Genomic DNA, 71,190 nt, shown 5'->3' on the forward strand with positions numbered 1-71,190 from the left:
TATCAAAAGCATCCACACCATTGGATGGAATGACATATGCAAACCCAAGGCCTTAAGAGGCCTAGGGCTAAGGAAAACTGGTGATATGAATAAGGCTATGCTTGCAAAGCTGGCCTGGAAAGCTATTAATGATAGCACCTCTATATGGACAAAAACTTTCTTAGCCGATTATGGGAAGAACTGGTTTGACATTAAAGCAGCACCTCCTCCTAAGGCCTCTTGGTTATGGAAAAGAATCCATAGAACTGCCAGAGATATTATTCCAGGGATAATTTGGAGCATTGGGAAGGGGGGAAATGTTAATGTCATGAAGCAATCTTGGATCCTCCTTAATGATGCCCCTATTACTCTGGGAGAGATGATACCTGACAAAACAGACCTTGAGGATCTTAGAGTGAGGGACTTGATGCTAGGGGATGGCAATGGGTGGGACTATCACAAGGTAGAAAATCTGTTCCCACCAGATATAGCAAACCTTAAAAAGCAAGTGGTGATCAGACCCTCGAGTCTGGTAAGTGACACAGTCAGATGGGGGGGGGGGACTTGCTCTTTGTTAAGTCTGCCTACCAGCTTTTGAAAAAAGCATAATGGCAAGGGGACACTTCCTTTTTTAACTCTAAGAGTATTAAGACTCTTTGGAGAACCCAACTGACAGCTAGCAACCAACTTTTTCTTTGGAAAATGTATATGACCATTCTCCCTACAGGAGATTTGTTGGTAAGAAACAACCTTAAAGGGGACTATACTTGTCCTTTTTGCTGGTCTGAACCAGAAGATCTCACTCACATCTTTTTCCAATATGAATGGATAAAGTTTGTCTGGTTTGCCTCTGAGCTGGGAGCAAGAGTGGAGGAGAGGGCATACAAGTCAATCAAAGATTGGTTGGATGTTTTCCTTGATTGGAGTAAGACCAAAGATCCTGGTATTGTAGAAAAGGGTTTGCTAGCAGCTATCATCTTACAAGAGATATGGGAGATGAGGAACAAAACAAAGTTTGAGGGCAAAACTCCTAACAGATATATTCTCTTGAGGAGGGCTCATGCTAAGTGGAATTGGAGTATCCAAGCTTTTAGTGAGACTCAGGGAGTGATCTATTCTAACTCAACAGCCTCTGATTTATGTCAAGATGTAAAATATAATTCAATCTTCCCTTTGATAGAAGTAAACACTATTGTAATCAGGTTTGATGCTGCTTTCTGCAGGGATATATACAAGGGCAGCTGCAGCGGGAGCTTTAGCATGGGATGAGGAAGGCAAGCTGGTGGGAGCAACTACTCGAAGGTTCGAAGCTGGAAGTGCTGAGGAGGCAGAGATGGTGGCTCTAGAAGTTGCTGCCAAGTTAGCCAGAAGCATAGGAGAAACATATTTTCTTTTTGAGGGAGATTGTAAACAAGTGATTCAGAATTTATAGAACTCTCGAGAGTTCAATTCTCTGAACTGGAAACTAGAACCTATGAGATGCATGATTCTAGGCTTATGTAAGCCTTTCTCTTTTTGTAAGTTTAACTGGATTAGTCGAATGTCCAATGTAGAAGCTCACGACCTCGCAAAGTGGGCTTTCCATAATCAGGACATGAGCCTTCTGCCTAGACATCTTTTGAAGTGTAGTACTGTACTTTTGATGTTATCTCTACACTATATGATAGCCGGGTTTGTAGGAGCCATACTTCTCAACCGAACAGTGTATTTCTAATCTCCCTATTTTAAGATTTTAGAACCACCTCCCTACGTTTATTTAAATTATATCTCTCCTATTTATTAATTACAATTGGCTCCCTGATCTCTATTAAAATTGAACCACCTCTTTCTTCAATAATTTTAGGATAGTCTTCTTAATTTAAAAGCTAAAATTTATGTATAAGAATTGTATATCTTTTCCATTTTTAGAAAATTGTTTCTCTTTTCTTAGTGAGAGAAACAACTTGGCGAACTGATACGTAGCACAGGACACATGCTAGTAATGAAATATAAGGCATCTTTCTATCGGAAAAAAAAAAAGAATATGATATCACCGGAACAAGAAAGAGCCCAATTTGCACGAGTGTGAACTACAAACGCTTTAATAAAACGCATGGCACGGAATCAAAACACGACTACTCCAAAAACCCTCGCGGCAGTAGTCTTTACTCTTTAAAAGGCGAGGCAACCCTAAATCTCATTTCTCACTCTGTCTCAAAAGCCTCTTCTCTAAAACCCTCCCAAAACCCTAAATATTTTTTTGTCTTCGTCTCACATATTCCAAACATGCAATTCTGGGGTAATACTCCTCTCTCAATCTCTTTACCTTTTACTAGATCTTATTATTGTTTCATTTTATGTTTTTTTTTACTGTTTGTTGAATAACGTTAAATAAAAATTAGGTTTTACTTTGATATATACTCTTTTGTTTTGGTTGTTAATGTGCTTTATCCAATAAACTAGGGTTTGGCTTTATGACTCATATTTGTTTTTAAGATGTATGAAAATATGTCAATGCTTGTTGACTGGTAGTTGTTTTGAGTAGATGTGGGCTAGTCTTTTACAATATAGACTTGTGTGTGTTGGAAAGTTTGAAAATGGTTATTAATCTCACACTTTGTTGATATATGTTTGTTGTTCTGTCAAAATGTTTCAACTTATTTCTAGGCAAAGCAAAATTTAACTGAAATATTTTATTTATTTCAAGATTTTTAAGGTTACTTTATTTATTTCTAGAGTACATTGCTCTTTTCCTTATTTTTAAGGTTACTGTATATGAGTTGCATATTTCTGTTTGTTATTTTGATATAAATACCTGCAAATATCTTAGATTACTTTTTTTTTTTTTTTTCAATTGTTCTAGCGGCTGAAGTAAAGGCTGGAGAGCCCTTGAAGGTTCCGGCTGTGGAGGACTCGATGTTGCATATTTCACAGGTTAAGAACCTTTACTTTATATCGGATATATTTTTGATTTAGATTGTTCTAACATCTTTAATCAATTAATTAATTTTTAGGCAGCACTTGGTGAGGTGAAGAAAGAAAGAGGAAATGAATCAATCCTCCTTTATGCAACTGTTGATGGTAAAAAGATTGTTCTGGGGACACTATCTACTGAGAAGTGCACTCAGATAACTTATGATTTGGTATTTGACAAAGACTTTGAGCTTTCACACAGCTGGAAGAATGGGAGTGTTTACTTTGTTGGCTACCAAGTTGAAATGCCAGCTGAAGAGTCCGACGATGATCAATTTGGATCTGGTGATGATTCTTCTGAAGATGATGAAGCTCCTCCTCTTGTCGCTGCTGCTGCAAATGGTACTATATAGTTGTCTCTTGTTGTATAAATGATACTCATCTGTCTTTTGTTAGCTATTTATGTTTCGTTGTCATTTCTTAGGGAAACCTGAGCTCAAGGTTGAAAAATTAAAGGCTTCTGCTGATAAGGCCAAAGTTGTGAAGCCGGAAACTTCAGTAGCTAAACCTAATGCAAAAATTGCTAAACCAGTTAAGGATGATAAGCCTAAGGTTAGTGATGATGAGGATGATGATAGTGATGATTCTGATGAGGAAGATCTTGAGGAAGATGATTCTGATGATGAGGTATTCACCAAAAACTGAATCATCTGTTGGTGTGTGTAGTAAATTTAATATAATTAGTCAAATTCTGCGTATTTGATAACTTGCCATCTTGTTGCAATTAATATATTTTGTGTTGTTGTACAAGTGTTGGTATGTCAATAGACATGGTTGTATCATGATATTCATATGATCTGTTATGATTCTTTTTTCTGTGAACTTTAATGGCATGTGCTCTGCATTGTGCTTTGGCTTGTTGTGCAACGGCTGCGGGGTTATTTTATAATAATAATGAGAGATGATGCAGTTTGCAATTTGATTAATTTTCATGTTTGCATTCTCTCATTTGTTGTTTCTTTTAATGTTGACAGGACATGCTTGCAGCTGAGGGTGATAGTGATGAGGAAGATGATGATTCCTCTGAGGAAGATGAACCCACTCCCGAGGTAATAACTGACTCTTTCTTTGTTGAAAATTATGGTTAATGGTTGCATTATTCAGATGAATGTGCACACTGTAGATGTTTGTGGTTCCCTCAGTTACTAAGTTTCATATTTTTTCTTTTTCCCCCGTTTTTTCTTCTTCTTTCCTTCTTTTAGGTTAAAGCTTCAAAGAAGAGGCCTGCCGTTGAATCTGCTACGAAGACCCCTGTTCCTGAGAAGAAAGCAAAGTTAGTTACTCCTAAAAAATCAGGTAATTGCTGCCTTCTTAATTCTATGATGTCATTATAACTCCTTTGAGTGTGTCATTAGTTTCAGGAATGTGAGAAGGTTTCATTGATACTTTTTGGCAAAACCATGTGGAATCTAGTTTGGTGTTCTGGACTTCTAGTGTGCCATATCTTTGCAAACTATTTGTATGTGAGGTGTTTTATCTTGTCTTGGTGTAATGATCAATATTTTACAGGTGGTGAAGGAAAGAAGGTTAATACCCACACTGCAACTCCCCACCCTTCTAAGCAGGCTGGAAAATCTAATGCTGACAAGTCAAAGCAACAATCTCCAAAATCGGGTGGTTCACACACTTGCAAGTCCTGTACCAAGTAAGATCCCATCTCTTTTCTAGTATCCTTGTTTTAGGGATGGTATTTGGCTGTTTGCTGGGTTGTGATTTATTATTGTCAACTTGGGCATTGGCAATCTCTGGTTTCATCAAGCCATCCTTGGTTTTCTTAATATCTTAATCCCAAGTCTTTTATATGGCTTTGCACTTTTGGACTTCATGCTCTTTTTGTGAAACCTACTATAAGCCCGATGTTGGGCTGCTTTCAGCTTTGAATGCTGATTTAGGTACACTAATTGCATAGATACTAGTATGTGCCCTCGGGCCTAAGACCCGAATTGTAGCAAAGCCATCAAATCTGTCAATATACTCCCCATCATAGTGTGTGTGATTTTGAATTTCGTTTGCCATAAATTTTTGGCCCTACTTATGCGTTAATCCTTGGAACCCCATCATCATCTATATTGTGAATTTGGCGGCCCTTGTAGAATCCGCACTTGTAATGTAAAATTCTTTTTGGTATTCCATAGTTTTTCGACCTCATTGTCTGTTTAATATTAAGCTTAAATTGGGGTTTGATGGTAACCGTCTCTGGCTTTGACCCAATATTTGTACCCTGTTTAATATTATCTTTTTTAAATAGCTGGTTACTAACATCCCGTTGATCTATGTAGGACATTCAACTCTGATGGTGCTTTACAGTCCCATACAAAGGCAAAGCATCAGTAATGGGAAGTGATCCAGGAACTAGGAATGGACTTTGGGTTTTAATTTTGAAAGTCTTACTTTTGAGATGAACTATTGTGGATGCCATTTAGATTAGGTTTTTCTGACCATCTGGAATGATGGATCTGTTTTGGTTCTTGCTTCTGCTATGTTTTTTAGGTATTTTGGCATTTAATGTGATGGTCTGGATTTTATATTGGTATGGACATACATGGATTTAGCCATATATATATGATAACTCTAGTATGGTTCTTTATAGTTTATAACTTGTGGTTCTTGTTACATTTTCTTGTGTGGTCTGGGTCCCATTACGTATGATATGGACCATGGTGTGAGTTTCAATTATTGAGGTTAGACTAATTTTAGATCTAGGGGCTTGTGGCTCCTGCGTAAGTTTTCTTTGGAGTTTGAAATCTGTTGTACCTAAAGGTGGTGTTGCTCTGTTAGATGATGGCAGTATGAACAAACTACTATATGTTTCATATATGTTTCTTTTTGTTATAGTCAGGTCAACTGGACTTGTTTAGCATAGCTTTTTTCTGTTTTGATAAACACCGTATGTTCATATTAAGTTTCAAAATACATGAAACCTGCGTTCCTCACAAGCTCTGGAGGAGGTTCTGTGTTGGAATAGTACATGGCACATTAAGCCAGATCGTGGGCATCACCATTGTCTGCTCAGTTAACCCATTTACAACTAAAATTAAGTAGAAAGAAAAATTGGGGATCAACTCCATGGAGAATCACCGTTGTTAATTGCTTGAACTACTGTTCTGTTATCTCCAAGAATCTGTAACTCACCAATACTCAGTTATTTTGCTAACTTCATCCAGTTTAGCTGCCAGTTTAACTTCATCCCTAAACTGTGAATGTGCTGCACAGCCTTGACTTCTCCATTCTGCTAACCTTTGTTTCCTGTCCTGCTGTCTGCTGAAAAGCGGCATCATATGTAAGTATATAACCATATGGAAAAAGATGATGCTAACTTTGGCGGGTCCTTCTTTTAGAAACACGTGAATATACCCAGTTTTCCAGCGTAATAACCAAACAATGAAGAGGAAGAGGAAGAAGAATAAGAGAAGAAGAAGCGGAAAAGAAGAGATTTGTTCAGGACGACAGAAGCAGTGGCTTGATCTGCCTTCAGAAGTTACGCTTGTTATATTCTCCAAACTGGACGTGTTACAAATTTTGTGTTATGCTCAATTTGTATGTTCTTCTTGGATACTTCTTCACACGGTAGGAAGGGCATCCAAGGATCCATTACGCTCTTATATTGGGATGGGGCTTGGTCTTCGGGTGCTCAAGGATGCTATCAAGAGAAGCTCTGGAGACTTGAAGGAAATCTCCCTTGCAAAGTCTTGGTGCAATGACTTGCGTTTAAAACGTATTTCGAAGAATATGACCGGAACGTATCTTAAATCTCTTAAACTAGCAAGTTTGGGTGAAATTACGGATCACCTAGTAATTGCATCAGCGTTCGAAAGACTCCCTTTTTTGGAAGAGCTTGAGTTGAAGGTCGATGATGCTTTTAGTTTTCATTCCGAATATATTATACAAATAGCAGGTCATTCTTGCCCACAGTTGAAGTAATTTAGCTATATTACCCACACAGGTGACATGAGTTCATATATCACGGAGTGAAACTCCAGGACAGATAGGGGGGAAAACGTAACTCTTAAAACCAACTGTTTTTGTTTAATCACGCACAATAACCATCGGATAGATGAAATGTTAAGTATACTCTTGATGCGAAATTAAAAACGATTCGGATAGATGAAATGTCAAGTATACTTTGACGCAAAATAATAAACGGCCCGGCTCAACCGAAACAATCCAGTATATATAGTATAAATAATTACGTACTGTTCATACTTCAATATGAACTATGAACAATCACTGTTCATACCTCAACATAATGCATGCGTAATACATATGTAGTCAATAAGAAGTATGAAATAAGCATCCGGCCAATATGTGAACAAAAAAAAAAGTAAAATTTTTTTTGGAGGCTTTACTCAAGCAAGAAAGGAGACAGTCATGCAAGAACTGAATATGAAAAAGGGATTCTTACCAGAAAAATACCTTGGTATACCTCTACACCAAGGTAAAATCACAAGAGCATCAGTTTTGACTGTTCTAGATAAAATAAAGAAAAAACTCTCGAGTTGGAAGGGAAACTTGTTGTCGTTCCAAGGGCGGGTTATTCTTATCAAGTCTGTTCTATGCAACATACCCATTCATAACATGGCAATCCTCAAGTGGCCTACATCGATGATAAATGAAGCAGAAAGGTTGATAAGAAACTTTTTGTGGTCAGGTGACCCTACCATTAGAAAAGGTGTAACCGTAAGTTGGGAGAATACGTGTAAACCTTTGTTGGAAGGTGGGCTAGGGATTAGAAGGCTTGTGGATATAAACTCTGCTATGCTTATGAAGTTGGCCTGGGCAATATTACACGAGAAAACTGATTTTGCAAGATTTATGAATGCAAAATATTTCAATGAGGATGGTGAAATTCTAAACTATCATAAGCTTACATCCATTTGGGCTGGGATAAGGAATGCCTTGGTGGAAGCGGTGAAGAGATCACAGTGGGTTGTGGCAGATGGGGAACAAGTGGATTTGTTGCGCAGCAACTGGTTGGGCACTCAGTCTTTGAAGCAAGCTCTCGGCGTCAAGTCTGCACAGATTAAGGGGTGTAGAACAAGAGTGTGTGATTTTTCAGTTGATGATAAGTGGGTTATTCCTGATGTTATGAAGCAATTGATGGACAGTGTCAACCTTAACATTGAGGTTGTTCACAAGTGTGATCCCCACTTTGAGGATTTCATTGTTTGGTGTCCAGACTCAAGAGGTAAGTTCTCGGTGACATCAGCATATGACCAAATCGAAAAAAAGAAGCCAATCACTGAATGGAGCAAGTTTCTATGGAATCAGTATATCCACCCTCGCTATGCAGCTTTGGCGTGGAAAATACTAAGACGAGGTTGTCACGCCCCGAGACCCAACACACATCCCGAGGATGTGGAATGAATCTCGAGGCGGTCGCTATCCCGATTCTACCGAAATTTCGGCAGAGTTTCCTTTGTTTAATCGACATTCGTAAACCCTAAAACCTGTCATAACCCCTGGACATCTCATAATTCATTCTTCCAACCATATATATATCCAACAACCATATATACTACTCTTAACTTTAAATACTACAGGGATATGACAATATCTACAAAACAAGGAGAACTGTTGCCAAATACGATTATTACATCAAAATGACCTAGCTCTCTATATATACAACAAAATAAACTAGTCTCTCTCTATACAACCAAAATATGAACTTGACTACTTCGTCCTCGTCAAGCATAAGGAAATCCTCCCAAATTACCATAACCGCCATCACTAGGGTTAGGAAAACCCTCTCTCACTCCTCGAAACCTCATCTAACATGTAACCCCACACAAGAAACCATGTTAAGGTTAGGATGAGCAAACAACTATGCTCGAGAAAAACACATAGCCAATACTAGACTACTTATAACAAAATATTTAAAACATGGGTTTTATAATAATATCCAAATATCGGATCCCCTGACTATACAATAAATCACTAGCTAACATAAATCATATCGGCATGCTTCTTTAATATTCAAAATATAGTTTTTGGAGGTTTTTTTGGGAGAGCTAATCATGCTTTGTCATCATACAACTATTGTGGCACACCATTGCGTTTTTGTCATCCTATTAGAATGGTGAGAATTACGGTACTTTCGGTGCCGATCCTGACGCAATCTCGGTTCAAACAAGATTTTCCAATGTGAATCATGCAATGCCAGTTGTTTTCCTAATTTTCTGAAATGAATTTCGTTGAGAGAGATGAAATGCCGTTGTTGTGTTTCATTACACACAAAATCCCCAAAGCTTTTAGAGCTCGGGGTGGGCCCCTGTGACCACGACCCCCATAACTGTCACCTAACTTACGGTGGTCAATTTGGGCTTTTGGGTTTTTGGACGATTAGGCAGATGACTTGATCGATCCCGACACATCCTATTAGATGTGGACTAACTCTCACTCCTGCGTCTAAACCTCATCGAGGTAACATGTAACCCCACACAAGCTAATCACCATACAAGTTTTAGAATTGAGTATTACGACCGGGATGAAGTCATATGTAGGTGACATTTATTGGACACAAAATGCATGGTTATCTAGAAAAGTAGAAAAAATTCGGGACTACATCCTTGAATGTGATGTATCCCCCTTTAAAGGTGGCCCACTCACCACCAAAGAAGGTGTACACCACCGTTGGAATCCTAAAAATTTAGAACTATATAAGAAAAGTAATTGATTAATTTATAAGAGAAATTGATTTTATTATGTGAGCATGTTGGAGCTTACTTTTGAATACATAGGATATCTCGAAATAACGACAACTTAATAATATTTTGAATGCAGTTCCTTTCTTTATAGAATTCACAATTTCTTTTCTAAATCCCTATTAGATAAATGCATAGTAATATATATATATATATATATATATATATATATATATATATATATATATATATATATATATATTGTATTATTATATTACCTCGATGCCGCTTGAGATAGGGTTATTTCCAAATACTATAGATACATATTTATTTTTTTTGATTTTTTTGTGTGTTGGTCCTGCTATTAGGGTTTGTATGTGTAGTTCTCCGATCCCCCTAGTGATGTTTGATCATATTTCAAATATTCAAAATCTATGACTCCCAATCTATGACTCCCAAACGGGGCCAGTAAATGACAACCGATGATTCCCAAACGCTAATCATCGTAAATAACAACAAAACTCTATCCCGGGACAATCCGGAACCTCACACATATTTACAAACAACCGGGTAATCCTTACCGCATTACAAAATCACTCTCTGTCTCATTACGAGACAAGAGACGAGAACCCTTCCCAAAACCAGTTTTTCTCTTTTAACAAAGAAAACAAATCTCCGCTACCCCGATTTTACCAAAAAACCATTTCACACGAAAGCTATCTATATATATAGTTTATAGCGAGGAAATACAGTGCAAAACATGAATATCATATATACATGCATGGTTGATACGCAACTATCTATTTCCTATTTAAACAATTCAAATCATGCATGAAAATAAGCAGACCATATATTGGTATGTAGGTTCCTACCTTAGCAAGCTCCGTTCTCCTCAAGCCCACTTAACTAAATCCAGCCCGCTTAACCGAATCAACTCGAATTCACTCCTATAACATCATATACATATACGTCGGTTGTTAAAATTGATCGAACAACGAGAAATTCTTAACTAGTGTAAGCCGAGAAGAAATCTTGACGTTAAAAATTTGGTTTCGGATAAATTTTCATCTAACTACCGTTAACAGAGCTATAGGCCATTTCTAGCACTGTTACTCTGACGGTCTCTACGGCTATTTCGGGCCATGGCAGACCCTCATATCGACGCCAATCCTATCACATCCCAATTCCAAGTCCAAATTTCAACTACAACCAATCCCACACCCTTCTATTCATATTAAATCTAACAATAATATCGGGGGTGTTCCTTATCCCTCACTCATTACTCATTCAAGTCTTAAACATTTATAAATCGACATGAATTGCTCGAAATTGGAGTGAATAACAAAAATTCTTACCAAGTCAGCAAACAAAATCGCTCCTCTAGCTTTCTTCTCTATCAGTTTCACTCCATTCTAGCTTCTCCAACTGCTACTGCCGAAATACCACACACCCCGTTCAATATTTTCATCAATACATCACAAGTTATCGACATCGAGTTTAAACTATTTAATTGAGGCGAAAATAACTCACCTTTCACTTCGATTTCGCTTGGTACGCTCGAATTTCAAGGAGATTTCGAATTCTCCCACTTCAGTTTAGTGTTTCTAGGTTTGAGTGTGAAGAATTGAGGGTTGAATCGATGGAACTGGGAAGAATTTGGGTTTCTCTCTCTTAGGTTTTTAAAAGGTAGCGAAATTGGAAAAAATTAGGTGCAATTTGATTTGGGGATTTTGTTTGGTGCGATTTTGGTCTAATTTTTTTTGCCAAAAGACCATCCTGCCCTTACCTTCTAATTTAGCATCCAACTAGGTTTTGAATCCCCCGCCCTCGCGTGCAACGCCCAAGTTTGTGCAGGCGATACCGTAATTGCGACGTTGTCGTCGAGCGACTTGTCCAGTTTTACAGTTTTCGGGTTTGCAGGCGACGGACTCTTATTGACTATTACTTTATTTAGTTAGGTACCCACGAGTTTACTACGTATCGAATTATTTTATCACTTCTTATTTATTTTCTTTTCGATTTTTAGTATATTCTAAGTAACCAATTATATGAAATCTAAGAACTTTTCAAGTGGTTTTCCGGATCTAATTGGATTTTCTCGGTCGGTGTCAAATTAATTTACGTTACGTCAGGCTAACCGTCTATCCGACTGGCCAAGTAAGTAATCGCCCCTAAGGTTCAAGTGTCCTTTACTAATTTACCCTTAATAATAATTCAGGACTTTACAGAGGTGTGCCCGTAGATGTGCGTGTTCAGAAAGTTGGTGTGCAGTTAGCATCACGCTGTTGTCTCTGTAAAGATCATATTGAGTCCTTTACCCATTTGTTCTGGACGTGCATCTTCTTTCAAAAGCTTTGGAAGTGGATTGCGTTAGCTTTTAACTGCTCCATCCCTATCCTAGACTTCAGTTCAGCGATGAATTTAGCTAAACTATGGAGCAGTAGAATACAACACTTATGGAGCTCAGCCATCATTGCAGAAATGGTAAGCATTTGGAAACAGAGAAACAAAGTGTATTTTGACAATAAAGTGGGTAACTTGTGGGAATGTAAGTTACATGTCAAAATACAAGTAAAGATGTCGGCCAGAATCTCCAAAACACATAGCTGGAACATCGAGGGTGATAGTGTTATTCTAAGGTTCTAGGATGTCAATCCAAGACCAAGGAGAGCACCAAGCATTAAGCAATGTTGCTGGATACCTCCTGACAACAATATCATTAAGTTTAATACCGATGGTTCAACTATGGGTAACCCAGGTCCATCAGGCATTGATATAGCTTTTAGAAACTGCTTGGGTGAATTCCTTCTCATTGTGTGGCAAAATATTGGAGTGGGCACAAACTTTAGAGCTTAGTATCTAGCAATTATTGTGGGGGCGAAATTGCTTTACACAAAGGTTGGAAACAATTATGGGTAGAGTTCAATTCTGAAGCGACTATCAAGGCTTTTGAGAATGACCAGATCCTTTGGGAGCTTGTATCGAGATGGTTGAGCTGCAAACTTGAAGTTCAATCCATCAAATTCACTGCAATTTGGCGAGAGGCCAATATCACTGCAGATGCACTTGTACGAGTTGGTGGTGGTCTGCAAAACCAAGAGAAGTGCATTTACCTAGGACGACCAAGTTGGATTCACAAGTGGGAAACTCCTTTCCAAGTCTTCTACATGTTTAAATGAATTATAACTAGATTTAAGTCTGATTTGGCTAGAATATTGTGTATCATTTTTGTACTCTTTCCCTTTCTTTTAATACAATTTAAACTTACCTAGCAAAAAAAAAAGTAAGAAGTATGAACAATCACTGTTCGTACTTTTAATGATTGTTTATACCTCAACATGAGTATCACACAATCACTGTTCATACTTTAACATGAGTTATGAAAAATCACTATTTATAAGTTGATATCTCAACAAAATGTATGATTAGTGAGAAGACATATTGGAGTATGAACCTCAACAAGAAGACAAAAAAATGTTAAAAGTGGAAAATATTTATTTATTTGAACTCCGGGATATTTGTCCTAACCCGAAAATTGGGACCAATTTGTTGTTCATACATATCTTTTCTCGAAAAATCTCGCTCCCAAATCACTCTCAAAATCCTCAATTTCTCTTCATCGAATCTACAATCTCAATCACATCAAATCATCTCTTCAGGTAATTTCAATTATTTGATTTCAGTTGTTATGGTTAAGCGATTAGGTTAGATTTTGACAATTTTTAATCCGTCAATGATTAATTCATATAATCAGATTGTTAAGGTTGCTTGAGAAGCCAAAACATCTGTATACCTCATGAATCCTTATATTTTTTTTTTATTGTCTTCATGAGTTCATCACTCTTTATTTCATTAAGTAATATATCACAAGTTATCTTTTCTTCTTGGCACTTCAGCATAAATCATAAGTTGGTTGGTTGTCTCCTCTCTTAAGGCTTATGGAGAGTTGCTGGCGTTTTGAGATATGGCCCATTAACAAAAATTAAAAATTCCTTTTGTGATGAAAAATATCTTGTTCCACAATGTTTATGGCCAAATTTCTACATGTCAGCCTTCTTTTTGCTTCACATGGCGATGGTATTAAATAGAACCCAAAATATGAGAATGTAGGATTTCATTTATCGTTTATGTTGTTTCTGTATTGTAATTGAGTGATGTTTTTATTGGATCGTGTTTCTAAAGCTTGACTAGTCTTTCCCAGTGCTTCTGTAGTTCTCATGTTCTTTGATTGAAAGTTCTTTTTGGTTATTCTTTGATTGAAAGTTGGTCAAGTGTTTTTTGTTTCCACAGCATATTTCTAGAAGTTTATTGTCATTAAATACGTTTACAACCATGTTTTGCCTTACTTGGGAAGTACAATTAGATATTGGTTTGTTTGGACTCCCTTAAAGTTGAAGTGTTGTAGCATTTGTTATTGAAATTTTTGGGTTGTTACTGAAGCTGGTGTCTTACTTATTGAAAGTGTCTGGGAAACAGTTGGTTTTTACGTGATATTTACAGAGTTCTTGTGGTTTCACATGATCTTCTTTTTCCTTCTTGAGCCCTACTCTGATTGCATGCGCATTCCGTACCATGAAGTCCTGCCTTCTCCTGACCAGCTTGCAAATGTTCTTGTAGATCGTGCCGGTATTACATACTTTGGTCTGTGTTGCTAGACATTAAGCACATATTTCTCCTTGTCTAATTCAGGTGTAAAAATTTTCCTTGCATAAGAGTTTGGTGGTACTAGTTGGTTGTTATGTGTTCTTGGACCTAATATAGACCATTGTGTGCTTGCTGTTGTTTTTGTGCATGCAGTCATTTTCATTCATTTTTAGTACTTGAATGTCGTCAGCCTTCATGGTTACTGCTGTTAAGGTTGAAGTTTAATTACCGTTTAGTGCTTTCAGAATCATGCTTGTTAGCTACTTTCCTTGTGGAAAATTTCAATCACTGTTTTGTAGGCTAGAGTGTTCACCTACATTGAGCTTCATAGTGCCTGGTGACATTTACAGTTGAGCTGTGTTAAATTGTTAATAGATCTTATTTTTCACTTTCTTCACTATGTACCTGACTCCTTTTATTAGCTATATTATGCAGTACACGGGGAATGTCTTATTTTGAGTTTGAGTTCATGAACTACTTCCATCAGTTGTTTAAACTATCAGGTGCGACATATAATATGCCGTGTTATTGAATCTTTTCTATTGAAGGTATGCTTATTATGTACGTCTCGAGCTGTACTGTGTGGAAACACCCAATCTTAACAATCTCTTTGATGTCTATTTGATTAGTATTTAGCCTTTCATTGATTTCCGTAATCTTGTTCGTTTAAATATATGGTTAAATACAAGTGCTAGGTTTTTACATATTATTGTTTTTGTCTCCAACTTGCAGGCCTCATTATAATTTGAATCTGCAGAGCATTGCTGTTAATAGGCAAATAGTTCCCGTCAATCCAGCAGTATATCAAATTAAACATCAAGGAATAGAGGAACAATAGTTGATTCTAGGACAACTTTAGCATACCTTGCAGAAGAGGCTTATGATCCTTTCATCAGTGTTGTAAGTTGTTGTGGTACATTTGTCAGCTCTTTCAGTGTTTCATTCTACAACTTCATATTTTTGAGGCAGGTGAAATAGTAGTGTAGTTACAGGTTGAACTAACTTTATTTTCCTTCATTTTTTTTTAATTATTTTTTTGGGCAGCTAACTTCTGTTGTTTCTCAATCAGTGAATTCATTCAGTTCAAAAAGAAACGAGTGCTTTCTGATCACCATCAGGTTGTATATCTAGGAATATAATTGTGGTTATCATTTTAATTTTGTATCCTCCTTTAGGATAGTCCGTCTGTCCTCAGTTTGTTGACCTTAGTCTCTGAAAGTTTATTATATCTATTCAGCATTAGAATACTATTCCTCTTTGTATTCTGGCGGTGATCTCACCAGGCCCGTTCTTGATGGAATGAACTTTGAAAGGTTGTCAGTTGATCAAAAAGTCAGGGTGCAAAGCAGTAGTGATGAAGATGAAATTCTTGCCACTCTCGAAGATCTTGGTGAGGAAAAGGCCCCAGGGTCTGACGGTTTCCAAGATTATGGCTTTGTAAATTAGTGCGTGCAAACAACTTTTATCCCGCTCATCCCAAAGAAGGAAGGAGTTCTGTCTATTGGAGACTGTAGACCAAACAGCCTGATTGGTGGAGTTTATAAGTTGGTTTCTAAAGTGTTGGCGACAAGAATCAGGGTGGTTCTACGTGTGCTTATTTCCAGATACCAAGGAACCTTTGTATCAGAGCGTCAAATACTGGATGGGGTCTTGATTACAAATGAGTACACGGAGACAAGAAAGATTGAGAATTCCAGGAGTTCTCTGTAAAGTTGACATAGCTGCGATTACGACAATGTCAGCTACAATTTCATGGAATATATGTTAAGAAGGATGGTTTGGCGGCTTATGGCGCAAATGAATCCAAACCAACATTTCGACGGCTAGTTTTTCCATTATGATAGATGGTTCTCGTACTGATTTTTTTAGAAGCAAGAAAGGTCTGAGGCAAGGAAACCCATTATATCCTTTTTTGTTTATTATCGTGATGGATGGGCTAACTAGAATGGTTGAGAGAGCAAAACTCTTAGATCTGTTGTGTGGTTTTAGGCATCAGATAATGGCCTGGAGGTGGTTGTGTTACAGTTTGTAGATGACACTTTGTTCCTTATAGACACATCAATAAGGTGCTAATGGTGAGAACTATACTCTTCCTTTTTGAAGCTGTCTCTGGTCTTAATGCCAATCTAGCTAAGATATCAATCATGGGCATTGGAAAGGTGGAGAATCTTGAGAGATAGGCGATTTTAATGAAATACTCGGTGGAGCTCCTACCTTGTAAACACTTGGGTTTACCAATCGAGGCGAAGTACAAACGTAAAGAAGCATGGGACTCTGTTATATGTTTTAAAGAAAGCTAAGCAGCTGGAAACGTACCTTGACAAATTTGCCAATTTACTTCATGTCCCTTTTCACAATTCCAAAGTGTTGCAGACAGGTTTGTAGAGATCGTTAGAGATTTTTTGTGGGGATCAAGCAAAGAAAGAATAAAGTTTCATTTGGTGACGTAGGACCAAGTGTGCTCCCCTATCAGAGAAGAGGGATTGGGATTTCAACATTTCAGGCACATGAATGAAGCTTTGCTCGGAAAGTGCATTTGGAGGTCCGGTAAGGAGACTAATGCATTGTGGAGAGATTATTTTTGCTAAATCTGGCGTAGAAAATGATGGGTGGTGGCTGAAGGAAATAAGACGGCTTCATGGGTGCAGTTTGAGGAAAGGTGTCATGGTGAATCTTCACTTGGTAAAAAGAGGAATTCAGTGAAAAGGAGAAATGGTATGAGGACTGTTCTGGCCGGTAGCATTGTATGCTGAAACTTCTCTTGCAAACGGGTTTCGGCATTTGTATGCAATGTCAAGGAGAAAGTTTGGTCTGGTTAGGGACTTTATGAACGGTGAAGGCAACATGGTATTATGGAATCTTCACATTCGAGCATTGATTAATGATTAGGAGGTCGATAGCGCCAGTGCAGATGTTGGAGCTTCCACAAATTTGTCATTGGGAAGACAGTGATGACCAATGGATGTGGGCATGGGGAAAGGACAATGTGTTTTTTCAGGTAACTCGGTGTATGAGAAAATTAGAAAGGAGCATGGGATTGCAATAGAAGCAACAGGACCAATCAACTTTTCTTACAAGGTTGTGTGGAAGAAAGCAATCCCCTAAAAAATTTGTTATTTCATGTTGTGCGCTTTTTTAATTGAATTTTGACAGTCGACAGTGTACAAAGGTGAGGGATGAGTATTCCAATCAGATGTGATGTGTGGTTGAAATAGACAGTTATGCATCTTTTCATGCATTAAAATGTGGATAGGTTTGGAATGACTTAACAGCAGGGATGGCTCCTTTTAACTCTCCAGAAACCACTCTCCTCAATTTAGGATGTGTTCTTGCTATGGCTGTAACCTACTGTCACCAACTTCGGGAAATTGGTGTGAGAAGTGACCCTGTATGCGACTATATGGTGTTTATGGAGGACTAGAAATGACCTGTTATTTCAAAATAAGACCACGATGGTAGGGAAGATCATAATACCCAAAATGGTATGTGTGTGGTATGACTGGTATCAACCTTGCCGGAGAGAAGGGGTAGAAGATTTGAGGAGCTTATGTCTAACTGATCCGCTGTCATTCAAGATAGTGTAGGATACCTTCTTGTGGGATTATGTAAGTGTGTCTTGTTGCTGTAGTTTAGGAGGATCTCCATTGTATATTTATGCCCTCTCCTATACTGAGGTGCAGCAGCAACGTCTTGCAGTAATATTGATTTTAATAAGATCAATCGAAAAATGTATGGTATCAGTGTATATCAATGGGTGAATATACATTTTGATCTTACACTGGAAGGTGAGGTGGGCATTGGCGCAACAGTAAGTTTTCCCCATTACCTGGAGTGACGGTTTCAATTAATGGAAACAGCCTCTGCGTATGCGGGGGTAACACTGTACTTCTGATCCTCCCCACACCCCGCACTGGTTGGAGATCGTGCACTGAGCTACCCCTCTTTTGACACTGGAAGGTTCTCTTGGTGATGATCTCTGAGAGTGTTATTTATGCAAACAGGTTTGTACTAAGCTTGGGTCTTGACGGCTGGCACATGACTCTGTGTTCCTAACATTGAATATGTATTTAATAATTGGAATGGCTCTTTACCATCAGTTGGTTGAGATATCCTAGCATATAATTGGAGCTTTACGTAATTGAATTTCTTTTCGTCGAAAGATGGGAATGCTTATGAGGTTTTAATTTCTTTTGGGTGATGGAGATTAGCTCTGATTGAAGAAGGCAGATAGAGAACAAAGGGTAGGAAGAGCAAGCTTCAACCGTTTAACATGTCATAGTTGGAAACAATGGTTGTTAACATGGCTATCAAATTTTTCATTTTCTCCTTTTCTTTTCCAACAGTGTTGTTGTAGTATTGTTGTCAGTAGTTGAAGTGTAGAACCATGTTTTGCTGTCGCCAGGGAGTAATGTTGGTTCTACAAGAAAAATTACAGAGGAAAGAGCTGCCCTCGATTAACAGAGTGCAGAGCACTCTTGGGGCCGTTGTAGATTCACTTGGCTGAATCCACTTGGACTTTGGAGTAGTCTCTTTGACAAATGCAGTCTATCATACAAGTGTCACTCCAGTTTTACAGCTAAATGAACAACAAAAACAGTAACGTACCTGAGGAATCGGGAAGATTAAAAATCCAATTCTATTGCACAATTTATAAATCAGCCTGATTGAGTCCTAACTCCTATGGCCTTGGAAAACAGATTTTTAATTTTGGTTGCGAAGTTGGGACTATTCTATTTTTGTGATTCAAGTTGCTACTGATCCAAGAAATTTTCTGCTCATACTGCCTACGAATAGGTAGTGCTTCGCTGCATGAAAATCAAATTAACTGATAAGCATCTATTTTTAATTCACAATAATATTTCTTCAAAAGGATTCGCTGTTCACACACGAGTTAAGAGTGAACTTGATATCTTTGCAGGACAACAGAGTTTACGTTGCATTAATATCAAACCACAAGATACACCTAACCAATCTATAGATCAATACATCCTAAAGTCAATCATGCATCGGTCCACTGAAAACAAATTGCTCAATCATTCATCAGTCCACTGAAAACAAATTGCTCGGGCTTAGCACTTCAAAGTTGCTATTACAATGGTATAGTATTCGTTGTATTTAAATGACCAGCATCTGAACAAAGATCAGCACATATGAAAGGCAAAGTACATTCTTATGGTTAAATTAACAGAACCCGACAGAAGGTGTCTTGCAAAGAGGATATCTTTTTGTACCTTAACTTCGTGTCACATCCAAATTCTGGATCCTAAAATCAAACATCAGCCCTGTAACTAGTGTAAATGTTTTGCAAAGGCCTGAGAAAGGAAAGACAAACTAGTTTGGTTCGATCTTTATTCACCACTGGTTTTCACTAGCATTGACGCACCAAGTTACTCGAGACAGTAGTCAGTCCATCTTCCCGTGGTTATTTTCCTTTGTTGCCTGGATTAATCATCTTTGGGGCAGGAATCTAGGGTTCTCTCAGCGGTAGAACTCTATATAGATTTGCTCATTTTTTATGGAGCTTTGTGGCGCATTTACATACTAATTTTTACATCAGAAGCATAGTAAATCTCCTGCCATGTTTTGTTCTCTCTCCAACAAGTCACAACTCAAACTGTTGAATAAGTAACATCAAAAGCATAGTATATATATGTTTTGACCCCTTAATGTTGCCTGGTACTTTGGTTTGGGGGTAAAACACCAAATAAACATTTTATTTTTCTTCCTAAAACAAACATGTAATTATTTGTCGGTGAAGCATGCATAACAGACAAGGTTCCGAGTCCATTAGTTGTTATAAAAATAGAAGATAAAAATGACATGGTTTAACAGATTAAGAAAAAGGAAACCGAGACACAGATAGCAAATTTAAAGGTCTTAATCAAACAGCATGATAGTAGGTATTACATCTGATACTGTCTCAAACATTTTGTCAGAGTCACAAAACAGCCAACAAAGGCATTACAAACGAAACAGATAAAAGTTTTATGAGATCTCTTTTTCTTTGTTCCACCTTGATCGACGGGGAGAAGCCTGAACTTAAACAGAAAAAGTTGAACGCCACATGAATGTCTCACCTGTCTCAATCATACTAACACGCTTAACTATTTAATAAATAGAGAGAGCACTCCACAGTTCTTCCGCAACACAATCTGTTAAATCCTGCAAACACCCGTTGAGAAGACAGCCTTCAACCTGTACATAAATTCCATGGTAAGCTGCCATAAAATTAGGATCGGCCGCAGAAGCAGGGATACCTGAACCTGCAAAACTAGTAAAGTATGTAAGATCACAACTTCTCTTGAAAAGAAAAAAAAAACAACTAACTAACTCATTCCTCGGCATTTCCCACAATCATTACCCAGTTGCATTTATCAATCCAGTTCAATGATAATCTTGGGATGAGCCCACGAAAACTGTTTAGAAGCTTTAGCTCACAGAGAAAAATTGTTAAGCTCATACTTTAGTTTTATTATAAATCTGGAATACCTCAAAATCAATTCTAACTTATGACGTTTCTAAAATGACTAGAAAGAGAATACGCTTTCATTCCCACAGTATCACAAAGGTAACAATTCTATTTTCCTTTTACATAAATGTGTTACACTTTATAACCATTGTATTTCATTTCCATTTTTATCAAATTTTACAATCTGATCAATCAAAAAATGGGCATTTCATCATAACTTTTTAACCTTTGATAGGCGATATAAATGTCAATTGGGTGACTATGAGGGAACACGGAAGACGAGGAGATGACAACTTGGTCTCAGGGTATTTCACAGGCGAGATCTCAGGTAATTATACAGGCACGCCATGCAAACAAGCATAAGTATGGCACAAGTTTGGTTGTTATTCAGAAGAAACAGAACAGGTCAGAAGGGGAAAAAAATCTTTTTTTTTTACATTCCATATCACAGAACTGTGAACCTGCACACCACCTGCACAGTGGAAAATGGGCTGTAAGCTATATTTGCTAATGGGCGTGTTTTGTAAATATGCATCCTTTCCTCTACAGAACAAGCAGAAAAACTATTAGCAAAGAGCAAGGGACAAACCGAAAAGGAACATCGGATCAGTAATCGTAACCCCCTTCTTGTGGAGGAGGCTGCTGTTGCCGCTGCTGGTGATGGTTTTGATCATAAAACTGCTCTCCATTAGGTGAATAGCCATTTTTTTCATAATCATCACTGCTGGGGTGTTTGTCATTATTCTTATTACCAGATTCTGCTTGCTCCTTTTCTCTGTTCCATTGCTCAATTCTAGCCCTTCTCTCAGCACTACCATCCCTAGCAGGAGGGCTCTTATTCCTCTTCCCTCCAGGACTCCTGCTTCGACCCCTCCTGTGTCCAGGGCTTCGACTCCTAGGTTTCCTTACGCGATTATCATGGTGGTGGTCCCTGTCATCGGACCTTCTACCTTGACCCCGACCTCCATGTGAGCGCTCCTCATAGTTGCGATTCTTATGTGGACTCCGGCTTCGGCTTCGACTGTGCCTTCGCCGATACCTTCCAAAAAGTTGTCTCCTCAACTCCCTGTAAATGACATTGAAGATGAATTGAAAACCAGGTAAATAAGCAGGCAATATTACTGTAACTGAAAACCACAAAATTAAGAATGACAAGGAAACAAAAATTTACCTGCTAATCTTTTTCAGATGCATAAAGTTACAGTAACCACCACGATTGCATGTATTCTCCTCATATTGCCTACACGTGGCTTCACGAAAATCCGTCACAGGAGAAAAGTCGACGATAATGGGACGCCCTGTGATTTAACCACGTCTCCAAGTCAACTAACTAAGTAAACAATTATAAGCTTCATAGCCAAGTAAGTATACTGCTGTATACATCCTTAATTGATAATAATAATAATAAAAAAAAAAAAAAAAAAAAAAAATAAACTAACCTGCATAAAACCTTCCAGTGAGACTCTGAACTGCAGCTGCAGCATGTTCTTCTTCTCTAAACTGGACATACACATTGCCCACCTGCCATCACAGGGAACAAATTTTCATTACAAGAAAACAAAATGGGGGATAGGTACACTATACTATTGAAGAGAAAAAGTTACCATGTGGTCAGCCAAGTTATCACAGATGTTCAAACTCTCAATCTCCCCATACTTACTCAGCTCCTCAAACAAATCCTCGTAAAAATCCTACAATGAAAGAAGTAAAAGACTTAAATTTTATCTAATTACAACAAAAACAGCCATGTATATAATAGATCTATTTTTACCTCGAAGTGTTCTTGGATGCGACGTGGGTCCATGGCTTGACCTTGAGGATCCATACCGGGGGTGACCATGTCAGGTCTCTGGTACATGTTGGATAGCAACAGGGTCGGACTTATACTTGGTTTGGTATGAAGTCTCGAACATCGATCTCCGTGTCTACATGCTCCGATTTTGAAATAAAATGGACAATTCACTCTGTCTTTTTCCGTTCCAAATATTGATGCCAAGTGCTCCGCCATTTTCAGAATGAGGGGAAGACTTATTTTGTGATTCGTGACTTAGGGTTATAGAGAAGGCGGCTGTTTTTTGGATTTGGGCCTGTTTATGGTAGCCCATATATTACAGTGGTAGTATATCATTTATCTGCCTATCTATTTTTATATATATATTATGTTTATTTATTTATTTTCACCACTTGATTAATTTTTTGATAATTAGACTGATAAATTAAGGAAAATAGACTATATCATTGTCTAGTTTATTCAAGTGTAACGATATTGATTGAATCTTTTTGCTACGATTATTTTATTAGTCGTGTATTAACATGTGTAACGCTTTAGCATGTACACATAATTATCTATCAATAGTTACGTGTGCGGTAAATGTGAAGAAATAGACCATTATCCCAACAATGAAAGAAGCTAGTATTTGCGGAATTTTCCCTTGTTAAGTAGTCATGCATTACAATGGGCACCCCAATGGAGCCCTTTTATGTTTGGAGCTAAGTCACATAATATCCTATCAACATATATGTTTCAGCAGTAAACTGCTCCAACACAATAAGAGCAATGGTAAATAACACACTAAGAAACAGAGAAATTTGATGTTGGGGGAGATGAAACTGAACCAAGATAATGACTGCCTACGTACCCAAGATCTATTATCTAGGGATCAAGTTTCAACATAGTTCCTTATGAAAAATAGTTTGGTATTTATATAAGTAGAGTAGAGAGTCTTTGTAGCTTGAGTAATTGTGATAGACTATAACTCTCAACTGATAATTATCTCTTTGATAAAAAACGAATCTGGACATAAATTAACGTACGGCTAAGGTTCAGCTTTAGACACATGAGTTGATGGGCCTGTACATTGATCCATGGTATTACAAATTGGGCTTTAGCCTTGTTGATTAAACGAATAAAGTGGAGACTCCTACCAATGGACGTTTGCCACGTAGGTGGGGGTCGAAACAATATATTTTTAATTTTAAAGCAATATTACATTCTCCAAATGGATGAGAACAAAATTTTTGGCAAAATCTTCTCTATATTTTCAACATTAAATCACAAAACCTATCATTCCAAATAAACATATTTTTGTCTTTTGTTATTTGAAGAACAAAAAATACATATATACAACACCATCAGAAAACTAAAGTAACATCCCGAAGGTTTTAAAACACTATATATATAACAAGTTACACAATTATTTACTTTAGAAGCAAATATTACATTCTCAACGTAGAAAAATCATAACACATATTTTACGAATGAAAATTTCGACAGAATCTCCTTTGTATTTTCAATATTAAATCATAAAAAACCTGTCATATCTAGAAATAATTAAACCTGTCATATGACCAGAAGAACCAAAGTAACAACATCGAACCAAAGTAACAATTGTAGGAACTGTTATTTCAGAATGACTATTTCTACAAACCGTGAACACCACGCGCAGCGAAATTAATGGGTGTCCACGATTTGTGATTGAAAAATATACTTTTGAGAATCGGTTTAGATAACTCTAAGAAACCAAGCTTTATGAAATCCGAAATATACCTCTTGATCTTCTGTTGTATTCCTTTAGAATAGATTGGACGTTGTGTGGACAACGATCTACCAACCCCCTTCTTTCTCTCAAGATCAGAAATGAATTCAGATCTACTTTTCTTGCCTCTTTTTCAGAATAATGAATAGTAAATTTCGGCCAGAGAGAGAGTATTCTATTTATAGGCTATAACAGGGACCATGAGGAGAAATTAGAGTTGGGCCTCCTGACGGGCTTGGGCTTCTCATGTTCGCCCTGAACACACGGCCCAAGTCCGTCAACAAATGACATATTCCACTAAAGGTCATTGTTGCACTACCGCCTTAATCCCAAATTACGTGTCAGTGTTTATGGGCTCTATATTATATGCTCGTGGATCTCCTTGTGTTTAAAATATCGAATGTCCGTTGATTAAGTCAAGTTACTGACAACTACATTAATCAACTTCTTATGTCCTTGAGTAGTACCACTTAACCTCATTGTCATGTCGGAATAAATCCACCTGCAAGGTTTACATGACAATCTTTTTAAGCTCCTCAATGGGACATCATCAACCCGACTTCTTGTGGGACACGGATTCCTTCTATAATCAACATCACACCTTACATACAATGTCACTACCCAATCCATCGAGTTTGTTGATTCACAAATGAATCTCACTCATTGATGATTTAAAGCAATGTACAATGCATGTAAGTGCCCGTTATTATATCCGGATTAAGAGGACAAGCATCCATAATAACAGAGGCGTTTGTTCTCTTATATAGTTAGTATAATGAGAAACAACATCACTTGGTCATGTTCAATACACACAAAGTGTACTAGTGTAATCCTATAGTCAAGATATACTAATACCAGATTATACTACAACCGTACTAATGGTTTGTCCAAATCCATCTAGGTTGTGAACGATTACTTATACTTTATAAGGTACTGATGATATGATCTTATGTGTGTTCACACCATATCATCTACAACATAAAGTATTAGACACATGCATATGACTAATATGCATAACATTTGCCCATATGATTCTCATTCAAAAAAATGAAGAATTAGAGTTAATACAAAAGTAATAATTTTAGTATATAACCCTATCAACAACATCCCAAAGGTTCTAAAATACTATACATGTAACAAGTTGCACAATTATTTACTTTACAAACTGCTCAACTCAACTCAAAAGACACAGATAGGGGAGTTAGCAAAAGTCCAAACAACTATAATATAAAAGGCAGTAGCTGAAGTGACAAAATCCATCTGCAGCAACCATCACAAAATGTCCTCCTATACATTACTTATGGAAGAACCTACATAAATCCAAACAACAAAATTAAGCATGATAACGGCATTAGATATTCATTTATGAGAAATATAAAACATCTTGATGAAGTGAATTTGCAAACAATATAAATAGAAATAAAGTTAGAAAGATGAATACTACATACCGAGATAAAAACAATAAATTAACATTTTAACGATCAGATTTTCCAAGAACATCAAATGGTTGATGCAAACAAGTGCAACAAACGATTCTCCTCTTGCAATCGGCCTCTAAGACCAACACATTTTCCAATCTTTTGAAGTCTCTCCAAAGAGAACATAGGGCTAAATACTAGATCACACAAATTTCTTGTGTGAGACAAAGCAACAAAAGTCAAACCGAGGCTTTCCCTTTCACCAATATCTACCACATCCCGATCAAGAGTGAGGCCTTGACTCTTGTGAATTGTTATCGCCCAATATAGTATAAGGGGAACCTAATTAAATGTGCTGGCATGAAGCATTACCTGACTTCCAATTTGATGTATGTGGAGTAATAGGTATTGTATTAGAATCTGGACGGAACCTAGCACCACGATAGTGGTCGAAGTCAACCATAACATCAAGAGGTATATCTTCTGGTGATTTGCAGCCATTTCCATAAACAATATCTACTACAGTGCCCATTGCACCATTAACCAGTCCATTTGTGGTGGCAATGTTTGAACGAAGCATAACACGTGCACCAAGTGATAGACACAGAACTTTCTCCAAACCTTTTGCATCATCTGACGAAGCCTTAGTAGCGGTATCACAATTATTTTGTGATACAATTCGAGCAACTGGTTTACCAAGCTCAATCAGTCGGGTGTGAATGTAATCATGTGCAGGCTGTTTGGTAGGAAAAAGACGCAAAGCATCTTTGAAGGTGTTAACCTCATCTATATTGAGCGAGGAAATATCTCGAGTTAGAAATAATTGCCAATCACTGACGGTTGAAGTTCCATTACTGAGTCTGAACAGTGTTTCTCGGAATGATGCTTGATCATCCCTTGCTTGTCGAAATATATGTGATAACCGAACACATTTATCGAAACTAGAATACACAATTCCACCATGTTATTTTTTAATAGACCCACCTTGGACATATAATGCACTGTCACATACAGGAGGTAATTGACGCATATCACCAATGAGGATAATAGATATATCACCAAATGGCTCGTTCTTTGCGAAAATATCTCGACAACACCGGTCAATATTTGCAAGCATACTTCTTCCGACCATGCTGTACTCATCAATAATGATAAGTTTGGTGTCTTTAAAGTCTTATTGCATACGTCGACATTGATCACCTTCAATTTTTTTGGAAGTTTCTTTCACACCTTTCTGGTCCACAGTGATAGAGAGTTCATGATGGATGATGGTTACACCTCCAATATTAAAAGCGGCAACTCCAATAGGAGCCATGACATGTACTGCTTTGTTTGTTCTGAAAATTGCAGTAACTGATACACAATTGCATTTATGAGTGTGGACTTGCTTGTACCTGCTCCCCCACAAACAATTAACCGAATATATGCTCCAGCTTGTAGTGCTCTAACAACCATATCATGAGCCAGTCGTTGTTCATGAGATAAATCATGATCTAGTACAACGGTTTGAGGTTCATGATTTAGTTCATTGGCACCACACAGAGCATGAACAAATTTTCTATCAATTTCTATATTTGGATATCGATGTAGACCTTCAGCCCAATCGTGTGAAATGTCGAAGTCTCTCCTTCCTAATTCCACAGTTTCCCCAGGGATAAACATGGGCCCCATTGCTGTTGCCGTCATCCACTCATCTTAAAGTAAGTATTCAGTACCAAGCTCTACCTCAATACCATCTTCAAGCTCTTCATCTATCAGTTCTGGAAGAATAATCCCATGAGTGATTTCGAAACCTAAGTCATAGTATCTTTCAGACCACAAGGCAAATTCTCCCTGAGCTTCTTCGAGAGCTCGATAATGGTGATGAATTAAGACTTGTTGACGACAAAATGATTCCCATTTTTCAATGTTTGGTAGGATGTCACCGTCTAGCTCCGGAACCAAACGCACGATTGGGTCTACTCGAGAAGTGTGCCAAACCTGCTACTTGAAGTAATGTCTCTTTGCTATATTCAGGAGGGAAGTATTTTCATAGCAAGAATGTCGTTGTAGATATCTTCTTACAAAGGTTGGATCTGTTCCAACAATTTTATCATCGTCAGCCACTCTTCGACGGTGTACAATTGATGCTAGCATGCTATTTTCACTAACATTTAAGAGTACAAACTTTCTGGATGATCGGGTCAATGGGTACCCCATTAGCAAGTGACATACTTCCTGGGTAGAAATATCTCTTTCAGAGACACTTTTCATAAGTAGCCGCGTATAATGGGTACACTTTTCATACATGTCATTCAAAGTAGCAAGAGATGATGGTATACCTCCGATCGTATTCATTTTGCAGAAAATTAAATAAAACAAAATATGAAGTATAACCTTGTGGCTCCACCTCAAAATATTTATTCTAAATGCTAAAAGTGAACACATGTAGCTTGCACCAACTTTAAGGACATATATAACTCACATTTGTTTTAAGGCATTGTGCTCACTTCTCTCACTAACACCTCCGCACTTGGACCTTTTCCACCACAAATATGGTATGCTACCATGAACCTTAGCTATATCGTTGAGCATTGCCTTAACAGTACAAAGATACTCAGTTAGACCCAACTCCATAGACTCTAAGTAATCAAAATAGCTCCAAGTACTTCTAAAACTTGGCAAAAGTCATTATCTCATACCATTGCAGACGGAGCAATCTCTTTCTCGGGCTTCAAAAACCCAAAACCAAGAGTTTTGTTGGACACTTCCTGCATCAAACTAAACCAAATAAATTACAAAACCTCTCATACATTCAAGAAAGAAAAATTCCTTAAAGTAAGTTATTTATTGAAATATAAAAGTTACCCATTGCTTGATTTTCTCGTCTAAACATATTTTTATCACCTGTGTGCATTCCAGAAGCATATACGTTAACATGCTTTTCATACATCTTGCTGACGCACAAAGCATATTGATTTGTCAAATTGTAAGGAGATACTAAGATAAAGACATATTAAACACCCTTAACCAATTCAAGATATATCTCCTCAATCATCTATTAATTAAATAATATACAATTCATTTGCGACAATCATAGATATCCTCACAAAACTAATTCATGTTGGTATTTAATAAGCTATAATGAACTGATAAAAATTTCTAAGAAGAGGAGTAAGAATTGAATTTGTTGGCCCTTTAATCTTAACCCCTCCTCGTTGATTTCATCTTCCAAAGAAGATGTAAAGGATTGGTTGGTTTCCGAAATTGAAAACAACTTATATAGTTTAAGCATAATATTCAACACATGACCTTTTGTCTAACATAAAAATTAGTATACAAACAATAGAAGGATGTAAGTGATCATCCAAATAGCTTGATACATTGAGCAAACTTAAGATCATCAGGAACCAAATTAACGTGCTTCATTGCACATACCACCGAGTTTTCTTGTAGGTTAAAGAACCAATTAGTTCCAACAGTGAATTGAAGACGATAAATAGACAAATAACCCATTGAAACAATCAAATATCATTGACAAAAGAACCCAAAAATAAATCCTAGAGAATTCAATGATACTTTACATTCTTTTTTGTTCAAACAATTGATAAACTTAATGCCCGCGTAAACTAAAAAGAGGAGAAAATCTACCAACAAAAATGAAAAAGATGAGACATATATACCTGATTTGCAGAGATGAGGAGATCGAAGATACCAAAAAAGGAACTGAGAGGAAGAAGGCTAATGTAAATCAGCTATAAAACAGATAAAACTATAAAATAGTTTGCTCCAACTTTGAGTCCACCACTTCGGAAGTCTCTTTAGTTCTGCAACTGATTGTTGTTCGATTTAACAAACTGTAAAAGTCAAGGTGTAAATCCTAAGTTATTTGTTCCTATTGTCGAGAGCTTCTGTTTTGTTTTCCTTTTGATTTTTTGAGCATGAGTTTTTATAAGGTTAGAAGGTTAGAATGCCGAACAATTGAAAAGAGGGAAAAAGGGCGTGGATTTCCTTTTTTTTTGGGCTAACCATTGTTTTTGGCCAAAAAAGATGAGGTGTCCACTTTTGAGAAAAAAAAAAGGGTGATGACATGGCTTCTTGGGAGCATTTTCCACTACTCAATATTAATGGTTTTTTATTACACGTGTGCCAATTCTACTTTAGCACCCCTTTATGAGTAACAACTATACAACTCATCTTAAAATAGTAGTATTCATGCATGTATTATATGGCTTTAGTTTGTTCAGTATACAAAAAATTTCCATTTGTACCTAAAAGTGTTCGTCCTACCTGGTATCAATATTAGCAGTTTTATTTACTATAACATATCCATGCTATTGGTATTCAATGAAGTATTCATTTGGTCTAGATAGCATAATTCATGTTCTTCACCAACACGTATATGCACATAGCTTAATTGATTTGATAGCCTTATTTTTTTATTTTTTTTTCAGTATAATTATTATTTTTTCCGTGTCTTTGAAAAGATTAATCTTTCAATATATGTCATGTGTACCAGATAGGTTTATTCTACTCTATTTTGGTTAAGTATCACATGTCATAGGATTGACTACTTAAATTCATTTATGCAATTTCTTGAGAAAGTACCAATAAAATTACCTTCATTGCACGTTCATTTCTGCGACGAACAATTGTTTATTTGATTGCTCTTACTTGATGAGTTGATGTTACGTCGGACTTCCTTGGCAGGTTTAATTTAAAACCTATATCAACAAAACCACAGTTTCTGAGAGTTAGTAAAACATCTCATCTCTGATTTGTGATTTAATCATGATAAAAGAGCTATCATCTCAACTGTTAGTAGCTTTAGAAAACCCACAAACAATGCACAATAACCTGATTTCCAATCTCCACCCATTTATTTGCATAAAATTCCAGCTAGAAGAATCTTTGAGTTAAAGGCTAGCTTTCTTAGTTCATCCATCGGTGAATTGAAAGGAGCGAAGTTGTTAGGGTCTCAAAAAATGGTGAGGATGTCGCTAGCCAGAAAACCCATCATATAATCTATCTACTGAAAGTTAAACCTTACCTTCTCCTTCGATTGAGTTAAGTTCAGCTCCAACACACCATACATGAGTGAGATCTGCATTTAAAAAGAATAGTAATGAGTCATGTGTTCTTACAACTACAACTCACTTAACACCAAGTGGGCTAATCTATCATTCATACCAATTAGTTGTATGAGAATATGAATTCATACTAAACTCATGACAATGCATTGTACCAAAATTGTATACTAAACGCATGTTTTTATTGTAAACCAATGTGAAATTGTGCACTATAATACAACTGATAACCACTCTTAAAATCAATTCTATATTACTACGTGTGCAGAGAGAAAGAAATAACAAAGTGTATGAAAATCAACCCATAGATTTTGTGATTGATAGCATCAACCTTGTGGACCTACTACTTAAGTGTTAATATTAAATCGATATTAAACTGAAGTTCATGATAAATGTGTATGAAAAAGAGATTATTAAAAAATCTTCCTTCTTCTTCTTTGTATTTTCTAAAGAGCGACTGAGTTTGTCATATTCCACAACTCTAAATCTTTCTCACATAACTTTCACAAAATCTTCCTTCTTCTTCTTTGTATTTTCTAGGTCAGTGTTGATGAATTTGGAGTGGGTTAGAGAGATGAGAGTGAGAGATTAGTCTGTGATGAGAATGAGAGAGAGGAGTTGAGGGAGAAGTTGAGAAACGGAAGAGGTATCGACAGGACAGACAGGAGAGATTGGGAGAGGTTGGAGGCGAAGAGAGAAAAAAATGATAAAAGAGGGGGGGGTACAGACAGATAAAGGGGAGGGTGACACGAAGCAAGTGGTTTTTTGGGAGACTTTTGAAAAGCGACCTCAAGAATTCGCTACGCTCACAGATTAAAAATGTCTATATCATCTTGTGAGATATGATGGGATTATTATTATTCTTTTGTTTTTATTAAATCTAGTATAGTTTGTTTCCAATTTTTATGTCATGTCATTGGTTGATTCTGATGATGACTTTGATCACATGAATATTAAAGAATATAAATAAAATTGGAGTTAGAAAATGAGGTTACTTTAATCTCTTTTAAATAGAATAACATACTTTTATTCTAATTTTTCCCTCTTGCTCTCTTGTTCCCATTCTAAATTTGTCCTATTTTTTTTTTCTCATAACCACACATTTAACGCATTTTTTTTTCTCTATATCTCAATGATTTTCAGAATTTTCACATTCACTTTTTCTCCTTTAAAAATTCATTTCAATTTATCGAAAGGACCATTCATTTATTTATTTTTTATAATTTTTGTATGTTATTTTTCATTTCTCTCTTGATTTTCCATGAATTGCTATGAAATTTTGTTTATGATATTGAATTTTATGCTAGTGATTTAACATGTTTGTGAGCAATTTATGTTTTCTAATTCATTCCATGTTACACGAGGAATAACATGAAAGACTAGGTATAAATGCCGAATTTGGTTGTTATGTGCAAATCGTCATACAGGCGCCCTTTTTGCAATCTCGGTGTTGGTTGATGCCATAATAAGTGTAAGTACCCTCCGTTTTACATTCATATCACTACAGCACACGTGTCCACAACCCAGGTCGTATCTCCATCAGCTCGTACCACATGACCAGTACGTCATAACGACCTAAACTCAGGTGGTCCCAAATCTCAATTACAGCCATATATGGAAGCAAATCATCTAGCGCAATCCTGGAGCTTAGTCAACGCATCAATCAAGGAAACATTTACTTTGTAACATCAGGAGTAATGGCGAATCATCAAGATAGCACACAATGTGGATCTACACTTGATAACGACCTGGAGCAAATAAGGAAAGTCAGCTCAAACATCTATAAATAGAGAGAGATGAACTACATAAGGTTTGATTCAAGTTTACCCCAAGAAACTTGATACGTAGGCAACTCTTGTCCCAAGTAAGAGTGCAGCCATTCCCTATATATCAAACAGATCATCAGGTCATTGACCCCAAAATACAAAACTTCTACATTGGTGCCCTCTGCCGGTTCGTTTCCTTGAGAAATCATACAAACCATTTTCTTAAGCCCACGAAGCTAGTCATAAAACCACCATGGAAGCACAACTTCAAGCCTTAGCAGATCAGATGAAGACTCTCCAAGATTCGTTCATAGCCATTCAACAAGAAAACCAAACGATACACGAACAAACCACTTCTAACACCAACAACGGCACTCCAGACGCAGTGGAGAACAACATCGTCACAGCCCTCACCACCACCACCAATCAACGACTAGGAGACTACACCCAGAGGTTGGAGAAGTCAAACGACAAAGCAAGCGCAATCCAGATCGCTCAAAAGATGCTCCAGTCATACAAGGCGTCACCATTCACCATTGAAATCAGGGACAAGTAGCCTCCCTCAGAATTCATATCTCCAAAGTTCCCATGCGGCGGCGCGGCTCATGTCCAAAGCCGAGACGTAGCTCGTTTAAGCCAGATCATCACACTCTACAGCTCTCCAAACTATGATTACCTGAAGTCCAAACTCTTTCCAGCCAACTTGAAGGATGGAGCACTAGACTGGTTCTACACGCTCACCCCATATTCAATCAATAACTTCGACAAGCTAGCTGAGTCGTTTGCAGCGGAGTTCGTCCACAACAGGAAGAAGCAAGCCAACCTGGACTCTTTGTTTCAACTTAAGCAAGCACACGGCGAGATGATCTGCGCTTTCCTAGGACGTTTCAAAAAGGAACTCATATCAATGGAGTCAGGCCTCAAGGACAGCTTTGCAACTTCTACATTCACCAATGCCCTCCTGGAAGACTCCGATCTAGCAGGGTTTCTAACGAAGAATGGATGGCCCAACACAAGGGTAAATAAGTCCTCGCAATAAGCGACAAGCGAGGACCCAAAGAAAACAATAATTACTCAGGAAACAACAACAACAACAACAACAACAACAACAACAACAACAACAACAAGGGCTCCAGCTCCCACAAGCCTTCATACACCAAAAGAGAATTCTCCAACTTCTCCAGGACGCCAACCCATATCCTGAAGAAGATATATACAGCACCATACTTCAAGCCCAACATCAACAAAGTCATAGCAATCCAAGGATGTCCATACTGCCACTTCCACAAACTCTACCACCATGACATCGATGAATATTGGAGTCTCAAGCACTACCTCCAAGACCTAGTTGAAAAGGGAAAACTAAAAGAGTTCCTGCCTGAAAGCGACCTAAGGCATAAGTTGAATGCCAATCGCAACAAAAGAAAAAGCAGGAGCCATGAACGACCTGCTTGCAGAAGGAGCAAAAGCAGAACAACCTAACGATCTAAATTTCCAGGTCGGTCGAGGCACAACAGGAGACAGCACTCCTCCGATCATGACGAGGAAAAGGTAATCAACATGATTGCAGACACATCCAACAACGAGACCTCAGGTCATGAAAAGCGCAGATGTGAAGGAGCGCTACAAGAAATCTACCACCTCTCCCACAAAGCTGAGGTGATCACTCCTACCAGCTCTCAAACAACAACCGCAATTTCATTCACCGAGGAAGATCTAGACAAGGTGTGCCTACCCCACAATGATGCCCTGGTAGTGCATGTCAAAATCAATGAATGGACAGTCAAAAGAGTCTTCATCGATCCAGGCAGCTCCTGCGACATCCTTTTCTATCAAACATATAAGGACATGCATCTACCAGACTCAGTGATGATAGAGTCAAATGCACCACTCTATGGGTTTAACGGAGACCGCACAGATGCCATTAGAGATGTCATTCTACCAGTCTCTATTGGAGAAAAAGAGAACATGGTTAAGACCTCAACACACTTCACTATGATTGATGTCAAGTCGTCCTACACTGCCATCTTAGGATGCAGGTGGATCCATAAGATTCAAGCAATTTCATCCACTTTACACCAAGTCCTGCAGTTCCCCAGACCCCGAGGCATCATGGAGCTCAGGAGCAACCAGCTAGAAACTCATCGATGCAATCAAGTCAGCGCAACAACCATAGCCAAAACTCAGGACATCCAAGAAAAAAATGTCCCAAAGTTGCAAGATCCTCAAGCGTCCAGCTCACAAGCACCAACAACAGACAAGCTCAAGGAGAAACAAGCACAAATTGAACTCGGAGAAAAAGTCAATTTGGACACAAATGATGACCCAAAATTTGTTTATGTAGGGGCTGATTTAGACCCCAAGCTCAAGGAGCAACTTGTCAAATTTCTATCTCTCAATAAAGATGTTTTTGCTTGGTCGTGTATCGATATGCCAGGAATCGACCCTCAGGTCGCTTGCCACAAATTAAATATTGATCCAACTGTAAAGCCTATCAAACAATGACCTAGAAAGCTTACACTCAAATTTTAAAAAGCCATCAATGAGGAAATAAAAAAGCTCAAAAATGTTGGATTCAACAGAGAAGTCGAATACCTGACCTGGCTAGCTAACATCGTAGCCGTTCCTAAGAAAAATGGCCAGGTACGACTCTGCATAGACTTCACCAACATCAACAAGCATTGCCCAAAGGACATCTTCCCTCTACCAAGGATTGACATACTGGTAGATCAAACTTGCGGACATGAACTTCTATCATTTATGGACGCATACAGATCAGATACCACTTGCAGAAGAAGATCAAGAAAATACGTCTTCATAACCGAACAAGGAACGTTCTGCTACAACGTCCTACCCTTCGGCTTGAAAAATGTTGGTGCGACCTACCAAAGACTTGTCACAAAGATGTTCAATGACTTGCTGGGAGACACTATGGAAGTCTACATAGACGATATGGTAGTAAAAAGTGAAAAGGCTGGCGATCACATCTCTCACCTACAAGAAGCCTTTGAAAGGTTGCGACAAAACAAGATGAAGCTCAACCCAGCAAAGTGCGTATTTGGGGTAGCCTTAGGAAAATTCTTAGGATACCTAGTTTCACAAAGACGCATTGAAGACAACCCAGAACAAATACGAGCTCTCTTAGAGATGCCAGAGCCAACTTTCAAGCAACAAATCCACAAGCTATCTGGCATGGTTTCAGCCCTCAACAGGTTCATCTCACTCGCATCAGACAAATGCAGACCATTCCTGCAAATATTCAAGAAAGGCGCAACATTCACATGGATAGACGAATGCCACAAAGCATTCAACGACCTGAAGGCTTACCTGTCAACACCGCCCGTCCTGTCCAAACCAAATGAAGGAGAGACACTAGGGCTCTACCTGGAAAATACCGACTTTGCCATCAGCTCGGTCCTCTTTTGCGAAAGCGAGGGAATCGAAAAGCCAGTCTACTTCACCAGCAAGACATTGGCAGATGCGGAAAAACATTACTCTGCAATAGAGAAAACAATGTTGTCTTTGTTATACTTTGCTCGGAAGTTCCGACCTTACTTTCAGGCTCACAGCATCAAGGTCATAACAAATGTACCCATCAAGCAGGTCTTGAGTTCTAACAATAAAACAGCCTGCATGGCTAAATGGGTTGAAGAACTCGGAGAGCTTCACATCGAATTCGTTCCCAGAATGTCTCGCAAAGGCCAGGTCGTTGCTGACTTCCTTGTTGACTTCCCCGTCGAAGATGTCAACTGGGAACCTGAGCCCATCACTACATTTTATCAACCAACCACCCCAGACACATGGCATCTCTACGTAGATGGAGCATGCAACAACAACAATAGTAGACTGGGGGTTGTGTTAACTTCACCAGAAGGAACACAGCTACAGAAGTCAATCAAGACCGACTTCGTAACATCAAACAACGAAGCGGAATATGAAGCATTGATCAACTACAAGTCCAAAAGCTCAAAGCTTACAGTGACTCACAACTAATCGTCAAACAGATCACCAAAGAGTATGTGACAAACGGAGAAAATCTAGCCAAGTACGCTCAAGTCATCAATAACATCATCAGCTCGTTCAAAACATTCTCCTTGGAACACATTCCCCAGGAGGATAACAGACATGCAGACAACCTGACTTTCTTAGCCTCGAAAACCCAAGAGCCAGCACAGTCTACATTTACATCTTGGAAAGGCCCACCTACCAGCAAGAAAGTGTCAACAGCCTCACGGACTTTCAGCCCTCATTCAATGAAGAAATCACTCAATCTTAGATAGGCCCATTCCTGAAGTATATTTTACATAGTGAGCTCCCAGCAGAGGCAAAGAATGCTCGTGCAATACAATTTCAAGCTCCCAAATACACAGTGATCAACGGACGATTGTTCTGTAAATCTGCTGGAGGGCCTCACCTAAAGTGCATAACTCCACGCGAAGGGCACCTCATCTTTGACGAGATTCACAAAGGCGAATGTGGCAACCATGCAGAAGCAAGATCTCTGGCTCACAAAGTAATCGTGTGCCCAAGGGTCTTATTGGCCAGGCATGCACATCGAGGCAAAGACATATGTTCTCAAATGCCACCAATGGCCTTTCCATATGTGGGGCCTAGACATCTCAGTCCAGCACGAGAGTTGATCAACATAGCCAGCCCATGGCCTTTCTATATGTGGGGGCTAGACATCTTAGTCCAGCACGAGAGTTGATCAACATATCCAGCCCATGGTCTTTCCATATGTGGGGAATAGACATCATGGGACCATTCATCCCGCAAAAGAAAATAGGACTCAAATACGTCCTAGCAACCACAGATTACTTCACCAAATGGGTGGAAGCCATCCCACTGGTTCAAGTCAAGAAAGTCCACATCATCAACTTCATATGGACCAATATCATCACAAGATTTGGTCTACCCCACACCCTTGTCATGGAGAACGGAACCCAATTTGCTGGCACACAAGTCAAGGCATTTATACAAAAATGGCACATCACTCAAGCATTTTCTACACCTAGATATGCACAAAACAATGGCCAAGCAGAGGCGTCAAACAAATCCATCAAAGAAAATCTCCAAAAGAAGTTGGAGAGCAAGAAAAGCCAATGGCCAGAGCAACTCAAAAACATTTTATGGGCATACAGAACAATAGCCAGAGCCAGTACCAACGAGTCTCTTTTCACACTCTGCTTCGAAACAGAAGCAGTCATACTATCAGAGCTCACAATCATAACCACACGATCCGACATCGTCGAATCAGGAGAAAATGACAACATCTTAGCCAAAGAAGTCGATCTCCTAGAAGAGCGAAGGGAAACAACTGCAATATCCTTAGCTCGGTACCACCAAATAATCCAATGATCTTACAACAAGAAGGTCATCCCAAGATCTTTCCAAGCTGGCGACCTAGTCCTCAAAAAGACATTAGCACTAGCCAAGCTTAACCCAACATGGGAAGGCCCATACATAGTTCACAAAGTCGTTAGAAATAGAGCATACTGGATCAAAACTCAGCTCGGTGAATTGCTTTCACGACCTTAGAACACAGCTCTACTCAAGCATTTTTTCCAATAATTTGTCTCCAGATGTATCAATCAATTGAATAAAATTTCATCAGCATTGTGTGTATACATGTCATCCTTGCATTACATGAATACCACGCATCTTGCACGCGCTGCCCGATCTGGGGTATCAAGCTAGCCGACCTAGCACCAATGCTACGGTTGAGCACAACTCAACTATAATTACCACGCAGTGTTTAATTATCAATCAAATTCAATCTATAGTCCCCCAAAAGGACCGCAATCAACTTAACACCAACGCCAGGGTTAAACATGATTCAAACTGGAATTGCCACTCAAAGGCTAATTATCAGTCAAATATAACCCAGGGTCCCCCAAAAGGACCCTAAGCCAACTTAAGGTCTCTGAAAGGGTTACGTTTAACTCATCTATAATTACCACTCAAAGACTAATTATCAGTCAAAACTCAATAAGAAGTTCCCCCAAAAGGAACTATTCACCTAAGTACACGAGAAAACCTAGGTACCAACTACGCACATATATCAGGTCGTGCACAAACGCTTACGACCTACAACCTTCAGACGACCTAACAAAGTTCAGCAACTTGTCGACTCTACTACTATCATACACAGGTCGTCAAACAACAAGTCAACAATCAATGGAAGCAGTCAAATTCATACAAACTTCAAACACAATCTCAGTTCAAAACAAGTAAGTAATTTAAATATTTCTACTTAAATACAAATTTGGTTAGACACTAGAGGCCCCCAGGTTATCCCGGGAAAATGACATCAGCATCCCCATCAAAATGTGAGTTCTTAGTATCAAAAATAAAACATAGTTCAAAAATTCATTTGCAATTACAAAAAATCACAAAGAAAAGTATATCAAAGAACACAGGGAAGATTTTCCACATTTAAGGGATCCAGTGGGCAGCCCTCTTCACCAACAGGACCACTTGCTGGATCACCACCTGCATTTAGCACTTCTGTGGCAACATCCTCAGTTGACTGAGCAGCTGGAGCAGTATCTAGGTCGGAGGGTAGATCAGGTCATCTACTAGCATCTGCAACAACACTATCCACAACTACTGTTGCAGCCCTACTTTCGACCGACTTCTTGAAGGTCTTGTACTTACGTTCTAGTTCCATGTAGTCATCCATGAGAACGTAGACATCCCCACCTTCCACCAGATCAACCAGGTCGTTGTACTCCTTCTGAGCTCATTCAGCAACAACCTGTGCATTCTTGCACTCACCGATCCAGTGCTGAACCTCCACCCTTGAAGCATCAAGAGATGGTTGCAACAGGGCCACATTCCCAGCCAACTCGTGCACCTTAGCCCTCAGCCCCACCACCTCAGCCCGTTCCACCGCTTGCACATGCAGTAGCTTATCATAGGCCTCCTTGGCAGCATCCAGCTCCTTCTGGTATAGGTCGGAGATAGCTGCCATCTCCCTCGACTTCCTATACATGGCTAGGACCTGACAACCAACAAAACAAGTCAAAAAAAAAAAAAAAACATATCAAGGCACAAAACAAAAGCTTAGGTCGGAAGGCCACTTACAAAGCAGATGGAGCGATCCATATCTTTCAGGTTCGCATCCAGATCTTTCCTACTCTCCAGCTGGTGCCTATCTCCATCCAAGACAATATTTTCCAGCAGCCCTCCAGCAACTAATGAGGACTTTACAATCCTTATTCTCCACAAACCTCCTCAACCCACTCACTAGGTCCTCATAGGTGACAAGCCTATCCAGGACGTCAGAGTCACCACCCTTGTCACCTAGGGCCACACTCCCAGGCCCCTTGCACTTTTGGGCTACTGGTCCAACCTCAGCAACCTTCTTCTTACCACGGGCATCAGCCACCCCCACATCAACAGCCAACTCTTTCTGATTCATCTTCTTCAACGGAGCCCGACTTGAATAAGTACGACCTTCCCCCATACCAGGTCGTTCCTCAGACTAGATTCGGGACCTCTTCGCCCCCTCAGACTCAACCACCTCAGAGCGCCTCTTCAACTGAAGCCTCCGGAGGGGTGCAGGAGCATCACCACCTCCCCTACCATTTCCACCAACACGACTAGCTCGGTGACCATCACCCCCCTCAGAACGTTTAGAAGCAGAACGACTATCAGCAGCTCCTCCAGCCGTTCTCACTACAGAAAGAGGTTGCCTCTTTTGGATCTCCCTCTCCATTTCAGCGTCCGAGCTAGAATCAGAAATGTCAAAAACAAGCTTACGAGCCCTCTTCTTTTGCTCAACCTTCTTCCGGTTGATTTTCTCTCCTCCACACTTCTTGAAATAATGCGCAACTTCCCCCAGGACAGCTCGTTTCTCCTCCCAACTCAAACAAGCAAACTTTTCAATAGCGTCAATACTTGTACGCCCATGAATAGCAACCTCTGCAAAAACAAGACATAAAAAAGATCTGAACGTTCAAAATATCAACTATCCTACACATACAACGACCTATGAAATAATGACCTACCATCCCATTTTATAGTTCGATTCGCCAACTCCCAGCTAGGAGGACTACAATTACCCACAACTAATAACGGCATACGCCCCCAATCCTCCTTACTCACCAAATCACAACAGATTTTCCCTTTACGACCTGCAAACTAAAGTTCATTGCAGACGACCTCTTCACAGAGAAATGCTCTAGCACATCTGATAAGCAGATGTTGAACCTTATCATTCAACAAATCAAACACATGGAACTATTCCCTACAAACTGACAAATGGCTTTTCCACAAAAATTCAAAACCTCCATAGTAAGACGGGAGAACGACAACTTCATCCCAGCCTTCAACTGCCCATAACAAATCACCACTCCCCCATCCCGAGGAACGTAATCACTGTTAAATACATTTCTCTCTCCACCCAGGTCAGACTCTACCCAACCAAACTCCTCCCTCAGAGCAGCATAACAACCTACAGACCTAGACTCCACCTCCTCAGCCATCGTCTCCAATGGAGAAGACGATGAGACATCAACTCCACTACGAACCCTAACTTCAACATCTTCTTCACTAATAGTTCTCTCTCTCCACTGGTCAATCTCCACTTCTCCACTCAAACTATCACTAGTAATCGACATTACAAAAGCAAAAGAAGCAAAAGATCAAATTTTTAAGTTCAAAAGACGCACCAGAAGACCAAAACTCGAAAAGTTTTTGTTTTCTCTTTTTTCTATGCTTTTTCTTGACTCGTGTTGTTAAAATGAGAAATGAGAAGCCACCGCCAGACCCTAAACCCTTCAGCTGCAGAAACCTCGAAAAAAAAAAAAAAAAACGTTTGGGTTTCCTACGCAACACAATCATAACTCGCCCACAAACCACCGTGATTTTGGGCCCATGGGTCAGATCCAACTATTCCCGCACTTTTTTCCAAAAAACCGTTCAAAAATTAAAAACCAGTTGTCGGACACGTGTTAAAAAAAGCTTTGTTTCATTTTTCTTTTCACACCACAGTTGTCCAAACAATAAATAAAACAAATTGGGTTGTGTAAGTACCCTCCGTTCTACATTTATATCACTACAGCACACATGTCCACAACCCAGGTCGTATCTCCATCAGCTCGTACCACATGACCAGTACGTCATAACGACCTAAACTCAGGTCGTCCCAAATATCAGTTACAACCATATAAGAAAGTAAATCATCTAGTGCAATCCTAGAGCTCAGTTAATGCACCAATCAAGGAAACATTTACTTTGTAACATCAGGAGTAATGGCGAATCATCAAGATAGCACACAATGTGGATATTCACTTGATAACAGCCTGAAGGAAATAAGGAAAGTCAGCTCAAACATCTATAAGTAGAGAGAGATGAATTACGTAAGGCTTGATTCAAGTTTATCCTAAGAAACTTGATACGTAGACAACTCTTGTCCCAAGTAAGAGTGCAGTCATTCTCTATCAAATACCAAACCTCTACAATAAGCAAAGATAGAGATAATTCAGCATTTTTTGCAGCAAACTCACTAGATACTATTTTCCTGTGTAAGTTTAAGTTCAAGAGTGTAGGCCAGATGTTTAAGTTCAAAAATTTTAAACGAGTTAAGTTCGAAAAATTTAAACGAGTAACACATTCTTTATGATTTTGACACAAATAACTCCTTATACTCGCTGGTTGTGACTATCTAAAAAACATTTCAAAATTTTCCCGTTTTGTAATTGCAAAGTAGAAAATCTAGATTGGCTAGCGGCAACAACAATTTGCAAGCACTAATCTAAATTGTAAGTTTTGATTACAGAATACAAAATTAAGCAGGATGGTCTATAGTGGTTTTGATTGGCTATAGCTTGCGCTTCCATCTGTATTTTTGTACCATAAAATTGGGTATAGGTACACAGCCACAAATTTCTTAAGTTAAGAGGAAATAGCAAAAAAAAAAATCGTTTTTCCTCCATAAAAATTGAAATTTGACATTTATCTCAAATTTCAGACTGAATTTTACAAATTTGACCTCTTCTATTAGTCCCAACTAAAGAAGCAACTATCAACAAAAAAAAAGGCTATGAACTAAATCAGTTACCAAAAGAGTAGTGAGTTCATCAAAATAACTAAAATTCAACCGAAATCTACAAAATTCTAATTAAAAGTGAGATGAATTTCTGGGGAGACCAAAATAATGTGGAAAACATCAATTTCAAAAACAGACAAAAAAAAAAAAAAAAAATATGTTGATTACAACTAATTTCAATACACCTTTAGCAATTTAAAATGCATATCTGATAATTTTGAATAACATGTTTAAGTTTTGTTTGATGTAATTCAAATTGTGAAAGGACAAATGTTTTTTTTTCTCGATTGACACACCTACAGCCTACGCACAGTAGATTTTCGTATATATGCGTCTGCCGGGGAGTCGAACCCGGGTCTATTGCTTGGAAGGCAATTATCCTAACCGTTGGACTACAAACGCTGACATATTTACTGAACAATTTTGGGTATACATTCTTGGGTACGACCCACGTGTACATCTTGCTGTCGGCCCCAAATCAACTAGAAACAAAAATTTAGCCAAAACACACAACTCCTCACACACTCATAATCAGCAATGGCACTAACAATAACAACTTCTCTCACCAGGCTCATTTCCTCACAAACCAAAACCCTCTCGTTTTCCTCAAAGTCTCTTTTACGCATTTCATCAACTTCTAGACCTCTCCACTTCTCTACATCTTCTTCCTCCACCATTACTGTATAGGTGAAAAGTTACCAGAATCCACATTGTCATACTTTGACACTGCAGGAGAACTTCAAACTACAACCATTTCCAACCTTACCCAGGGCAAGAAAACTATATTCTTTGCTGTCCCTGGTGCATTTACACCAACTTGTTCTCAAAAGCATTTACCTAGTTTTGTTGAGAAAGCTAGTGAGTTGAAAGCAAAGGGTATTGATGTAATTGCTTGTATTTCAGTTAATGATGCTTTTGTTATGAAAGCTTGGAAGGAGAATTTGAAAATTGAAGGTGATGATGTTTTGTTGTTGTCTGATGGGAATGGGAATTTTACCAAGGCGATTGGGGTTGAGCTTGATTTGAGTGATAATCCTGTTGGGTTGGGTGTGAGGTCGAGGAGATATGCGCTTCTTGCCGATGATGGAGTTGTTAAGGTTTTGAATTTGGAGGAAGGGGGGTCGTTTACTTTTAGTGGTGCTGAGGATATGCTTAAAGCTCTTTGAGTTTTGTTATCTTGTAAGGATCTTGTTTTTGTTTTCCTTTGTATGCTTTTATGTTTTCTGTAATGTGGTTAGAATTGGAGAAGTTTAAGTACATTGCTATGTTTTAATTAAAGTATTATGATCTAATGATGATTCTGTTTGGTATGTTTTGGAATGGAGAATTTCGTATGTGAGTTTAGAATAATACCAAATAGTAATGCCATATTTTGTAGGTCTCTCTGTAGTAACTAGTGATGCAACTACTATAGAAAGAAAAAAGGAAAAATGATGTTGCACAGCATTCCCTTCACGTGAATACCATTACGTCTTCAGTCATCTTGCACTTTTTGCACGCATACTTAAAAGACTTAAAAATGTATGTATTGCAAAACTTGATAACCTTGTCTTATGATCTGATAAATAAGGATTTCATGTTTTGTCAATCTAAGTTGTGGAACGTTATACCCAAATTTGGTGCCAGGTTTTGTTTTATTCTAGTAGGTTGAGCTATTAATCTCTGAAGAGAGGTTATTATCTTTCAACACTCAACATCATTCTTGCTCCCTTTTTATTAAGCAAGGACATTTGCTTGTTGTAGTTTGCTTTTGTGGTAGTTCCCAAACAAGTTTCCTCTCTGTAATGCAGAGTGCACATTAGCACATTCGCCAACCACATAGGTTTTAGGCTCATATTTTTATGGGATATAGCTAGATGGCTGCTCATAAGATTGAGCATATTGCTCAGAATAAGAAAAGGTCAGACAGGTCTCACAAGCTCACATGATGTGTCAATATTCTACTATTCCATTATACACAAGCTCTAGAGTTGCAATCATCTTACTGTTCTCTTTGAGAATATATAGTTCGTGCAGTAATCACTAGTTTTTCTTCATGCCAAAAGCACATGAGTGGAACTCTAGAAGTGTCACTCAAATTACTAGTTTACTACTTTCTAGTTTATGGTATGCCATTATTTAGCAATAACATCCAAAGCAGAAATTAGAGTGATACTCTAATACACTGTTGGGTAAGAGTGAAGTTTCAGGTGTCAAGAGTTGAATCAGTTGTAATTTCTTTACCACTGTAAATAGGTTTATTCTGGGGGGAGTAGTTTTGGACAGCTGTTGAGATTTGTAACAGCTTTTGAGATCTGAAGTGTTGGTAAAATTCATCTATGGAATTGGTAGTATAATTTGCAAATTGTTTTGTATATCACGCCTTTAGATTTCTTGTGAAAGAAGAGTACTGATTAGTCACGCTTGTTTTGTTATCTAGTCCATGGAAACAAGTCACATTTATCTTTTGTAGGATAGGGCCAAAATAATCATCATAGGTTGGAGGAGTTGGCAGTGGAGAAGTTTGTGTAAGGTGGAACCCGCTTAGAGATGGTATGAAAGGATTCTTCCTTCAATCCTAAAGGAAATTGTTTTTGTGCAGGGGTTTATGGATGTGCCTCCATTTTTGTTAAGAGTTAGGCTTGATCATGTTATAAAGGATGCTGACCAAGTTATATTTGCATTGAGATGTCCTTGTGTTGGAACTATTTGGGGTTTGAATGAACATATTAGTATACGGCAAGTCTTGAATGCATTAGTAATGAGTGGTCTGTACCCTCTATTGTTTTTCTCTAGTAAACAACTAGTCGAATCCCACATTTGCAGTGCTTGCTCATATTCTGCACCCAGTAGTTTCCAGTGAACCATAAAACCCCAACCGGATGCAAGTGAATAGAACTATTTAGTTCTTAGAAGGAGAAACAGTATATATTAATCGAAGTCTTTTATCACCCCTGCAGCCCGTCAGTTCTGGACCAGGACCCAGCGGCCAATGAGCTCTTAATGCCTGAAGAGACTTTAGTTTAGTATTCGCTGGCAGTTCAACATCCTACTTGCTCCAAGGAATTTTCACTGAGCAGGGGAAATTTACATGTGGACTAGTAGCTTTAATTTTGTGGTAGTTCGGTAGTTCCAATACAAATAGTTTCTCCATAGTGCACATTTGTCAATTATTCCTCTAGTATTATGTAAGTATTTTTGTGGGATATTGCTCATAAGATTCATCATATTGTGCACGGTAAAAAAAGGTCAGATACATAATATAACAACTCTCATATTGTACACAGTAATGCTTGGATGTCTGAGTCTTCTATACTATGCATAATGCTGAAGCTCCAAGCTAAGTTGCAGTTATTTTCCTATTTTCTTCCGCTAATAGATAGTCATCTCAAACAATAGACCAAAACAGACGGCAACTCCACAAGCGTGGCTTAAATAACCATTTTGTCACCTTTTTGTTCCTGATGGCACTATTAAGGCATTGATACCAAAAGAAGTAACTTTAGTTTTCATACAAAGTTGGATATGAATATGATTGTTTGCAACGAAACATCATAACAATTGGTAATTGGTTGCTCTACTTACTACACCACAGCGTTGGACAGTAGGAATGGTCAAGTAAAAGAAGTCAGCATGAAGTGATGAAGGAAATTAGCACCTGTTTTTGAACTAGAATTGTAAAGGAGCGTTTTGGTTTTCTCCTAATTACTACTAGGATGAACGGGAAGGGTTAGGATTTTTGATGTGACCGAGGTCGCTATGAAATTAACCGCCTGTGATCTTCTCTCGTTTTCCTTTTTCCAGGGAGAGAAGAATCAGTCCGACGTAGTTCCAAAGAGGTGGTATTTATAGAGTTTTGAGAGAGGAGATCCTTCCGACACGCGTGTATTCTTTTGTACAAATGTAGGGTGGAGATCGCGGATGAGTGTTGGGTTGGATCTGTTATGATTGGGGGTAGATGCGGTAGTCCCTATTTCCCGGTGTTGAGATTACCACTAAGATATTGGCAATCATTACCCCAAAGGGATGTGTTTCTATCCGGCGTTCTATATTCTCATGAAGTGTTCAGATCTTGAGATGTCTTCGTTAAGCACCACCTACTCGAGCTACTCGCAGGTCGGTCTTGGAGGTCGCCTTTGGATTAATCTATGAGTGCTCGCTAGAGGCGCTGTTCTCGTCCGCCTTGAGTTAAGCTATCTTCGGTTAAACTTATGCTCCACGCGAGTCGCGATGCCCTATGAGGGTATCGCTCCCCCACCCCCTCCGGTAAGGTGTTGGTGTAAGGGAAACGCTAGAGAAAGAGTCGGACGAAGCGGTGGAGCGTGGAGCTTAACAAGAAGTGGATGAAGCGCTTACTTCGGTTCAGTAGCTTCCACTTTCGGCTCCCCATAGCGACTAAGCGTTGATCAGGATTAGATGGAGATAAAGCGTAAGTTGAGGGCGAGGACATGGGGACACACGGGGCGATGGATATGGCGCTTGTTTGGTGAGTTCTTGATAGCTTAAAAGGCATTGTCTGGACTTCTTCGGGAGTCCGGTGTTCTAACTATGTTCATGCAGTTTCAGGGGTATGATAAGCCGAAAGATGCTTTGTCACGGCTTCGAGACTAGTGGTAACCCGCGACGCGGAGTCAGGTTGATCTCGCGAGCCGCGTGGGGGGTGGACAAGAAGAAACGGATGATATGTCCACCAAGTACCGTAACGTGAATCTGGCCGAGAACGCCGATCGGGTGTCGGATGTGGATACAATGGAAAGGGAACCGGCGGTTGTGACGGCTTATCGCGAAGAAATGTCGGCGTGGCGCGAAAGGCTTAAGAAGGCGATAATCGGGGCCCTCATGGCCTTGTCGAAAAGTATGACCGAGGTCGACATACCGCCGACTAAGCGCACCGGAAGACAAGCATGTCATTACAAAATTGATAAGGTGATCATCGTCTGCATCTCAGAAGTCATAAGTTGTGAATATAGTCTACATTCCTCTCTCTTATCACGGAGCAAACAATAGAGTCGTGTTTTCGGGCTTGCCCGAAAGCAGCCGCTTTTTGTTCGGAGGACCGGTTTCCACGAAAGTGGCGGTTCAAGACTTGTTGAATTTTTGTAATGATCATCGATCCGGATTTCCGGTAATCCCAAAGCAGATCGGTGGACGAAGTTGTGATGACGTATTGTCATGTAACGTTGTTTTGGATGTGTATGCATGCTTTAGCGTTTTGTGTGTAACTAATATCTTGATCTTAGAAATATCGTCCCCCGTTAAGTAGTCAACCCTAGAAATATAGTCGCCATGACAGAACCTGGATGGGTTCTACGGTTCACGGTGGCCGGAGAGCGTTCTTGCGATGATAGCGTTCTCGTCGCGGTCGATCCTAAAAATATAGGCCCTCGGCGTAACAAGAATTGTAGAGGCTATGTAGCCGAGAGCTTCGTAGAATTCACTCGTGTAGTCGATCCTAGAAATATAGGTCCTCGACGTAACAAGAATTGGAGAGGCTATGTAGCCCGTGAGCTCCGAGTTCGCCACCGGTCGGCGTTCGCGTGTAGTCGATCCTAGAAATATAGGTCCTCGACGTAACAAGAATTGGAGAGGCTATGTAGCCCGTGAGCTCCCCGAGATGCGCTCGCCGGTGAGGCGTTCTTCGCTTTAGTCGATCCTAGAAATATAGGTCCTCGACGTAACAAGAATTGGAGAGGCTATGTAGCCCGTGAGCTCCCCGAGAGTCCGCTTTCCGGTGAGGCGTTCGCGTGTAGTCGATCCTAGAAATATAGGTCCTCGACGTAACAAGAATTGGAGAGGCTATGTAGCCCGTGAGCTCCCCGGTAGTCGCTCACGAAGCGTTCTCGCTTTAGTCGATCCTAGAAATATAGGTCCTCGACGTAACAAGAATTGGAGAGGCTATGTAGCCTGTGAGCTCCTGAGAGCTGTCTGCTCGCTGAGAGCGTTCTCGCTTTAGTCGATCCTAGAAATATAGGTCCTCGACGTTACAAGAATTGGAGAGGCTATGTAGCCCGTGAAATGTAAATACAAACTAAGCAACTAACCGATAGTATCGGTCGGCCTGAAAAACTTGTCTTACATTAATGAAAACAAAAGATTTACAACATGAATGGTGCTACTGATAAAATTTTTTCAGTAGATAAGTATTCCAAGGTCGAGGCAACATCTTCCCCTCTTGGGTTCTTATCCAGTATGCTCCATTGCCAACGACGCGTTCTACTATGTAGGGGCCTTCCCATGTGGGTGCTAACTTGGAGTCGATCCTGCGTCTTTTTTGAGCACTAGGTCACCGGGTTGAAAAAGACCTAGGATGAACTTCGCTTGTTGTAGGAGTTCTTCGAGTTTGTGATAAGAGGCGACTCGACGGCAGCTAAGTCCCGCTTTTCTTCAAAGAGTCGGCGTCTCGTGATAACACGGAGTCGTTATGCCCTGACTCGACAAGTTCTGATCGAGTTGTAGTGACGGTCAGTTCGGTGGGAATTACGGCTTCTGTGCCATAACATAAGGAGAATGGCGACTTCGCCATCGAGAGCGAAGCCGTCGCGGTGAGCCCATAGAATGTTTTCCAACTGATTTGGCCATTGGCTCTTATTTTTCTCAATCTTTTTCTTCAAATTTTCCAAGATAGCTTTGTTCGCGGCTTTTGACACCATTACTCGGCGTCTTGCGGAGTAGAAACGCATGAATGATCTTCCACTTGGCTAGGAACTTTTGGATTCGCCTTTGAATTGGGGCCCATTGTCCATTACCGATTATGTGGTAACCCAAATCGGTGATAATATGAGTCCGGATGAAGTTGCGGACATGGGACTCTTTGACGTGTCGCGAGGGAATGGCCTCGACCCACTTGGTGAAGTAGTCGGTGGCGACTAGGACAAAGCGGAAGCCGATTACTCTTACGTGGGATGAATGGTCCCATAATGTCCATGCCCCACATGTGAAATGGCCACCGCTCGCTATCTTGACGGTTAAGCGGGTTGGATGATATTGTGGCGAGCGTTTGGCATTTGAGACATTTGAGGGCGTATGCTTTAGCATCGATCTGCATCCGGGGCGAAAATATCCTTGAGAGATGGCCTTGTGAGCTAATGAAGCGGCATTAGGCGTGATTTCCACATTCTCCTTCGTGGATTTCGCAAAAATTAATTGACCCCTTTTCTGAATAACTTGTTTTGGACTAAACAATAACGCCGAGCTTGATAAAGAGACTGCCGGGCCTTGTACGCCCTCGAGGGCGTTCGGCCGGATATAATCGATGATGGGCTGCATCCATGATTGGCTCAACCGACCGGGCGGAGAGAGGAAATAGGTCGCTTATCATCAAGGTGTGGTCGACTTGGTATGCGGTCGATCGACTACCTCAATGAAACTTGCCGGGAACGCATTTCGGTCCGGGTAGCCAAATAAGCTAAACTATCTGGTGGTTCTCTCCACGCAAAGAAATGATGTATATGTACCGCTTAAAAGAAGGCAATAAGCGATGAACGACTGAAGATACTTGGAAAGGTTACCCGTGGGTAGTGTACTCTTTTACAACTTTGCTAACGACCGATTCGCGAGTCACTAAAGACTTGAGCTCTTCGACACCGGCTGCGGTATCATCCTTAGTCCCCTAATTAGTGCTTCTCCGATCTTCATTGTTGGAAGTGGCAAAGTCAATCTTGAACCGACTTTTCAATCATATTTCCGTCGGGGGAAACTAAGACGACTCCGATGCCGCTTCCACCGAGGTTACTCGAACCATCCACAAAGAGAGACCAGGGTGATTTGACTCGCGTTTGCGTGTTTGGGAGCTCAGTTTCTTGCTCCCAATTAAAGTCTTCGACCGAAATCTGAGAGGAATCGAAGAACGACGACCTTTCGAGAGAAGTCGCGGGGGACGAACTCGATGTGGTGTTCTCCGAGTTCTTCGGCCCAAACTGCCATTCGAGTAGTCTTGTTTTCTTTATGAAGGACTTTCTTCAATGGAAGGTCGGTGAGAACTTTGATTGGATGTGCTTGGAAGTACGGTCTGAATTTCCGTCGCGAATATAACAAAGCGAAAGTATTTCGTTCGAGAAGGAGTAGTTCTTTTCGGGGCGTGAGTGTCTTACTCGTGAAGTAGATCGGCTTCTCTGAATTGTTCTCCTCTTTAAAAGAGAACCGATGGCGATCGGATCTGACGGATAAAGCCCCATGTCTCTCCATGTAATTGGTTTGGCTAGGGCCGAGGCGGGTGAGATACTCTTTGAGAGTAGCGAATGCATGATGACATTGATCGCTCCATGAGAACGGCTCGCCTTTTTGAGGAGCTGTAGGAACGGTCTGCACTTATCTGAGGCCCTTGATATGAACCGGTTAAGCGCCGCGACCATTCCTGACAACTTCTGTATCTGTTTCTTTGTGGGGTGGAGATCGACTGCGCACACGACGAGCCAGCAACTTGTGACGCAGGTCGCCATCAGGAATGCTAATGTAGTGTTTGATATAACCAGCTTCCACCAGGTCTTGGAGATAATGCTTGAGCCCCCAGCATGCATCAGTTTCATGCCACTTTGCTTTATGAAATGCACAAAAAGGCTTGCCAGGTCGATCTGCGGGCTGCCTGATGGTTGGCCGGAAAAATGAGGCGCTGGCTTTTAATCTTATCGGTATGTGACCGGGAGAACGCGTGTCGGGGCGATGAACTCTCTCGTTATTATCCGATCGCGGCACGAAGCCGGGGGGCATCGCGACGGCCTTCTTGCCCCCGTGGGGAACGATCCGAGACTTCGGCGACCTCGTGCCTCTCTGCTAAACCATGAAGTTTTAAGGTTTCCTGCAGCTTGATGTACTTGTCGACACGAGCGTAGAGCTCGGATAGTGTCTCTGGGCGTTCCTTCATCAGCGACCTAGCGAGGTCACTGTTTCGCACTCGGCAAGCGTTAGAAAAAGCCAGTGTGGCGAAAGATTCTTTCAAGCCACTTTCCATGCACAGCAGTTCGGCCTTGAACCGTCCTAGGAATTCACGAATAGTTTCGCCCTCCTTGAAAGATAATTGAAACAGAGAATCGAGATCTGCCTTCTTCCGCCTGTTGTGGACGTACTGGCTGGCGAACAAGTCAGTAAGCTGCTCGAAGGTGTTGATAGAATCAGACTCCAGTGAAAAGAACCAATCGAGAGCGCCATCCTTGAGGTTGGGCCGGAAATAATCTGCGATGGAGATAATCAAACTCGGTGAGCGAAAAGTGCCGGACTTTGAATATAGCGAGCCACATCTTTGACGGAGGCGAGTCTTTGCCGTCGTTACATAGGAAAGCGTGGGTCGGATGAAGTCGTGTGGAAGGGATTTCTTTGAGGACCTCTGCGGTGAACGGAGATCTTGTGATCGCCTTAAGCATCTTGTGTACAATCTGTGGTCGAAATCCTTCTTCGCAGAGGTCCGCCAATCCTTTGGGACAACTCGTTAAAATTTCTTTGATTAACGCCATTGATCTTTGTGTTCGCCCGTTTCCGACTTGTTGTTGCCGATAACTATCCACCGAAACCAGTAACATTTTTCCTCCCCGAGCAAGGAAATGCTCTCATTAGTTACTAAACCGGTGAGCAAGGTTTTGAACTTGAGCTTCTATGCTAACCATGCTTCGTGGGGTCGGAGAATTAGAGATGATCTCAAGTGGCTCTCCGATGTCGAACCCACGCACGCGCCAATGTAAAAGGAGCGTTTTGGTTTTCTCCTAATTACTACTAGGATGAGCGGGAAGGGTTAGGATTTTTGATGTGACCGAGGTCGCTATGAAGCGAACCCTCCTACGATCTTCTCTCGTTTTTCTTTTTACGGGGAGAGAAGAATCGTCCGGCGTAGTTCCAAAGAGGTGGTATTTATAGAGTTTTGAGAGAGGAGATCCTTCCGACACGTGTATTCTTTTGTACAAATGTAGGGTGGAGATCGCGGATGAGTGTTGGGTTGGATCTGTTATGATTGGGGGTAGATCACGGTAGTCCCTATTTCCGGTGTTGAGATTACCACTAAGATATTGGCAATCATTACCCCAGGTGGGATGTGTTTCTATCCGGCGTTCTATATTCGATGAAGTGTTAAATGCTTGAGATGTCTTCGTTAGCACCACCTACTCGAGCTACTCGCAGTCGGTCTTGGAGGTCGCCTTGGATTAATCTATGAGTGCTGCTAGAGGCTTGTTCTCGTGTCCGCCTTGGAGTTAAGCTATCTTCGGTTAAACTTATGCTCCACGCGAGTCGCGATGCCCTATGAGGGTATCGCTCCCCTACAAGAATGAATGTCCACAAAGATCTGTGTATCTACTCCAAGAATTCAATAACCAGAGATTGTCTATAACCCTTATTAGATTTCAGTAGCATTTTGTTAATGGTTATCCGTATTTTGTACAAATCCTACTCAAGACTTTCTTGAGACTTGATGCAAATCAATTCTTGTGAGGTCGAAATCACAAAGGGAAAACCAAACTACCGATACTAACTCACAGGTTGTCGTAAAATGCAGTCGTGCATGCTCCTGCATATGCCCTATTTTTTTTGCTCCAAAGTCATAATTTTCTTTTTCAACTTACATTCATCTCGTGAGATTTTCAGATTTCCATTCATAAAACATTGATTGACTGTTTGCAGTGGCGTTACTTCACACACAAGTGACTCCGGTCCACTATCTATATTCATCAGTGAGGCCTGCAAAGCATTAAAGTTCCACTAAAGATTCCTATATGAACGAAGTTGCAATTTACTGAAGGACACCAAAAGGAGGCCTAGTAATACAAGGGAAAAGAACCATCTCCTTTGATTCGAGCGTGAAATTCTTAGAAGTACCCTTAAAGCGTTATCATTCCCTACTGTCATGTAGGAGCTGAGGCTGGGTGGAAACACTGAAGGTTAGATACGTAGTAGACTAGCAGGCCATGTTCGTGTACCAGAAATCCAGGATCACAGAGAAGAGAAAATGATGATAGTCAAACCAAACATAGAAATAAAAATCTTAGACATTTACAATGATTCAAATGATCCAGTTCACTCCATACGTACAGAAACAACTACAAGTATTTGTTTGGTGATTCAAATCGTCCTAACAAGACAAGAAGTTCTGTGAATGCAGAGGCCTTTTAGACAATGCATAAGCAAAAACAAATTATTAACTACAAATGATTGGGAGATGATGTTCCTGTGAAAAGACACTTAGGAATGTAAATATGGGGAAGACTGTTCTTTTGCTTGGGAAGCTGGTCACATTTTGGGAGATGGTGTTTCTGTGAAAAACTGTCTTATTTTTTAAAGTAATTATTATACACTGTTACAGCCATTTTATAACATAGAACCTCATAAAAGCTTGATTTTCAAATGCATGAATCAGATTCGAACAAACAGTACCTATTTCCCTTATTGATGATAATCGACTAAGGGAGTTTATGCAGGAGGCGAAAGGATTCATCCACAAAAGAATGCGTCCGCTGCTACATTTTTGCAACAGAGACAGATCATGTCATTTGACAGTATGCTCAGCCACTCCCTTTTACTACAAATCATTTCTGAGAAGCTCCACCTGCTGCAACTTACCCTCATCTCGGAGGCCGGTTATAAGTTCATTGCAAATGTTAAACCGGGGAATAAAACCCTTCTCAACCATTTCTCTGCACCAAACAGAGGTTCCAGAAAAATCTTTAGACTTGAGGGGTCCCTCAACCAGTGTGCTGTATGTAAGAACTAGGGAGAAATGGAGAACGCCTTTGGCCTCCATATCCTTCAAGAGGACTGCTTCCTGTGCATTTCCTTCCCTGCAGTGGCACATAATCAGGCTGTTATAGGCCAAAACTAAAGTTTTCTTGCAGTTAATGGAATGAGCATGTGAGTTTAAAGTCTCCATATCGTAACTAATTTGTACTTTAGGTAAGAGTCTACTGTCTACAATATGACCTTATAAACCAATATTCAAGTCCTGTAGTCTTAATATACTGTCATCTCCTTGAAACCTTTGAAATGTAAGTGCAAATGTGTTTTGTAGAGACTTCTCAGGGATCTGCGGTCCATGAACCAGTAAATCTAGTTGTTCAAAGCTCTCGATATTCTGAGAATCACTACTAGTGTATTAAGCTACATGTGAAGCTGGTAGGATTGCCTGTTTTCGTTTAAAATGTAAATTCAATCAACTACTTATAAACATTTGGGATCTTCTTTCATGCAATTGTCAAGAATCATAGAACAAGGCATTCCCAGGAAGTTTATAGAGTTACCAAATATAGAGGTGAATGGATCACCATCAGAATCGACAACACTGGCCACTGAGAGCTCTATCATGTAGAATTGGCATGCTAAACTATATGAAACATATGGTACCAGTACCTCTATTTAAAATAAGAACAAAGATCTAATATTAGCTCCGATTACCAGTATCTTGTAATAACAACAACGATAAAAGATAAGAGAGGTACCCAAGGTACTGGGTTCGATTCCCACACTCATCTGGGTGATTACGATAAACTTGCAATTTACTAAAGAATTATATAATAGAAGAGAAGAGTGAAAAACGAGCTCTGGTGCAGTGGTACTCACACCACCTATAGGAAAATCGATGAAGTGTATATGGTTTTGAATCAATACTCACGATCTGACTCACAGAATTACTGTTTACTGGTTATACTCATGATCTGACAAGAAGTTACTTCAAAAATAATTCGGATCAGAGTTTTAATTCTTTTCTTCTTTTACTTTGCAATATACCTAAAAAATGTTTCCAAACAAAACTTTTCCTATTTTATATTTAAAATGCTTCTCCTCAAAACATCGTGAAATGGAAACTTATAGGTTATATTTCAGTAGTAAAACTCTGGGACTATGCTCTACTTCTCGCATTTGCAACACTCTCCATGAAAATATTTTTGCAATTAATTGTTAAACATGCCCTTCATAAGTAGCAACAAAATAAAGCTTCAAAGGTACTTATCAAGACACCATAGCAGATACACAAGTATCTTATAGGTAATGAAGAAAACTGAACATATAGTAAACAATACTGTTGATTCACCCTTAATCACTGTAAGATACTACTTAGGCTGAGTCCAATGGTCCAAACTCTGTATCTGCAAAACTGGAAAAAAAAACCGTGTTTTAAGGATAAGGAGTATGAAATTGGATCCAATGGTTTGGAACAGACACTTTATACACTTGGACCAAGTCAAACACTTTAAAGTTTAAACAATTTGGTTTTGTTCATTTGGCGCCAATTCAACTCGCAAGAGAACACTTTCTTCATTCGGCGCCAATTCAACTGGCGCAGAACGCACTCTCTTCATTTGGCGCCAATTCAACTCGCGCAAAACGCACTCTCTATTCCTCAATATTACTCTCTATATATAGAGAGTCAAATATAGATAGAGAGTCAAATTCGCCTGTTTGGACTCCACTTTTGCAGGAATAGGGAGCCATTGGACTCAGCCTTAGGAAGTTAAGAACATAGTAGTTAATTCATTATAGCAGCCAGGCAAGTACTGTAATATCATAGATTATTCTACCCATTTCACAACAGAGAGCTTCATAAGAGTTTGATTTAGATATGTATGAAACAAGTTTCGAAAAAACAATACCTGGTTACCTCATTGATCATTACCAATTGGAGAAGAGCTTAAGCATGAGCACAAAGTATTCATCCAAAAATATGAAAGCATCCTTTGCTACATCATGGCAGCAGCAGATAGATCATCACTGACAGTATGCTTAGCCACTCCTTTTTCCCACAATTCATTGAGAACCTCCGCCTGCTGCAACATACCCCCATTTTGCAGGCCAGTCATAAACTCATTGTAAATGTTAAAGCTGGGAATAAATCCCTTCTCCCACATTTTTCTACACCAAACATACGCTCCAGAAAAATCTTTAGCCTTGCAGTGCCCCTCAATCAGTGTACTGTATGTAACAGAACTAGGGAGAACTTCTTTGACCTCCATATCATTAAACAGATGGACTGCTTCCTGCACATTTCCTTCCCTACAGCAGCATATAATCCGGCTGTTATACGCCATCCTGTCTGGACCTATTCCCTTCTCCACCATCTCTTGGTGAAGAGCAAAGGCCTTACGCACATCCCCGTACTTTGCATGGCAACGGATCAATGCATTATAAACGACTCGATCAGGAGCCAGATTCTGCTCTAACATGTCTTGATGCAACTCATCTACTTTTTGCATATCTCCTTCATTGCCAAAACCACGAATTAGTGAATGATATGTATACAAGGAAGGTTCGATAAACAAACTCTTCATGGTTTGATATAGTTCCAAGGCTTTCTGGGAGTTTCCAAGATTGAAGTAACCCAAAATGATGGTACTGTAAGTGACCGCATCTGGGCTAACACCTTTATCTGGTAATGACTGAGCCAACTCTTCAGCTTGTGCTACACTTCCTTCCTTGCAGAGCCCATTTATCAGTGAATTATATGTTACAATAGTGGAAGAAACACCAGCCTCTGTCATTTCAGTGAAAAGTCTAAAAGCGTCTGCCGAATTGCCTCCTTTACAAAAAGCACTAATAAGCATATTGTAAATCTGTGCATTTGGAGGGATTCCTCGGCTGCCGATATCCCTAAGGAGGATTTCAGCCTCCAGAAGCATATCATTCTTGCACAAACGATTAATGAGAGAACCATAAGTTGTTTCATTGGGTTTGACCTTCTTTTCCCCCATTTCTTCAAGCAATTGAAAACACCTATCAAACTGCCCAACCGATCCATATCCATCGACTAGGATGTTATAAGTATGTACATTTGGGGGCAGACCCCTTTCTGTCATCTCCTTCACCAACTCTTCAGCCTTGCTCATATTCTTCATCTTACAACACCTACTAATCACACAGTTATAAGTAATAAAGCTGGGCTTTAATCCATCATTTTCCATCATCTCAATCATACTTAAGGCTTTACTTTCATCACCAACCCTGCAATAACCATCCACAATAGTATTATATATTACTTCAGTTGGAACAAACCCCGTCGCCTTTAAATTTTTCAAAATCTCCTCAGCTTCAACCATTTTACCAGCTTTACAGACCCCATTCAACAATACACTACACGTATAACAATCAATCTTAACTCCCTTCTTTCTAATCTCTTCATAAAGTTCTAACGAAGCATCAACACTTCCACGCTTCGAATGCCAATCATACATAGTACTATAAGTAAACCCATCCCGATCAAGACCATAACTCTCCATCTCCTTTAACAACCCATCTGCTTCATCCATCCGTTGAGCTCGATAAAGTCCACTAAGCAAAGTATTAAACGTAACAAGATTCGGTGCCACCCGATCACATTTCATCCTTTCTAAAACCTTAAACCCCTCGTCTACCTTCCCAACTTTACAAAACCCGTCAATCAGTGTATTATACGTAACACGATTAGGCACCACCTTCCTCCAAACCATTTTCTTAAACAACTTTTCAGCTTCTTCCATTTTCTTCTGTTTAACAAACCCAGATATCAATACATTATATGTAAAACAATCCGGTCTCCATTTCCCATTCTCCATTACTTCTATCCCTTTATTCAAATTCCCTAACTTTACTTCACATTGTACTACTTTATTATAACTAAACCCACCAACTCTTACCCCACACTCAACAATTTCATTAAAAAAATCTAACGCAAACTTAAACTTACCCATTGCCACTAGCAATTCAAGAAACTTGTTCAACTCCGCAGGATGTGGAAACATTCCATCTTTTTTCTTTTGCTTCATTTGCCAACTTTGAGTCAACACAAGTTGTGAAAAGAAGACTTGAGAATGAGTGTTTTACGGCGTTAGAAGAAAAGGGGAAGTGGTGAAAGAGGTAAGAAGGTGAAATGAAGTTTGTTTTGGAGAAAAGGAGTGAGTTTAGTTGGGTTTTAGCAGGATCATAACAGTTTTGTTGGACTAGTTTTTTAAGGTTTTTTTCCACATCCTCGTTTCTGTTGTCTGGTGTTAAGGAAGTTGAAGTGGAGAAGTTCCAAAGAGGGACGAGTTTGGGGTTTCGGAGTTTTTTTAGGGTGTTGTGAGAAAGTTTGGGAAGAAGATAAAGTTTTTTGGTCGCCATTTTTTTGCACAGTGAAGACTAGTTTTGGTATATATATTGGGCCCAATTAGCTTAATGGGTACTTTAGGCCCAACTCGACCCAGGCCCAAAACAGTGGAGTCGGGCACAACTAACTAGTGTACTACATTGCAGGGGGATGAACGGAGAGTAGGGGTGTAATACAGGGTGGGTCGGTTCAACCGCGTCGGGGCGGGTCTAGGGGATACAAATCCAGTGGTTCCCGACGGGACAGGGCGGGTTGAAGTGTAATGTCTTAGTACCACCACCCGGTCTGTTGGGTCAACTTACAGGGCGGGTTTTGGGCGGGTCATCCAGGTTGGGTGGAAACTGTCATTTTAACCCAATTTTACACCAAAAAAAAAAAACTTCCTAATTCTGCCAAGTAATATATTTCCAATTCACAACATAGAGAAAATTAATGGAATCAATCAATGAAAATAAATAAAAATGAAAAACTATAACTTGAACCCGAAACTATATATATCTGAAAATTTGAAACTTCTTTATCGTGATTTACCATTTGTAAATTGATTATTTTCCATAGCAAGATAAAATGAAGATGGGAGGATCTATAGTACAAAATAATAAAATATAAACTAAAAGAATTCAAAATTAATACAAAGATGAATGATTCATCTTCTCTAAAATTCGAACGTTGAATGTGAACTCTTGATATTTGCCCAATGTTCAAACTTGAACATTTGAAATTAATGTTGAACTCATAAGTTTGTGTTCATGTCTTTCAAATTCCTACAAAAATTAAAAGAAAATGTAAACAAAATACAAAATATTGGAGTTAGAGTCTTAGAACGGTTTGGGTCAACGGCCTATGGTACAGTGTGGGTCGGGTGGCTCGACGGGTCGAGTTTGATCATAGAACCTACACCCATAGCTCGACTATATAGAAACGATGGCGGGGCGGGTCTGTTTTTGGGTCGGTGCAGGTTTGGATTGCAGGTGAAGATCGGGTGCCCTACCGGAGTACCGGGTGATGGGTCAACAATTTTTTTTTTACACTCCTAATAGAGAGTGAAAGAGGGAGAGAGAGAAGGAAAGTGGCGGATAGGGTAGGGATCGGGTCGGATATGGCTATATCCGAATCCGAATAGTTTCATAATATCCGAACCTGATTATATTCGAAATTTAATATCCAGACCCGACCCAAACCCAACCGAATCCGATCGGATAACACTAAAAATAAAAAATAAAAAAAACCCAAAAAATATATCCGAACCCGAACCTGACAGACCCGAATTCGAATCCGACCCAAATAAATAAACGGATATAAAAATCGACCCAAATCCGAACTATTCGGGGTCGGGTTGGGTCAGATTCAAATCAAACCCGACCCGATTCCCTGCCCTAGTGGCGGAGAGTGAAATAGGGAGAGAGAGAGAGAAAAGGTGAGAGATTGAGGACAGAGACATAAACCTACCAAACTGTATTTTGGGCCACGTACCCCTTACGTGGAAATAAAACTTGATCATTACTTTTGATCATTATTTGCATGTCAATATATCATGTGCACTGAAAAAAGTTGTTTTTAATTATGGAAATAAAACTTATTTACAGTTGACTACACACCTAGCTATTCGCTTTTAAAGAATCATGTTCAGAAGTTCAGAAAATGAGCAAAAAAAAAAAAAAAAAAAGGATATCCATTTCTCGTGGTCGGGTATTGGCCTTGTTGGGGATTACACCAATACCAATCGGTTCCCCACTTCCCCGGATAACTTGTATATGAACTCAATTCAACTCCTGACAAAATCTAAATATCAACTACAACCTATACTTAACATGCCCAACTCGCTAAAACAACTATCAACAACAAATAATAATGTAAAGCGGTAAAAGCAAACCACAACACAAAGATTTACCGTGGTTTGACCAATGATGCCTACTTCCACAAGAGCCGTTCTTAATAAAATGGGAAGGAAGATTACAATCTCTCTTTCAGTCTCTCACCTTTACTAGATCACTCTTATCTCTTTACGGGTTGTCTCTCCTCAGAAAGGTTCTCTCTTTGTTTTAGTGCGATTCCAATCCTTCCGACTTGTTTTGGTTACATTAGTCTTAGGTTTTCCAAAACCTTGATTTTGGTTTTTATCTCCAAAAACCAAATTCAAGGATCTTGTAGCAAGCCCACGAAAAATAGACTGGCCTTGGTAGCGCTACACTCTGGTCGAAGACTGGAAGCCGGCGGCTCCACTTTTGAGCCGGTTAAGCCTATGTTCTTGGAACTCGACGGTCAGCGCCTATCTGGCCTGCTGGATCTCGACTTATCGCGATGCGAATTAAACTTGTTTCTCTCCAGCTCCAGTTTCTCTCCTCATGTGAGGGATAACTCCAACAATCTCCCCCTCCCGAACAGTGAGGGGGGATACCTCCATGCAATTGCCAAATCAACAGGAGGAGTGTGCTGCCATTCCGGCAATAGCACAACAAACATCAAACTTACCTTTCGGTAAGACTTTGGTCATCATATCCGACCCGTTCTTGTCGGTATGGATCTTCTCGATACCGCAAATGCTTGTCTTCGAAGTACCTAAATCGATGATAACGCACGTGTATGTGCTTGGATCTAGAATAAAACTTCGGATTCTTGCTCAAGTGGATGGCGCACGGTATCACATAGAACTACAAACTGTTTCTTTTTTAGCCCTAGTTCGTCGAAGAACCTCTTCATCCATAGCAACTCTTTGCAACACTTCGGCTGCAATGTACTTTCGACTTCGTAGTGGAGAGGGCAATACACTTTTACAACTTTGATTGCCAAGAAACTGCTCCCCACGCAAAAGTAACGGATAACCGGAGGTGGACTTCATCGAAGTCAACATCACCGCCATATGCATCGGTGTAGCCTTCAAGTAAGGGCTTACTTCCACCAAAGCACAAACATGATTTGGAAGTGCCTTTGAGATATCTCAATATCCACTTAACACCTTCCCAATGCTCTTTACCCTGATTTGACAAAATCTGCTTACCACCCTAAACGGCGAAAGCAATGTCCGGTCTAGTACACACCATGGCATACATCAAATCGCCCTACCGGGATGCATAAGGAATCTTTTCCATCGACTCTGCTCATGCTCACCCTTAGGACACATCTCTTTTGGTCATGCGGGCCACCAAGGCGGACCGGCCGGCCCGGCTGATCCATGTTGAATCTCTTCAACACCTTCTCAATGTAGCTTTCTTGAAAGCCACAACTTTCCACTCTTTCGTCACGGTGATCCGCGATCCCAAGTATCTGCTTTGTTTGACCCAAATCCTTCATCTCAAAGGACTTACTCAAGTCTTTCTTCAGCTTGGATATCTTGTTGATGTTTGGGCCAACTATCAACATATCATCCACATACAAAGAATAGCACAATGAAATCTCCATCCGGAAATCTCCGAACAAACGCGACAATGATCGGAAGCGGACTTCTTGTATCCTTGCTTCACCATAAAGGAGTCAAACTTTATGTACCCACTTGTCTCGGTGCTTGCTTTCAACCCATACAAGCTCTTTATCGGCTTGCATACTAGGTGCTCCTTGCCTTTGACCTCAAACCCCTCGGCTGGTCCATGTAGACATCTTCTTCAAGGTCTCCATGAAGAAAAGCTGTCTTAACATCTAGCCGCTCAACCTCTAGGTTCATACTTTGCGGCCATACCCATACCACCCTGATAGAAGTCATCTTCACTACGGGAGAGAAAATCTCATCAAAGTCAATTCCTTTCCTTTGACCGAATCCCTTCCGCAACAAGGCGAGCTTTGTGCCTTGGGTGAGGATTGTTCTCCTCATGCTTGACTTTGTATATCCACTTATTCTTGAGAACTTTTCTCCCGTGGGTTTCTCGACTAACTTCGTAAAGTGTGATTCTTATGCAAAGAATCCATCTCGTCATCATGGCCTTCAACCACTTTTCTTTGTCTGTACCTTCAAGTGCCTCTTGATAGTACATAGGTTCTCCACCATCCGATAGTAGCATGTACGTACGTATGTGGTGGATACCTGGTTGAAGCTATTCTCCCTCTGTCAGACCTCCTTGCCCCATCTACCGGTGCCTCAGGAGGATACACTTTTGCTTGCTCTGGTGGTGGTTCATGCATCTCATCTGCATCTTCTATACCAATAGGTTCTATCCCATCATGAGCAATAGGATTCTCATCATGAGCTTCAAACTCATGGTTCTCTGCATTCTCAATGCCTTCTCGCGTTCCCACGGGAACTTCGGTTCTTCAACAAGATCATTGGTGAAAGCCCTTCTCACCCCCCTCAAAGTCTGCTATGGTTTGGTCTTCTAAGAACACAACATCTCGACTTCGGATTACCTTCTTGTTAATCGGATCATAGAGTTTGTAACCAAACTTTTCATCTCCATAATCCAGAAAAATGCCTTTGCTTGGCTTTGTCATCAAGCGGATCTCTCATCCTTCTAATATGCACAAATGCCCTGCACCCAAATACCCTCAAGTATCCATAATCAACATCTCACCGACCATACTCTCTGGGATAATCACTATTCCGGAGGCTTTCTTTGGTGACAGTTGATCACATGCACGCTTATGCGCATTGCTTCTACCCAATAGCTTAGAGTGAGATAGCATGCATCTCATCCTCTCTACAATGGTGCGATTCATTCTCTCTGCTATTCCATTCTGTTGCGGTGTCTTGGGAACGGTGCGCTCATGGCGAATCCCATGACTCGGCAATACTCTTCAAATGGCCCAATGTACTCACCCCATTATCCGGAAAAATACACTTAACAACTTCGGTCTCTCTTTCCACCTTTGTGGAATTTCTCAAACACGCAAGTACTTCATCATCTTGGTCTTCGGACTATAGGCCCATATCTTTCTTGGACGATCATCAATGAATGTCAAGAAGTACAAAACTCCACATCATAGGACCACATAAGTCTCATTATTGCACTAGCTTCGAGGGCGATGTCGCTTTACGTGAGGCGGGAATCTTTGGAAAGACACCACGTGTTGCTTTCCTACCAAACAATGAGTACCGTATTTAAATGTGTACCTTTAATGTCCGGCACGGCCTTTTGCTTAGCAAGAACTTCCATCCCTTTTATGCCCGGTATGACCGCAGTCCTCTGTACCCGCGATTCGGATAAACTTCTTTTACGCGTGCATTCGCTTTACACAAACTAGCCTTGTTTTGTAAAGAGAGCAAGTTTTCTTTCCTCTTCGGCTGCTACAATGGAACCTCCGGTCCGTTTCCATACCCCTGTTACCAAACGAGTTTACAAAGCCATCATCATCTAATTTCCCCGAAATTAAATTAGGCTTAGCCGTATGTCGGGGACATGTCTTACATCCTTGAGTGTCAGGTGTAGCCGACATTGGTTTCTACATGAACATCTCCATGCCTATAATCTTGAGACTCCATTGTACCCATCCTTACTTCACCATATTCACCACACGGTAGGTAGTGAAGAATCCCCTCGTCTTGATTAATGGCGTGATAGGATGCTCCCCTGTATCTATCACCCACTCTCAGTATCGACATGAGGTACTAAGACAAGACACACCACCATTCCGACACAATTCCCACTAGGTCGCCGACTAGTGCGGTAGTATCTCTCGCTGTGTTTCCGTTCCTCGCACCATGTCTTCATGTACGGTTATTCTTCTCATCCCTCTTCAGATTGTTACGACTCATATCCGAAGTGGCCTTTGGTGGCCGCAATAGTAACATTGTCTCTGCGCTTTAGAGTTCTAGCTTCACCCCTAGATTTATACGTCATCACCTCTAGAGCGAGATGGTTTTACGCTTCGACCTCTCCCCGTTTCTCGTGAAAAGGACCTCTCGAGTTAGAAAGAGCTGCTTCTTGCACTCCTTCTAGTCTCCTCATTCAACAAAGACGCGTGGTAGCCATCTCCATGGTAACAATTCCATCCTTGGCTGCTCCATGTAGAAACCGCTAATGTCTCCCAACTTTTCGGGTAGAGCCTAATAGAAACAAAGCCTCAACTTAGTCTCCCAAATTGATCTTCATCAAATGCATCGATTGATGATATTCTCAGTACTTCATTAAGATGCTTCGGACATTGAAGAACCTTCTTGGTACCGCCGTTCCGCAAACTTCTTAACGACTAGCACTTTGTTTCCACCGACTTCCTCTCATAAAGGTCTTGAGTTTCTTCCATAGGCGGAAGGTTGTCTCTCTTGGGCCACATGGTGAAAGACAATCGCCGTCTATCCATTGTCGAATGTACCCAATAAGCACTTTCGTCAAGCTTTTCCACTTTCGAGCCTCATCGGTCTTTTACGGTTTTACTCCCTCATTCTCAATGGGAAGTGCCAAGTCCTTTGCGATATAGCAAGTCTTCCATCTTGGCTTTCCGGATGGTGTAGTTCTTCCTATTCGGACTCATCATCACAGTGTTCACGGAATGGTCCATCTCTACAAGTTATTTAACCTCAAATCTTCTCTCGGGAATTTAAAATCAAACACCTTCCGACCAAGATTCGGATAACACCCTGGCTATTCTAACCAAGGCTCGATACCACTTGTTGGGGATTACACCAATACCAATCGGTTCCCCACTACAATAACTTGTATATGAACTCAATTCAACTCCGGACAAAATCTAAATATCAACTACAACCTATACTAACATGCCCAACTCGCTAAACAACTATCACTACAAGAAAACAGACTATTAGCCACGGTCCAAAACCGTGGGAAAAGCCCTTTTCCCACGGTTTTGGACCGTCGCAGGACCGTGGGCTTTTTGTGCGTCGGAAATGATCTACCCACAGCCATGACCGTGGAAAAAGGTCAGTTTTTCCTACAGTTTTAGACCGTGGGAAAAGGTTACTTTTTCCTACAGTTTTAGACCGTGGGAAATAACATTTTGGCGACAGTTCTAGACCGTGGCAAAGTTCTTTTTCTTTAAAAAAAAATAATGATAATTTAATTCTTGGGTCAGTTCACCGCAATCAATGAAAACGTGCCAATCACCTAACAAAACTCCCATAACAATCCTACACCACAAAATCACCATTTCCATTCATCCTAAAAAATAGAATTCCATTGACTAAATCATACAATCAAAACCTAACTAATGCTAAAAATATTTACGACTAAACCGTATTTTTGTTCTCATTCTTCATGAAATGAAAGACAAATAATGTAAACAAGAAAGAATTCTTGAAGAATTAGTAGACAACCCTTGGGCAAAAGTGCTTTCTTTGTTCTTACGCCCATTCTTCATGCCATCGTAAACTCATGTGAACTTCTCCAAGTGCTACAATGTCGATCCTAAAATCTGTCATAGTTCAACACTAAAGTATAAGAACTTAATTAGTACGCCAAATACAAACACATAGATGTCTTGACTATGCCAAATCATCATAATATCCAAGATACCAAGAAAATAACGTGAACTAATATGGGAACGTTATTAAAATCGATAAGAATAACTTTAGTTACAAGACATGAATAAAAATCTAATGTAACTAATATCCAACCCAACTCAGTAGGTATTTGAAGCATTAATAAAAATAAACTGAAATAGAAAACTGGGCTTACTATACATGGCTAGCAGCATCTAGTGCATGGCTGCTACATAGCTATGTAAGGCTGAACAAGTTCAACAACCCTTAATGTATTGCTAAAGCTATTCCCAACAACTTGTTGCAAGGAAAAAGTGTTACTAAAACTAACATTTACAAAGTATGAAATTAAATCTAAGACAGCACTCACCCTATTTGAGATCAAAATGATTTCTAAATGTGCTACGCTAGTGTTGTGGAAGCCTTGTAAGTAGCAGTAAGTAATAAAGGGCTCTATGCCTACCAAAGTAAAGTATGCAAATTGTGGTGGAAGTAAAACAAGGCACGTAAGCAACTCAAAATGCGCTGGTAGGTTGGGAGCACATATGACTACATGAAAAACTCAATAAATGGTTGACAAAATCCAAGCACAAAGTACAAGATCTTTCTCAGAATCCAAGCATGGATGGTTACACTTCTAGTAGATGGAATGCCATCCCAATTCTCATATATGTAGAGAGCGGAAGAGAAATTAGAAAGATACAAACGGGAAAAAACACACACACACACACAATCAAAATACTTACCATAAGACTTACCAAAGAAAAAACAAAACCCCACACTAAGGTTTTGATTCTCAAGGCAGTTGTACACTTGTACCAGCAGGCAAATTATGCATCGATTACATTGAGAAACTAACAAGGGAGGGGATAAAGTGTCTATGGAAAATTAAAATGGTAAGGGTACCCTTTGTCAAGTCAGTCCCTTGCATGAAAGGCAAGGCCCATCATTTTTTTACGTAAGAGAATAGAACATGAATATATGACTGATTAAAAAGAACTTCTACATGTAATGAAAGGAAATAAACTATGAGAAATCAATTGTTTATGGAAATATATATATGTTCACTGCCAACTACAAGTAATTCAGTAAATAAAGGTAAATATCATGCATAATTAATGAAAACAAACTACTAAAGTTTCAAATGTCTAACCTGCACATTAATCGGATGAGGTCGACAATTCGTATTAGTCCACCTTTGTCTAACCTTCACTATATGTTCTAGAAGCTATGACCATGCTATGATAGAAGCTTATAACTACTTCACCAGCAAGGGCATACTAAGGTACATATTTTAACAGGATAATCTGTGAATATGCCAAAGAAAGTTTGAGATACATATTTTCACTCTCACCTTTGGAGATAATTGGTGGCCAGGCCGACATCGTTATCCTGTACAATCAAGTTTTTAAAGTGTTAAACAGGAAATTGAATGTTGAAATTATACTAAAGTAAGGATAAGAAAGAGAGAAAAGAAAATGCAATTACGTAGAACACCATACCATGGTTGGCTTATGTGAGACTTCTATAGAATTGAAATGAGAATGAGTTGGTTGATTCTCCTGAATTGATGGACTCCAAGCGTTCCTTCCCATCATTGTAGAAGATCCTCTGGTGTCAAGACTAGAAGGAGATTGATGTCAGAGATTTAAAACTTAATTTGGTTTACATGTTCATCAGATCTGCTAGTTAGATTACCTAGGTAAAAGCAGTACTAGTTACAACTTTCAGGGCCATCTTGAAAAATTTAAACTGAAGGAAGATTAATATATAAATTATAAAAGCTCAATAGCTAGGTTGTAGAAAGTATAGGTGAGAATTGTTGGATACTTTATTGCAAGATTGGCCAGTAAATTAAGGAAAAAGTTGGATGAAACTGGCATACATTGAACAGGAGAAGTCAAATAATCAACAGAAATAGCCAAGGACTTGTCCCAGAATAAGGCATTTAACTGATCAACACTTTTTCTAACGGCTATTTGAAGCCTTAAATCAACATTGTAAGTGCTTATATTGAGACTGAGGTTATCTAAAAATCGCATTGAAAAGGCCTCCATAAGGGTTCAACATAATTTACACAGTTGGGAATCAAAAGAGTAGCAATTTAGTTCAATCATCTAACTATCAAAATTGTTCAATCTTGGTAAGCTGAGAGGTAATTTATGGAACATTCTATTATTCTTCAAATTGTTGTGTTCGATCTGTTGGAAGTTTCATATCAATTAGATGCCTTTTGAAAGGCTTTAAGGAGATGTAGTTCTTGGATACTGCCAGATAATTACTGTACATTATCCAAGTACATGCATGCATCAGCATTGTAATAAGTAGTGCATTTGGATTTTAGACTCGAGACCTACGGAACCAACATTACAATTCACAACAGCATTGTCAGAAATACTAATTGATATATATTAATTATTCTACAGAAAGCTCATTATTCACTTCGATGACAATGGATTTATTTATAAATTGTTAGTAGACTTAAGAGTTAAGATTATATAGGCAATTAGGCTGTAATTGACAAAGATGTAGCCAAAGACTTTTTACTCTTAGCATCACCTAAAAGCCTAAAAGTATGAACTTTAAGTTCAAGTTCAATGGACTTTGTTGCCGAAATTAATGAAGACTTGGAGATAGGCATGGCTTTAGGATGGTATAGTTTTCTTCTTTAGTCTTGTCTATTCTACATTACTACTGCATTGTACTTACAAAGCTCCAACTAAGCTATTGACAATTTGACACTAACTACATTTAAATACTAAAAAGGACAATACACTAAAACAACTGGTCATGATGCACATTCTCAATTACACAGATTAACACAAACTTTTGACAGAATGAATAATCAAGATGGTAGTTAAAGTCCCAAACAAAGTTCTAATGAAAGATGAAATTGGGTGATAGGAATGACATTTTCCTAATGCAAATCATAATGTAATTAAGGTGGTAGAAGCTGAAACTTATGAAGGGAACACTGAGAAACATTAAGGTGGCAAAAGTTGTACTCACCTAGCAGATATTGGTAATGGTGGTCCTTCTGGTAGGGGTGGTGGTGGTGGGTTGAGAGAACGAGAGAGATTGATTTCAGATTTGTCACAAGATAGTCCACCAGCTTCCACTTCAACAATCCCTGTCATCTGATTTAATCCCATATCTGTCTGCCCTTGACCAGCTGCAACGTTCAAAACAACATAGAAGCATTGCTTGTGCTTTGTCAGACACATTCAAACAAATAAATGAAATAATTCGTTTAGACAGAAATGATGACTCCATGCTCATCCATTTTTGTACTTGGTACCAGTAGGATCAATTGATTGAAACTATGTTCCACCTTTTAGATCTCACAATAATTTTATTTAACAAGAAACTTATGATAAAAAGGGGTTCATGATGAAGGGTAAAATCAAAATACCTGCTCCTTTGTCAGTGAGTTAGTATCACATCTCTTTTTGAAAAATTGCTTGTGGTAGATCAGTAAGAGTTGCACTCCACCTATATAGGTTCTCTAATGCAGACAAGGAACTCAAGTAACCACTAGCATTAACCTGAGTTCACATAACAAATAGCAATGATGTAATACAGGTAACAAAGTATTCTTATATTTCTTTTCCTTAATTTGACATATATGGCATTAAAGTTAGCTCACTACGTAAACAACAACCAAATAAATTAGTTTGCTTCTGGAATTATAGAATGGGCTTGACTCGAGGGAAACACAATGTTCATGGCAAACTTCTGTAACATTTAGTGCAAAACCTTCCTGCCGGTTAGTCCTATGAATAGCTCAACCAACTTCTTCATGATTTCCAAGGGCAGTAGACATTTACTAACAAATGACTCTATTTTCAAACAAAAAAATATATAAATGACCACAAACTGATGGAAAGATTGACAAAGCCAACATTTTTAAAACCCAATTTGATAAAACCGATCCATAAAGGTGAAATTGGGCACTCACTTACCACTCTAAAGCCCTAATGCACAAAATTTCAAAACATTCACACACTACTACTGAAATTATCAAAATCAATAGGGAAAATGAGCAACAAAGTACCTCTATCGCTGTTAATAGCATCAAAATTCTATCTTTAAACAAGCTTCCAGCAAGAACACGATGACTCAATTTCGAGCATATCTTGTAAATCCAAAACGCCAAAAAATAACACTAAATAAAAAAAAATGTCGTAAATAAGAGGAAACCCTAGTTTGGAGAAAGAGAGAAGAAATTTTTCGTTGGTGTTGCACAAGGTTGAAGGACAACGATGAGAACCCTGGAAGACTTCAAGAGACTATTCATTGTTTGTGAGTTTGTGTTTTTTTTTTTTTCAATTTTTGAACTATTATTGAATGGATCTGTTCCTACGGCTTGCAGTGGTGTAAAGTAACTTTAAGCCGTGGGCAGCCTTTCACACATGAATCCAACGGCTAAAACTGTCCAAGCAGCTACGGCCTAACTTGTGGCATAACCGTAGGTAAAGGGTTGCGGGTTAATGCCACAGACAACAATGAATAAGCTAGGGTGGAAAACCGTGGGAAAACATGCAACAGATTGTGTCCGTGGCTAAAAATTCCGGGAGTCCGTGGCTAATAGTCTGTTTTCTTGTAGTGTATCAACAACAAATAATAATGTAAAGCAGTAAAAGCAAACCACAACACAAAGATTTACCGTGGTTCGGCCAATGATGCCTACTTCCACAAGAGCCAGTTCTTAATAAAATGGGAAGGAAGATTACAATCTCTCCTTTCAGTCTCTCACCTTACTAGATCACTCTTATCTCTTTACAGGGTTGTCTCTCTGTAAAGGTTCTCTCTTTGTTTTAGTCTGGATTCCAATCCTTCTGACTTGTTTTGGTTCTGTTAGTCTTAGGTTTTCCAAAACCTTGATTTTGGTTTTTTATCTCCAAAAAACCAAATTCGCGGATACTGTAGCAAGCCCACGAAAAAAATAGACTGGCCTCCTCTATCACTCTGGCGAAGTCGCTACCAAGACTGGAAAGGCTGGCGGTCAGCCTATATTCTTATCGGAACTCGAAATACGAAGTCGCATCTATCTGGCAGAGCGCTCTCGACTTGTGCGATGCGAATTAAACTGTTTCTCTCCAACTCAGTTTCTCTCCTCATGTGAGGGATAACTCCAACAGGCACTCCATAAAATGGGACTAGCACCCCTTTTAGATGATATATGTTATCCCATATATATAGAGAAAAATAGATAATATATGACATATATCATCCAAAAGGGGTGGTGTAAATACCGCCGCCCTTTCTCACCTTCAGTGAATATGGCGGAATGAGTAAG

The 71,190-nt window shown here is 39.6% G+C and overlaps 6 protein-coding genes, 2 long non-coding RNA genes and 1 other non-coding gene across 13 annotated transcripts; 4 read left to right on the forward strand and 5 right to left on the reverse strand.

Annotated features, from left to right (window-relative positions):
• Positions 1–1,937: 1,937 nt before the first annotated feature.
• LOC147486981 (histone deacetylase HDT1-like) lies at positions 1,938–5,520 on the forward strand. Its single transcript, XM_086575069.1, has 8 exons — positions 1,938–2,257; positions 2,822–2,892; positions 2,973–3,273; positions 3,356–3,558; positions 3,906–3,980; positions 4,134–4,227; positions 4,441–4,576; positions 5,211–5,520. Exons 1-8 carry the CDS (start codon positions 2,245–2,247, stop codon positions 5,263–5,265), a joined length of 948 nt encoding a protein of 315 aa, XP_086431195.1. The 5' UTR covers positions 1,938–2,244; the 3' UTR covers positions 5,266–5,520.
• Positions 5,521–6,312: 792 nt separating this feature from the next.
• LOC147486982 (putative F-box/LRR-repeat protein 21) lies at positions 6,313–6,852 on the forward strand. Its single transcript, XM_086573906.1, has one exon. The coding sequence runs from the start codon at positions 6,313–6,315 to the stop codon at positions 6,850–6,852; it is 540 nt and encodes a 179-aa protein (XP_086430032.1).
• A 6,158-nt stretch (positions 6,853–13,010) lies between these two features.
• On the forward strand, positions 13,011–18,556 carry LOC147486983 (uncharacterized). Of its 2 annotated transcripts, XR_015203215.1 has the most exons (5): positions 13,012–13,231; positions 13,469–13,618; positions 14,652–14,719; positions 14,949–15,334; positions 15,454–18,556. It is a non-coding gene; the product is annotated as an uncharacterized LOC147486983 (long non-coding RNA). The 2 variants fall into 2 exon arrangements; XR_015203214.1 differs by having other exon boundaries at positions 13,011–13,231; positions 14,949–18,556.
• Positions 18,557–20,074: 1,518 nt separating this feature from the next.
• Positions 20,075–22,795, reverse strand: LOC147486984 (splicing factor U2af small subunit B-like). 3 transcript variants are annotated; one of them, XM_086575105.1, is made up of 6 exons: positions 22,457–22,795; positions 22,290–22,376; positions 22,125–22,206; positions 21,857–21,983; positions 21,275–21,751; positions 20,075–20,411 (listed from the first exon to the last, which is right to left on the reverse strand). In XM_086575105.1, exons 1-5 carry the CDS (start codon positions 22,691–22,693, stop codon positions 21,292–21,294), a joined length of 993 nt encoding a protein of 330 aa, XP_086431231.1. In that variant the 5' UTR covers positions 22,694–22,795; the 3' UTR covers positions 20,075–20,411; positions 21,275–21,291. The 3 variants fall into 3 exon arrangements, with proteins under 3 accessions (XP_086431231.1, XP_086431230.1, XP_086431229.1); XM_086575104.1 differs by having other exon boundaries at positions 20,075–20,479; positions 22,457–22,743; XM_086575103.1 differs by having other exon boundaries at positions 20,075–21,157; positions 22,457–22,743.
• A 3,190-nt stretch (positions 22,796–25,985) lies between these two features.
• Positions 25,986–26,771, reverse strand: LOC147486985 (uncharacterized). The gene is made up of 2 exons (XM_086573908.1): positions 26,624–26,771; positions 25,986–26,425 (listed from the first exon to the last, which is right to left on the reverse strand). The coding sequence occupies exons 1-2, from the start codon at positions 26,769–26,771 to the stop codon at positions 25,986–25,988; spliced, it is 588 nt and encodes a 195-aa protein (XP_086430034.1).
• Positions 26,772–42,854: 16,083 nt separating this feature from the next.
• On the reverse strand, positions 42,855–42,927 carry TRNAG-UCC (transfer RNA glycine (anticodon UCC)). Its single transcript has one exon. It is a non-coding gene; the product is annotated as a tRNA-Gly (tRNA).
• An 85-nt stretch (positions 42,928–43,012) lies between these two features.
• On the forward strand, positions 43,013–43,835 carry LOC147486987 (peroxiredoxin-2E-1, chloroplastic-like). Its single transcript, XM_086573103.1, is given in 2 exon segments — positions 43,013–43,209; positions 43,212–43,835. Coding segments are annotated over 2 exon segments (627 nt in total). The 5' UTR covers positions 43,013–43,062; the 3' UTR covers positions 43,692–43,835.
• A 9,600-nt stretch (positions 43,836–53,435) lies between these two features.
• LOC147486988 (uncharacterized) lies at positions 53,436–58,545 on the reverse strand. Of its 2 annotated transcripts, none has more exons than XM_086572799.1 (2): positions 56,067–58,545; positions 53,436–54,260 (listed from the first exon to the last, which is right to left on the reverse strand). In XM_086572799.1, exon 1 carries the CDS (start codon positions 58,209–58,211, stop codon positions 56,154–56,156), a length of 2,058 nt encoding a protein of 685 aa, XP_086428925.1. In that variant the 5' UTR covers positions 58,212–58,545; the 3' UTR covers positions 53,436–54,260; positions 56,067–56,153. The 2 variants fall into 2 exon arrangements, with proteins under 2 accessions (XP_086428925.1, XP_086428926.1); XM_086572800.1 differs by having other exon boundaries at positions 53,733–54,260; positions 56,075–58,545.
• An 8,847-nt stretch (positions 58,546–67,392) lies between these two features.
• Positions 67,393–70,496, reverse strand: LOC147486989 (uncharacterized). Its single transcript, XR_015201608.1, has 4 exons — positions 69,946–70,496; positions 69,304–69,436; positions 68,901–69,063; positions 67,393–67,514 (listed from the first exon to the last, which is right to left on the reverse strand). It is a non-coding gene; the product is annotated as an uncharacterized LOC147486989 (long non-coding RNA).
• Positions 70,497–71,190: the final 694 nt, after the last annotated feature.

This window comes from Coptis chinensis, chromosome 7 (genome assembly GCF_015680905.1).
Source record: "Coptis chinensis isolate HL-2020 chromosome 7, ASM1568090v1, whole genome shotgun sequence".
Classification (NCBI taxonomy): domain Eukaryota; kingdom Viridiplantae; phylum Streptophyta; class Magnoliopsida; order Ranunculales; family Ranunculaceae; genus Coptis; species Coptis chinensis.

What these genes read in the sequence shown, in the direction of transcription:
- LOC147486984 (XM_086575105.1), bottom strand. Translation starts at nt 22,693, where the DNA reads ATGGCGGAGCACTTGGCATCAATATTTGGAACGGAAAAAGACAGAGTG. An exon ending in GCATCCAAGAACACTTCGAG is followed by an intron (nt 22,377 to 22,456) that starts GTAAAAATAGAT and finishes CTTTCATTGTAG; the next exon opens with GATTTTTACGAGGATTTGTT. An exon ending in CATCTGAAAAAGATTAGCAG is followed by an intron (nt 21,752 to 21,856) that starts GTAAATTTTTGT and finishes TGTCATTTACAG; the next exon opens with GGAGTTGAGGAGACAACTTT.
- LOC147486981 (XM_086575069.1), top strand. An exon ending in AGTTACTCCTAAAAAATCAG is followed by an intron (nt 4,228 to 4,440) that starts GTAATTGCTGCC and finishes AATATTTTACAG; the next exon opens with GTGGTGAAGGAAAGAAGGTT. An exon ending in ACTTGCAAGTCCTGTACCAA is followed by an intron (nt 4,577 to 5,210) that starts GTAAGATCCCAT and finishes TGATCTATGTAG; the next exon opens with GACATTCAACTCTGATGGTG.
- LOC147486988 (XM_086572799.1), bottom strand. Translation starts at nt 58,211, where the DNA reads ATGAAGCAAAAGAAAAAAGATGGAATGTTTCCACATCCTGCGGAGTTG.
- LOC147486985 (XM_086573908.1), bottom strand. Translation starts at nt 26,771, where the DNA reads ATGGTCGGAAGAAGTATGCTTGCAAATATTGACCGGTGTTGTCGAGAT. An exon ending in CAGTGCATTATATGTCCAAG is followed by an intron (nt 26,426 to 26,623) that starts GTGGGTCTATTA and finishes CGCTCAATATAG; the next exon opens with ATGAGGTTAACACCTTCAAA.
- LOC147486982 (XM_086573906.1), top strand. Translation starts at nt 6,313, where the DNA reads ATGAAGAGGAAGAGGAAGAAGAATAAGAGAAGAAGAAGCGGAAAAGAA.